We start from the raw sequence: 59,924 nt of genomic DNA, 5'->3' as shown, positions 1-59,924 counted from the left end.
CTTCATATTCTTTAAATATAAATCCTCCTATGAACATTCTTTTGTATTTATTTTTGGTATTTCTTGTATAGGATCATGTTTTTGACCATTCATTTCATTGATTTTTTTTAAAAAGAAAATATTATGTAAATGGCATTTTGTGAGATAATATGTGTTATTTATTAGAATTTTTTGTTATTTTAAATTTTTAGAAATATACACTTGTCAATTATTTCATCAACCTCAGGAATCTTAAGATTTATATATATTTTTGTTGCACTAGTTGATGACAAAGAGAATTTGCCTGCATAAATTGCGTATAACATTATTAATAGACAAAAGTGTATTGAATTGAAATTAAGAAAAAAGAAGAAGGAAGACATGATTTCATGAGAATGAGATTTTCTAGAAGTATTATCTATGTGGGGGAGGAGGAAGAGAGTTTGTAAGTGGGTAGGAGTTTTGGCTTTGATTTATACGTGGGAAGGGTTAGAGTTGGGTAATAATATGTAAGGTAATAACTGGGCTTGGGTTTTTCATAAGGTTTGGTCTATTTTAAGAGGTAGTCCATTTTGTAAAGAAAAACATTTGGTCTAATTGTCAAGAGTAGCCGCCCATATTTTATATAATATATAGTAAAAATAAGTTACTATGATCTATTAAATAACAGTAAAAAACAACTTAATAAAAGGAGGTAAAATGTCTAAATGCAAAATTAGAGCACCACATAGTAAGACCTCATGCTCTCTTACATGAGATCTCTAAATTTGAATAAAGAAATATATACATTTTGAGATATTAAAAATTAGTTTAGTAGCTTCATTGCACATTTGTAGCCTTCTCAAGATAAGTTTTGTTTTATTTTTAAATCATGAAACCAAAAATAAATGCAAAAGAGTAATAAGACCATGAAAATCAACTAATCTGTGTTGTGTTCACAGATTGCATACCATGAAATGAAAATATGTCTAACTCTCTTGCTACCTTCCACTCATCGATAGTGTAACACTAAGATATGGTGTAAGCAAGTGCATATGCATGTGTCATATAAATGATTTAAAACTACAATAAAAAAGAATTACCTCGTAGAGATTTCAACGGCTTGATGGTGGTGGAGGGCTAATATGAAAGAGGTGGTGGCCCCTCAGATTCCTCTTTCTCTCTCTTACAAATACTTTGTCAAACTCAGGTATTATATTTTCGTAATAGTGAAACAATGCGTTTCATTTAATAGTCCATAACATTTTTGTATTTTTCTATCTCTCCCTAGTGCCTTATTTGGTTAGTTATTACTATTAGTCCTTAATTATTATTATTATTATTATTATTATTATTATTATTATTATTATTATCATTATTATTTTTTTTTCTTTTGTTTTTAACATTAAAATAGTAGGTATGCTAAAAGATTTGAAGAAAAGTGAAATGTGTAGTATAAGTCAGACAATCAATAGTAGATTAATGAGATAACAGTAAAATATAAGTTAATGTAAACTATTGGGTAACAGTAAAAAATACTTAATGAAACGAGGTAAAAAAATGTTAAATGTAAAATTAAAGTGTCATATGGCAGGACATCATGCACTCCCGCATGAGGTCTCTGCTTCTATATATTTTTATATATATATATATATATATATATATTAATTTGATTATCTTCAAAATTTTTAAACGTATGAAAGGTATAAGAAAAAAATTAGTCCAAATTATGATTGTCAAAATTTGCTTCCAACCAAAAACTAGAAGATTGGAGTGACAATGCTTCAAACCCAACCCATCTATTGATTAAAATATGTAATATGTCATCAAATATCTAATATTCTTCTAACTAAAAAGTAAAAAATTAATTAGTGTTGCCATTTGCCAATTAACAATATATATATATATACACACACACACACTAACAAAACAATCGTCAACATAAATGATGGGTCAGAAAATAACGTGGAATCGTCATTCCCATTAATGACAATCAAAGCAAGCGTTACACATTTATTACATGCATTGATAGAGAAATGTAACGGATGGAGCAACGGTAACAAGTGAGCTACGCACTTTAGAGCTCCCATTGATAACGTGTTGAACATAAATGCAAGAATTCATTGTCCATTAAGGCAAAGAACAACTATAAAAGAAATAAACAACGGAATCCAAAGGTACACACAAATACTCATCCAAAAATCACTCCAAGTCAATTTCTCTCTAAGCAACCTTCTCCCTTTCTGACTTAAGCATTGGAGTGTTTTTAACAAACACCACACCAATGTGTTCCACTTGTTTCTAAAGCTTTCTTGCAGGTTTGTACTAGAGACATGACCAACCGTAGCATTGTCTATCAGCTGAGATGAGGTCCTCAACTTGGTGATTTTTTGCATCATCAGTTTGGCGTTGTCTGTGGGAAACATTGATCATTCAAGCCATCTTCCGTAAGTGACAAAAGAGAACCTCGTAGCACAAGATGGATGCCGAATAAGCCGTACAATTGATTCAAAACCTAATAGCCAGCGTGAAGGAATTGATTCGTTAGAATGAAGAACTAAGGAGAGCTACCGAATCTCAAAACAAAGAACGGCAACGAACTGTTGAGAACCAAAATGAAGACGAATGCTGGAGAATCGAAGGAAACCATGAGGAAGAATCGTCAGAAGAAAAACTTGTCCAAAATGGAGAGCGAGCTTCGTAACATGAAGAGGGAGATGGACAAGTTCAGGAATGCAGTAAAAGATAGAGCTGTAGAGAACTTAAATGGAACGATTCAAAGGACAGATTCACCATTCACTATAGAGGTGTTGAATCGTCCACTTCCACCAAAGTTTCACCTTCCCTAGCTAGAGTCCTTTGACGACCCAAGAGATCCCTTGGATCATATCGAGTCATTCAAAACTTTGATGCTTTTGCAGATAACCCCAGACGAAGTAATGTGTAAAACCTTCCTAAAAACGTTGAAGGGCACAACTAGGGTATAGTTTGGCAAGCTACCCTTAGGCACCATTGCAAACTTTGAGCAGCTCAGCAAGGCTTTTGTTCATCTTTTTATTGGAGGACAACGACACAAGAAGCCAACTGGGCACCTTCTTAACATACGCCAAGCAGAGAGAGAATCGCTGAGGCAATATGTGACATGCTTCAATAAAGAGTTGCTGTAGGTGGACGAAGCGGAAGATCAAGTCATCCTGACGACTTTCCAAGCAGGGTTGCTACCAGGAGATTTCTTTTCCTTAATCACCAAGAACCCGTCGAAAACAGTGGCAAAACTACTTCTTAAAGTCTAGAAGTACGTGAATGCAGAGTACGCAGTAACCACTAAAGGAGTGAAGACCAAAAGGAAACGAGACAAAGGAGCTAATCACAACCCTGACAAAAAGAAGGAGATACGGGGCACTGGGCTTGCTTCTAGATTGAAGGCCTAAGTTCACTAGCTTCACTCTCCTAGTGATGCTAATTGAGCAAATACTGATGGAGATAAAGGACGAACCCTCTTTACAATGGCCCAGACGAATTTATGCTCCAACTGAAGTAAAAGACAAAAGCAGGTATTGTAGATTCCACCAGGACCATGGGCATTGCACTGATGAATGCAACATCTAAAGGACCAAGTAGAAACCCTAATCCGTTAAGGGAAATTACAGAAGTTTGTACGAAAATCAGAGCCGTATAGACGACAACTAAAGGACAAGAAGAACAGGGAACCAGAGACGGGGGGCAAGAAGGCTCCCAAAAGAGAAATAAGGATGATTTTAAGAGGATTGATAGCATGAGGATCCTTTAAATAACTGAAGAAGGCGTACGCAAGGGAAGTGAGTAGCGTCCATTTACGATTCTCACCTTAAAAAATGCTAAGATGCAGCGAACCGGACATCGTCTTTTCCAAGAAGGACGCTCGTGGTGTTAAACAGCTCCATGATGATCCGCTGGTAATAATGCTCAGGATGAAAGAATTCAACATTCATCGGGTACTGGTAGAAAATGGAAGTTCAGCAGACATCATCTATCTACCAGCCTTCCAACAAATGAAGCTGAATAAAGAAAAGCTGAACAAAGAAAAGCTTTAACCATTTACTTCCTTATGGTAAGTTTCACCGGGGACAGGGTTACTCCCAAAGGCGTTGTTAAGTTAACCATAATTGTAGGCATTTATCTAGCACAAGTCTCTAAGGAGATTGATTTCCTCGTGGTAGATTGCCCATCTACATACAACATCATCCTTGGATGAACAATGCTCAACAAGTTGAAAGTGGCGGCGCCGACCTATTTTCTAAAGGTGAAGTTCCTTATAGCCCACAAGATAGGGGAAATAAGAGGAGACCAAGTCCTCGCAAGAGAATGCTATAAAGTTGTCTTAGCATCAGGTGAAAACCACACATGGATGACAGACAAACCTGAACCAATCCCCGAACCGTCAGAATTGCCACAAGAAGTTGAGGTCGTCCCTAGAGATTCATCCAAGATCTTAAAGATAGGTTTAGCACTTTTAGCATCAGAGAAGACGAAGATAACGAACTTCCTAAGGGAGAACTAGAATGTTTTCGATTGGAAACAAGAGGATGTGCCAGTCATCCAACATCGTCTCAACGTTAATCTAGATGCAAATAAGTGTAGTAGAGACGTAGAGTATTTGCACCTAATTGCAATAGGGCAGTAGCAGAAGAGGTTGAGAAACTCCTGGAAGTAGGCTTCATAAGGGAAGTGTTCTACCCTGAGTGGCTAGCCAACGTAGTGATGGTAAAGAAGAACAACGGCAAGTGGAGAATGTGTGTCGACTTCACAGACCTCAATAAGTCATGCTCGAAGGACAGCTTCCCTTTACCCAAGATCGACCAACTGATAGATTCGACTGCCGGACACAAGCTCTTAAGCTTCATGGATGCCTTCTCTGGCTACAATCAGATCATTATGGACGAAAAAGATCAAGAGAATACTACATTCATCACTAGCCAAGGGTTTTATTATTACAAGGTAATTCCTTTTGGACTAAAGAATCAAGCGCCAGGTACCAGAGGTTGGTGAATCGCATGTTCTCTCATCAAATAAGAAGAAATGTGGAAGTGTATGATATGCTGGTAAAGAGTAGTGATGAAGTGGACCACCTGGACGACCTGAGGAAGACCTTCGACACACTATGTAAGTACAAAATGAAGCTGAACCTAACGAAATGTGTTTTCGTTGTTTCGTCAAGGAAATTCTTGAGATTCATGGAATCTCAACAGGGCATAGAGGCTAATCCAGACAAGATAAAGTAAATAAAAAAGATAAAGTCCTCAAAGACAGTGAAAGAAGTACAAAGCTTAACAGGAAAAGTTGCAGCCCTAAACAGATTTGTCTCTCGAGCAACAGACAAGTGTCTGCCCTTCTTCAAAGTCTTGAAGAAGGCCTTTCAGTGGACTAATGAATGTGAAGAGGTCTTGATGAAGCTGAAAGACTACCTAACACAGCTACCATTGTTAAGCCCTTCAGTAACTAGAGAGAAGCTGCATCTCTATTTGGCAGTATCTAATACGGTGGTAAGCTCGACACTAATTAGGGAAGAGGAGGATGTGCAGAGGCTTGTGTACTATACCAGCCAAGCATTTTAGGGAGCTGAAGCAAATTACTCAAGGCTAAAGAAGATCACATTTGCTCTAGTAGTCACCTCTAGAAAACTATGCCACTACTTTCAGGCATATCCCATCGTCATCATGACGGACCAACCGATAAGAAAGACAATGAATAAGATAGATGCAGCAGGGCACCTCGTCCAATGGGCCATAGAGCTTGGCCAATTCGACATAAAATATCGACCCTAGGTTGCAATCAAGCCTAGGTTCTTATTGATTTCATTGTAGAATTCACTTACCCTCAAGAAGAAGAAAAGCCCCAGAAGAAGACATGGATGGTCCAAACAGATAGGTTTGCCACCAAGAAAGTTGGAGGAGCAGGTGTAGTCCTCATATAACCAGAAGAATAATCCTGAAGTAAGTGGTCAGATTGCAGTTCCCAGCAACCAACCATGAAGGCGAATATGAAGCACTTCTAATAAGGTTGAGTATTGCAAGAGTACTAGAAGTCAAGGCCCACATTTTCCAAGCCAACTCTCAGCTCGTAATTGGCCAGGTAAGAGGAGATTATGAGGCAAAGGAAGAAATGATGCAGAAGTACCTGAAGATTGTCCAAGAACTCTTACAGTATTTCGACAATGTCGAGTTCCAGCAAATCCTTCAAGTAAAGAATGTTGAAGCTGATTTCTTAGCATGAATAGCATCGTTAGACAAACATGGCGTATCTCCTGAATTATGCATGGAAACAAGGGGACAACATTGCACGGAAGGAGAGCAGGTAATGAAAGTACAAGAACAAGACAAATGAATGACTCCCATCATCTGTTACTTGAAAGAAGGACAACTCCTAGAAGACAAGAATGAAGCAAGAAAGGTACAGATTAGAGCTTCTCGCTTCATCATTATTGACAATGTCTTATACAGACAAGGACACTCCCTTCCCTATCTCCGATGTGCTAACAAGGAAGAGGCCAACTACGTACTTCGAGAGATACACGAAGGAATCTACGATAACCACGTAGGAGCAAGGTCTCTGGCGAGAAAAGCACTTAGAGCAAGTTATTACTGGCCAACATTATATAAGGATGCATATGACCTCATCAAAGCATGTGACTAGTGCCAATGCTTTGCGAATGTTCAAATACAACCAGGGAGCCAATGATGCCAATAACTGCGTCTTGGCCTTTCGCCTAATAGGGGATCGACACAATGGGACCACTCCCTATAGAAAGGAAGCAATACAAGTTCCTCATCATCGCAACCGATTACTTCACAATATAGGTGGAAGCTGAGCCAGCAACGACGATTATAGAAGCCAAGATCACCAACTTCGTATGGAAGAACATAATCTACAGATTCGAGATTCCTAACATAATCATATCGGATAATGGGAGGCAGTTTGACAATTCCAAGTTTCGAAAATTTTGCCAAGACTTAGGCATTAAGAACCACTACTTTTCTCCAAGACACCCTCAGGCCACTGGTCAAATCGAAGTGACGAATAGAAGCTTGCTCAAAATTATCAAAACTCGGCTTATAGGGGCAAATGGTGCATGGCCAAAAGAGCTACCTAACGTTTTATGGGCGTACAGGACAACCACAAGAGTGCCAACAGGAGAAACATCATTTAGACTGATGTTTGGAAATGAAGCCATCATACCGGTGGAAGTAGGACTGACGAATATACGGATCAAGGCATACGAAGAGTAGAAGAACCAGCAAGAACTCAAGAACAATCTAGACTTGATCGAAGAGATGAAAGATGAAGCTATGATGCGGATGGCAAAGTACAAGGGATCAATGGCCAGATACTACAACAAAAAGGTGAAGGTGAGAAGATTCAACATAGGCGACCTCGTCCTTAGAAAAGTTTTATCCGGTAGTTTGTGATTCACTATCTTTCACTATTACATGGACTTAACTATTTTTTCTATGCTAATCGTAGTCTATCACATAGAATAGTTTTGATAAAGTGTGTGTGAAATGTTGTGATACTAGAATTATTATTTGAACAATGTTAGGAAAGCTTTTGTCACAATTCACCACGTTGCAAGTTGTGAGTGGTAGAGGTATAAACCCACCATTTGACCTCCACCATTCATAGCTTGCCACGTAGCAAGTTATAGCAAAAATTATGGGATTTTTTTTTGTATCCCTTGCATTTTCCTTATTATTTAGCAAATTGCACATGTTGCACACCGGGTGTGGGATTTGTTTCATGGTTTGTGTTATTTTGAAGACCCATATTGGACCAATTTTAAGGCTTTAATTTACATTGGTGACGGGCCAATTTGAATGAGTTCTGCGTTGAAAACTTGGTCCTTTGAGAGAGAGAGAGAGAGAGAGAGAGAGAGAGAGAGAGAGAGAGAGAGAGAGAGAGAGAGAGAGAGAGAGAGAGAGAGATTTAAAATAGTGAATGTCTCCATTGGAAATATTAGGAGATGTCAATTAGTAGCTACAAAACTCTTGGTAAGCTTAGAATTTGTTAACTAGCAAAAAAGAAAATGATTATTTTTTGCTTCCCATTTTGCAAGAAAGCTACACCTCATGCTAGCTAGTCATTTTTTCCCTTTAGAATAATTGAATTTTTTGTAAGTTTTTGTTAGTTTAATTGGCAAAGTCTCTTATCGTTGAATAAGAGATCTAAAGTTTGAGCATTGCATATAACAAAAATCAATTGATGTTTTGGTTTGATAATAAAGAACAATCATCAAAAGAATAATTGAATTTTTTTAAAGGCAGTCATGTGTAATTTTTGAAACCAAAATTTAAACTCATATATAATACATTAGGACAATTTATTCCTAGTAGTTTGATCCTATCACAATTTAGTCTATAAATTTTTAATTATTATAATTTGATCCTAATAGTTTGACTTAAAATGAAAATGTTTAAGAGTCTATTCAAATGAATTTAATTTTCTTTTTGTATACAAACTTTCAATTATACAATTTATCCCATTTTGGTTTGGTTTTATCACAATTTAACCTCATTAACTTTGAATTAAAATGAAATTGCTAAGTTTATTTTTTTTGTCCAAACCTTAAGGGGTCAAAATATAACAATTTGAAGTTTGTGTATTAAATTTTCATACCCCCATTCAAAAAAAAAAAAAAAAATTGTCAAACAAAAATCAAATGAATAAATTATAAATTTACCTCATATATATATATATATATATATATATATATATATATATATATATATATAACCAAAGACTTTGAAACTCTCACAATTTTTCACGTCGGCACAATATTTAAAAAATAAAAAATAATTGATAGGACTAAAAAAAAATTATGATAAGACTAAAAAAAAAGACTCACGTAAAAAAAAAGTTAGGAGAGAGAGAGAGAGAGACTCATGTTAGGACTCTCTCTCCCCTTCTCAAAACCCTAGCAATTACCACCTTAAAACCCTAAACTTAACTTCACTTTAGGATTCAAAAAAAAGAAAAAGAAAAAAAAGAAGAGACTCACATAAAAAAAAGAAAAAAAAGTTAAGATTAAGGTTGTGTTTGTTTTGGGTGTAAATGATTTCCAAAAAATATTTTACACCCAGCAGCATGTTTGGGTGCACATGTAAAATAAAGTTTTCCGGAAAATGAATAACTTTGACCGTAAAATAATGCCTTTGACCTGGAAAATGATTTAAGTTTCTATTTTACCTTCAAATCATATTCGTATTCACAAACACCCAAAGAGAGAGAGAGAGAGAGAGAGAGAGAGAGAGAGAGAGAGAGAGAGAGAGAGAGAGAGAGAGAGAGAAAGAGTGAGAAGAGAGAGTAGAGAGAGTGAGCTAGGTTGCACCCCAACCCGCGCCGGCGAGATCGCGCCTTCAAGAAGGCGTCAGCGAGATTGCACCTTCGAGATCGCGCCTTCGAGAACGCGCCGTCAAGATTGCGCCGCCGAGATCGCGCCAAACATGAAGCCTGCAGCCGCTTGATTTTTGAACCGGGTCTGTCGTCGCCGCTGCCTTCTAGATTGCCTCGTCCTCCTTTGGGTCAGATCATCTCCTGTTGATCTTGTCGTCTGCCACTCGCCGATCTGCGTTCTCTCTTTGATCTCTGATTTTTTTTTTGTTGTGGTGGTACGGGTGGTGGTGTTTTGGTGGTTTTGTGTGGATAGTAGTGGATTTTCTGTGGGTGTTGGTGTGTTGGTGGTGGTGGATTTTCTGATATAAATTTGTTTGGAAGTTGAGAAAATGGCTGAAAAATGTGAGAGACTAGTAGAAAATTTGTATTTTCAAAATGTTACGAAACACTTGAAATTATTTTCTAATATAATTTTTAAAATACAACTAAACACTAAAAATTATTTTCCTTTCCCGAAAATATTTTGACTTGAAATTATTTTACACTCGGAAATGCTTTTACACTAAAACAAATGCAGCCTAAGAAAAAAAGAGAGAAAGACTCTTGTTATGAGTCTTTCTTCCCTGCTCAAAACCCTAGCAATTATCACCTCAAAACCCTAAACTTGACCTCACTTTAGGATTAAAAAATATATATATATATATATATATATATATATAAATTCAACTTGATCAAAAAGCACCAATACATCTGCTACCCAAACTCCAACAGAATTGTGATAGTATGAGCAAACTAGAAGCTTTCCGTCATTAATGCATTGGTCACCAAGTGTTGACCATCCCATATCAACAGCATCATGACAAATTATAGGCTCCCATGAGTAGACCTACAATTTCCAAGCATGGATGTGATGTTTAGGTACCATCTTCATACAATTTCATTAAACTACATGACAGTGACAATCCAAATCTTCAAACTTTCTTCTAGCCAGAAAATAAGGTCCATCCATCGAGATGAAAGTTGATTGCTTCTTTGATTAATGAATTTTATGTCGAATTTGTTTATATTGTTATTAATGAATTTCAATTCAACGTATGTGGATATTTGTTTATATTGTTACTAATGAATTTTATCTTTTATGTCAAATTTTTTATTTTCTTTCATATGTGCTTGAAATTTTCTTTCTATTTTATTCTTTTGTTATGTTTAGAATTGATTTTCTTTTGAGTATTTGGGTTAATCTCCATATTTATATTGACATTGTTTTTGTGGGTTTGGTTTTTGAGTTGAAATTTCTACTAATTATTTTATATTGTATATGGCAAATGAAACATCTCTATTTTTTTTGAGAGAAATCAAAACTACAACCTACGTCTTCAAGTCCAGGGAACAAATTTTTTTTATTTGGTATGTTATATATAAAATTGTTGAATTTGAAGGGTTGTATTTGGTTTTGAAGTAGAATTTGAGAATTCTATAAATTTAGAAATTTTAAGTCTTGGAACTTTTGATATTTACGTCTTAGTAGGTTAATCTTAATTTTTCATCTTAAATGCTTTTTATTTGGGTTCATGTGATTTTTTGTTTTCTTAATTAAAGCTATGATTTTTGGTTGATTGATTATTTGTTTGGATTCAACATAAAAGATAATGGAATTAGGTGTTATAATTTTATAATTGTTATTACTACGACTAAGTAGGATTGAGAAAAGCATGGAAGTTAGATATTTCTTTATTTTTTTAAAAAATACTAACTAGCAAAATGCCTATAATGTGCATATTATTAACCCAATTTTATATTTCTAAATTTCTTAGATTTTATTATAAATAATTTTTTTGTGCATAAACAACATTCTACAATTGTTACGTCAAAGTTGTGGCAAAAAAGTTGTAAAATAATATAGTCCTAAAACTACTCTTATGACTATGATGAGATCAAGAGTAGTTCTGGGTTTGGTGGAGGGGTGATAGTGGGTCCATGTGTAGACATCCTTCCACCGATCACAACTAGCCACATGTGCGAGTTATGACACCAAACTTATTCTAAGATAAATTTAATTTTTTTTACTAATTGTTGTTATTTTTTTTTCCATAATCAATAGTTTTCCTATGCATCGCATTGATTTGCGACTAGTGTATAATATTATTAAAATAAATTTTAAAAATTTGAGGGCCATGGTTCCAATCCTGCCCTTATATACTGGGAATGTGTAGCTTCCTCTTTTTATTAAATTTTATCCATTTGATTTGAGTTCCTTGTCTTGAACCAATTCCAATGGCGATGACTCCTTATCCCCACTTCACAACATTCCCATCACTCTCTTCTCCTCTACTCTTCTCCAAACCCAATCACTCTCCTTTCTCTCAACCACCATACCTCTCCACTCCTCAATTCAACCGTTACACTTTTCTGTCCGTTTCTTCCCGCCAGAACCAAAAACCTTTTGCTGTGAATTTCAACTCTCAGATTGTAAATGCTGAATCTTCTTCCACCTCTAATACCAGAGAGCCCATGCTTCCTCCTTATAACGTTCTGATCACTGGTTCCACCAAAGGTCAGCTTTTTTTGAAGCTTATGACTGTGTCTTTTTTTTTTTTTATGGCTTTTTTGGTGGTTCTGCTTTGCTAATTTGGTCCTGCTCTTTGAGTTTTGATCTGGGTTTCTTGAGTTTTTTTCTGGGTATTATTTATTTTGGTTGTTTTGTTGGTATTTTATGTGTAATTTTACCTTTTAAGTTTCTGGGGTTTGACAATTTGGTGTAAATGCTATGTCAGTTGTTGTGTGTTGTGTCAGTGCACTGATATGGGATTTATTTTGGTTGCTGAGACTGAGAGGCTGGAGGAAGAGAATCAAAAGAGACGTTTAAATTTTTACTTTTACTTGAGGGAAATTATGTAAAATCATATTCATGAAGTGGGCATAATATTTAATCATCTCCTGGAAGAAAATATATGGTATGAATAGCGTTGACAATCAATTTGCACAAGTATTATTGATGTTGAGAATAAGGACAAGATAGCAAGTTCCTTGATCGGTTGAAATTGCAAGGTGTGGAGTTAGTTATGTAACAGTTGTACCAGAGGTCATAAACTTTCAAAGGACATCAACAAAGTTGTTGAGAATATTGTTTTTTCATGATAAAATAGCTTCTATATTGCATAACGGAGGAGTACATTTTGACTTCATATTTTGTGTTTAAGGAACTGCTTAGGGAGGAGTCTATAAAATGAGGGTTACTGTAGTGTAGGTTTTGATAAAATTCCTTCAGGAAAGAGGTTCAGGTTTTGGTAGTAATTTTCCTGTTAAGCCTATTATAATTTTGTGAATTGTGGTTCACACTACAGTTGCTTTGTTTTTGGGTTTTTATCTTTTATGTGGTTTTCATTGAAGTGAATACCATTGTGTTTGTGTGTGTCTATCAAATGTTTTGTTACAAAATTAGACAACACAATAGAATGGTCATATGTTTTTTCTGAAAAACTCATGCATTTGAAGGTTAAGATTCCTGAAATTGTGTTGCTACAATAGCATATTATTATGGTAAAAGTTAATGGTGCCCTAAGAGCATTGGTTTAGGAAATATTTTTAGCAACTTTTTATGGGAAAAGAAAAAAAAAAAGATTTTTTAAAGATTTTTTTATTTTTCCCGTAAAAGTGGTATCAAAACTTTTCCAAAATGCTCCGTTAACAAATGGCGTAAGGGCACCCGTTAACCGAACCCTATTATTATGAGTAAAGGATGCAGCTTAATTAGAGCATTGTCAAATAAACTCTTTAGTTTAATAATTAATTGTAAGCATGTCATACCCATTGTAATAGGCTTTGTGTGTGTTTTACGTTTGATAAATTCCCCAGGTGTTGGTTAATTTAACCAAATGTCAAAATCTATTTCTGGATAAATTTGAAAATTAAATTCTCAATTTATGGATTCTATTATTTCCCCTTCATCCTATCAAAAAAGAAAAAAAGAAAAAAAAAAAAACCCCCTCCATATGTCATTAATTTTTAGGTTTTTAACTTGCTTTTTTAATTTTTTATTTATAAATTCAGGAATTGGGTATGCACTGGCTAAAGAGTTTCTACAAACAGGTGACAATGTCATTATTTGCTCAAGATCGGGTAAGGACTTACACTTCATGCCTATCTTAGATAGTCTTCCTGACATATAATAAGTTACCTTCATGGTCAAAATTATTTGGTCAAGTATGATGTTCTCATGCAATAATTTTTTATTTATTTTACTGTTCAATGTAGTCCTCATCTGGCAGAGATAAAAAATTTACATATAGAGTAACTTTTGGAGGAGGAGGACCACTAAATTTACTGGTCTTTGAGGGTATGAAGGCATATATGAGAGTATGAGACATGAAATGAGGCACAGAAAGCTCACTTCATATTTAATATTCAAGGACAGTTTTTGTGAATTTTTTTAAGAGACACCAAAGCAGTTTATTTCTTATGTAAATTTTGAACTTATAAGAAGCTCTTGCGTAAGAAAATTCATTTTATTTTGGATAATTTAATGAAAAATTAATCTTATATGGGGAAGGTTGACCTATGTATTGATTCATAATAATACACACGTGCAGAGAAGGTGTTATGCTACATGGATGCTAAGTTGAGAATGATTCAAAATGAATTGCTGGTAGCAATAGCAATACATGTTAAGAAATTAACAAACATGTTCATTCAATTTCATTGTGAATAACTTTGTAACTATTAGTAATTTTGGATATATTCCTATTATTTCCGAGCTTTGGGAATAATGCATTAATTATTTAATATCTTTAGATAATTTGGATTTGATTTGTAAATGTGGAAGAATCAGGTTCAATTTTGTTCAATGTGAAAATTTCCACATATATTTAAGAATTTTGGGAATTATTAATATTATTTTTTTGGATAAGTAGCGTAAGAAATTTTACTAGAAAAAAAAACCAAGTAAACTGGAAATGTACTATAGTGGTAGAAATCAAGATCCCAGATTACAATGATCAATAAGGTCGGAGAGCGAAAAATAAGATCGGAGAGCGAAAAACAAGAATAGAACGGCAAAACTAAACTCCAATCAAGGAGAGTATGGAAAAAGAAATATTTAATGTCAAGAATAGATCGTTCACAATCCTCAAATAATCTAGAATTTTGGGAATTATTCGAGAGTTTTGTTTCTGTTCTTCCAACCCTAGAACTTTATACATTTCTTGATAAACCCATTCAAATAGTGGAAACAACCTCCAGTGCATCATGAATGAGAGGGTTGTGTATTTCCAGTTGTTGAATGGGAGGAAATGTCCAGTTGTCCTATTTCATTATACAACAACAACAACAACAACAACAACAACAACAACAAAGCCTTAGTCCCAAAATTTGGGGTTGGCTATGGATCCTTGACAGATTAGATTGGGTTGGCCATATGAATTGTATCTCTCCATTCTGTCCTATCTAAAGTCATGCTTTACTCCCCTAATTGAAATTTCTTTTTTATTTTTATTTTCTTTTTATTACTTCTACTAATGTTATTTTTGACCTTTCTCTACTCTTTTTCGTTCCCTCAACTTTGATTGACTCACACTTTCTTACCATTTCATTACTTTCTCTCCTTTGAACATAACCAAATCATCTCGAGCGACTTCCCGCATCTTTTCATCAATAGGGGCTACCCCTATCTTTAAGTGGATTTCCTCATTTCGAATCCTATCTCTCTGTGTATTCTATCCCATTTCATTATACTTTCTTTAATCCTTTTTGCATTAGATCTTCATTCGAATGGCATGTTTTACTTCCCCTGGTGAATTAGGTACCATTTAATGATATCAAATGGAGAATGTTTGACTTAATATGTTATTTTGAGCTTGCAATTCAAATATTATATGAAAGGTGTCTACAGTTGCTTGACTGTTTCTTTTGACAGCTGAACGGGTTGAATCTGCTGTTAAAAGTCTGCGAGAAGAATTTGGGGAGCAGCATGTGTGGGTACCTCCTTAGTGACTTTAAAAAAAATATATTTTTTCCTGTTTCAGCTGCCTCTGTTGTTATTTTCCCTTAATGTTTTATCCCTGACTTAAATCTGTTTATGCTTTGTGTTGCTGGTTCTGATTCACTCCCTCTATTACAGGGTACTAAATGTGATGTTAGAGAAGGACAGGACGTGAAGGATTTAGTTGGATTTGCACAAAGAAATCTGAAATACATTGATATATGGGTATTAATGTTAGATCTTTTATCTTTGTTACCCTACTTGCTTAATGTAAATTCTATTTATTTCTTCTCCAAGCTGGATAAAAACATGGTTTTATTGTTCATGTTGATTGAAAATTTAAGCTTGATGTTGAAAGTTATTTTTCTGGATATCTATGGGTTCTACTAAGGAATGGATTTTAAGCTATCTTATTACTGTATAATGACTGATGCTGCTATCTGTGGGTATAAGGTTACTTTATGATTTGTTGAATGACATGGAAATAGTCAGGAGAGTATTTTCAACAGTTAGAGAAGCTTAATCTCTTGAATAATCATAAACTACAGAAAAGTGATTATTCAACAGCAATTTGTCAAGAAAATAAATCTTCAGCTTGTAGTCCACCTTATGTGCTCCATTTTTTCATGGTATGGAGTGGGATTGGCTTCTTTCCTGTAGGGGATCCCACAGTTGCATGCTTAATTAGGTCCTTTTGTCAGCGTTTCAATTTTGTTTGGGTCATTAAACTCAGTTTTTTGTTTTTTTTAAAGCTTTGGTTGGGTCTGGACATAAGAGGGGGTGCTAATTTTTATAGTTTATCCCACAGAACCTTTGATTGGGGTTGTGCTAGGATATGGGCTTATTTACTTGTTAGGTCTCTACACTTATTAGTTTAAGCTTTTTGGTTGGATTCTTTAACATTTTCAGTGTTTTCCTTTTTAAATCAATGCTAAGATTCTGAAGTTAATTAAAAAACCTTACAGCGTCAATGAGTTCAGATCAGAACTGTTCTCTGTCTCCTTGCCTTTTTGTTTTGTTTTGTTTTTTTAAATTTTAAGATTAAAGCTCTGTTATTATTGCTTTCAAATTTTTGGTGCTCTAATGAGCAGCAGATCTAGTTCTGCCATTACAATCTTACCCTATGTTGAGAATGATGCAGATTAATAATGCAGGATCAAATGCTTACAGCTATAAGCCACTGGCAGAAACTTCAGATGACGATCTTATGTGAGATTTCATACAGTTTTCTGTTCCCTCATATTTTCCATCTTCTAAGTTGTTTATCTTATGGGCTCTTTCTTGCAGTGAAGTTGTAACTACAAACACCCTTGGTTTGATGATATGTTGCCGAGAGGTAGATTTTTCTTCTTTTTCCTTTCTTAAGTGGCTTGTTTGAGGCCTAATGTCACACGTGAATGTTGAATTGTTCTTCAGGCAATAAAGATGATGTTAAACCAGCCTAGAGGGGGTCATATTTTCAACATTGATGGGGCGGGTTCAGATGGAAGACCAACCCCGAGGTACCTTATTTTAATTTACTCCAGCATTATACTCTTGAACCAGCTTAAAATTTTCGGTTCCTAGTTTCTTCATCATGCTGCTGCTTATCTTTTAGCTACTATGGGGTACTTGTGCTGGCCTGAATACAGGTATATTGGTGAAGTAATGCACATTAGAAGTTAGTTCCTACTTATATAATATGGTTCTTTTTTTGGGTGGGTGGGGACCACCGGGGGGGGGAGATCTCTCTTGATGCAATCTACTAGGAATACTGATATAAGAACAGACTGAAAAGTGTTTCCCAATGAATGTCTATTATTTATTTTCTTCCCTTGAACTGTTAGAATAGTTTACAAATTGAAAAACACAAAGCCAGAATGCAATTTACTTATCTTGTTTACTTGATATAATACACATGCCACCTCTGGCAATGGTGCCCCCCTTTCTTGCTGATGTTACTTACCACAACCACCTAAGCCACTGTAATTGCATTACTGGTGCTTTCAATTGAAATGACTCTACGTTGAATCATCGGAGCATAATATATACAATGACAGAAATGGTTCACCATTGATGTGGGTTTTGTTCTGGCTTTTATGAAGAATGCTTCAATCATATCTTGTGGGATAAAACTATATCTCTCTTCATCTTGTGAATTTTTTGTTCTTGCTATTACAGTGCTATTGCAATTGTATATCACATTTTTAACAATCAACAAGAAGCTGTTTGTGTTCCCTGATATCTTATGTAAATGCCAGTTGCATAAATAGATTCTATATTTAGTCAACTTTTTTTGTTCTAAAATTGAACAACCTGGTGATGGTTCTTTCTTTGTTTTGTTTATTTTGCATAGATTTGCTGCATATGGAGCCACAAAACGAAGTGTGGTGCATTTAACAAAATCATTGCAGGTATGTGGTCAGCTTGTTTTGCAAAGTCACAGGGAGGAGGGAGGGAGGGAGGGATATTAGGAAATTAAAATTAATTTCCTATGCTTTCTTTCAATCTCTGTTTTATAGGAGATTTCATAAATTTTTTTTTACAACTTAAATTTTATAAATTGGATGCCTCCATGTGTCTACTTCACTATATTGTCACCCAGTCATTTTCCTGGTTAGGCTCTCAATCTCAGAGACCTGGATTGAGACTTATTTGTCACCTAAACATGAGAAGGAAAGCTTGGAGCCTCTGGTTGGTCTTTGCCCCTTTAACAGCATATCTCAGAATGTTCTGATAGTCATACTAGAAACGTCTAGGCTACAAGTTACTCTTGGAAAGTGAAGACATTTGTGCTACAAATAGACAAAATGTGTATAGAAGGATAAATTTAATTTACACCTGGAGAAACACTTGGCTGGGTGGAAATGATTTTAATACTATTGCGGGAAAAAATGGAGAAATGCCTAGCTGGATGGAAACGACTCTATCTCTTTATGGCTAGTCGAATTCTGCTAATCAAGAGCACATTCACATATCAAGGAGGCATTAGTGGCATATCATTTGACTTTATCTAGGGATACCTATCATTGGGATGCCAATTTTATCGGAACAGTATAGGATTGGAGCTGGAGTCCATTGTATCATTTATGGATATAATTTATTCAAATCAGGTAAGACAGAGTGGCATGGATAAGCATTGTTAGAATCCTTCCTGAAGGAATGGTTTTGAAGTGAAATCTTATACAATTGTTACACTCTTTAGCCTGTTCTTTAAAAGTTTATGGAAGCCTAAAGTCTCAACCAAGGTGGCCTTTTTTCTTTGGACAGCAGCTTTGGGGAAATCCCAAGTGTTAATAATCTTAGGGAGTGGCAATTAGTTTTATAGACTGGTGTTGTATATGTAAGTTGGCTGGGGAACTACAGATCACGTACTTCTTCAGTGCCTGGTTGCTCTAGAGTTATGAAGTATGGTGTATACTTTGTTTGGGGTTCACTAAATTATGCCAAAGGGTGTTTTGGAGCTTTTAGCAAGTTGGCAAGGTAGGGTTAGTAGATGTGGTAACATTGTAATTCGGACTGCAATCCCTCATTATCTCATGTGGTGCAAAGTGCATTTGGTGTGAGTGGAATGCTAGAAATTTTGAAGGATGTGAAAAATCCATTCCAGACCTAAAGCATTTATTCCTCTAATCTCTATTTGAGTGGATGAATGCTTCTGTTCTGCTCTCTTTTGCCAATATGTTTGAGATGCTTGATAGCTGTACAGCCTGTACTTTTTGTTAAATATTGGTGTAACCTTTGTATACATGCTGTGTATATGGGTTACAGCCCTTTGCATATATTCAATTGAATATTGACTTGGATACCAAAAAAAGAACTTTTTTATCAAGTGTATTTATGTAAGTCTTAACTCATATTGTATTTGTACACAAAAAAGTGTTAGGAGGCAGCATAAAGTCGATTTCCAATCTCCCTCTTCTCTTTTCTTCTGTTATCTTCATTCCTATTTCTCCATCTGTTCAGAAACCTGAAGATCAATTTGAGTATATTTCTGAACACATGCACTAAATTGTATGAAAATCTAAATTGTTTTCTAATTATTTGTAGTTTGAATGTTGTTCTTTTCAGGCAGAATTGCAGATGCAAGATGTTAAAAACGTGGTAGTCCATAATTTGTCGGTATGTTATACTATGCTTATATTATAACTGATCTTTAATTTCTATATGCTGAACATGGTTAATCAAAGAATACCTGTCAGAAGTAGTTTATAATTCTGAAAGTTTAGTCTAAAGAAAGTTAACTTGCCTATTTGATTAGTTCATTTCAATTAAATTTCATGTTTGTGTGTGCCACTAGAATGCCATAGATACACATCTTATCCGATGTTACAAAATTTGGTGTTTATTATTATTTATTTTATTTTAGATAGTAACAACAACAACAAAGCCCTAGTCCCGAAACTTGGGTCAGCTATGGATCCTCGACAGATTAGATGTTATTTGAGACTTTCCATTAGTGTAATTGGTTGGAAACTATTTTTTTGGGATATCCTTCTTTTCAGGCAATCATTATAAAATAGTTTTCCACTTTTTTTTTTTTTTTGGGGAGGGGGGGGGGGCAGGGGACATTCTTCCAAAACTCATCTAAATGCTTATCAGTCATGAAATGTATTCTGGGGCGTGACAAATAGCACCAGAATTTGAGTATGATGTCAGTTAAGTACGTGTTCTCATACATCATCAAATTTACAATGAGTTTATTAATTATTCTGCATGTATGTTACACAAGTAACCATATCAAATTGCATGCAAATCACCACTGTGCAGCAAAGTTGTCTGCCTGAGATGTCATTTCACTGGGGCACTTCTGATTAGGTTTGGACTTGGAGATGCTTAGGTGATGAGTAGCATATTGATGTTATTCTTTTACAATTTTACGCCAAAATCCATGTAGCTAAATTGGCAGCTCCTGCTCCTGGTGTTTCTCATGGAGACATTCAAGGGTCAAATCTCTCATCCCTCTATTAAATGAAAAAAAAAAAAAAAGCATATTCACAGAACTTACCAAAACTGTAAGGATTAATGAATAATTTTAATAGCTTTGATTTTTTTTTTGTATCTCAAAAATATCATATGGAGAGTTTCTTTCTGATAAATGAGAAAATTGTTATTTATATATGTGTTCTAATAAGTAGTGTTTTCTGTGGTTTTCCCATGTTACAACTTCTGTATTAATTTGGTTTATTGGGAAGGAGCAGTTAACATTTCATTAGGGAGCCTGGTCTTGAGTCTTCGAAAAAAGGTTTCTCTCTGCATATGAAGAGAGAAATGCATTTAGATACATAAACGTATGGTGCAATAACATGAAATGCAAAACAGAGGAAGGATTTTGGCTATAGTTGCATGTATCAGTTACAATAGTGGCGTACTAAAACATATACAGGTTCAATTTTTATAATAATGTGTTCCAAGTTACTGGAAAGGAAGTGAAATTAGATATGATATTATCTTGACTATTCTTAATACTTGTTGATAGGATCAATAATTTATTTGTGTCATTGCCTAAGGAAGTGCTAGTCACATTTGTGTTATACCTCAAAAGGATTATCGACCAAATACATGGCCAATTTAAGACTCAACACATACTAGTAGAACACAAACTCATAAATCAAATTGCCAATCTATTTGGGATATCACAGTCTCTCATTTAAATACCTAATGTCCTTGTCAAAGCCCATATTCCATTGCAGTGCCCCTGAGTGAAATGGGCTGACTAGGTTTGCTTTGATACCATTATGGGAGTGTGGTGTTGTCCCATATCAACAGTGTCAAAAAGGTTGAGAAATTGATAACTTTTGGGCACTTCTTCCCCAATTGGGCTAGCCTTTTGGACTTGAAGGAGTCAATATTTTACAAACGGTACAAACAAGGCCTACGTGTTAGTAGGGCCCCACATGTTGTGACCCATGCGTGTGATGGCACACTTGTGCAGAGCAAGGTGGAGTTCCATATAGACTAGTGACAGAGAGGTTGAGAAGTTGATTACTATGGGCATCCCTTCCCTCCCGGGCTAGCCTTTTGGATTTGAAGGACCAGGTTGTTACATTTTGACCCATGATAATAAAATCAGGTGCAATGAATGATGCATTAATTGGTAGTTTGCTTCTCTCTGCTAGCCTTGGACTTACTGCAGCTGATAGGTGATGCCTAAAGGGATGAAGCACTGGCATTGTTGTGATACTTTTCTCATGAATGAGAGAAATATGGGAAAACACTGAAGGTTCAAAATAGAATATTAGTGTCCAAATATAATTGTTTTATTGCTATATCTTCTGGCAGGTTTGGACTGGATTGGTGGATTGAAATTTGATCTTGTTTGTTTTCGGTCTCAAAGTTGTAGGTATAACAGTAGGAATAACATGTAGTTTTTATTTTATTTTTCACATTTTTTTGTGATCTACAATTTGAAAATGGTAAGATATAAAAGTCGCATTCATTTGGGTAGAAGTTCACTCGTCCACACCCATAAACAGTTAATTCCCTCAATATTATTCTTGGCATTCATCACTAAGTCTTTTTTACATAACCTGGAGACTTTTTATTTAAGTCCTTTGCATATGCTTTGATTCATGTGTAATATTTATTATTTTACTTACCTTTTGTTCCCCATTTTACCCACCCTTAGTAAGTTAGTATCTTCATGACTTAGAGTGCAGCACTAGTAAACCTGCCAGCTTATGGCTCCAGGGTACAAAGACAATTTCATCCAATGTCCTTCGTCCAAAAACATGTCTAATTATTTTTTCTTAGTCCTTTATCTTTTCTTTGGGTGTTTTGTTTTTTGATAAGTTATTCTTTTCTTTGGGTGTACAGCCAGGAATGGTCACCACTGATCTTCTTATGTCTGGCGCCACCACAAAGCAGGTTGAATAAGTATCATATATATTCAAAAACAAAAAAAGAAAAAAGAATAAGCATCATATATCTTGTGTTTATCTCACTTCTGCATATTTTTGATCCCAAAAATGAACAATTTCCTTTATTGCAGGCCAAGTTTTTCATTAATGTTTTGGCAGAACCAGCTGAAGTGGTAAGCTTCATCTATGTACCCCTGTTATGAGAATTATAGGTTATAATATATTTTATGGTCATTAAGAATCCATTTCTTGTCAATGATTATGTTTCTGTGATTGAAAAAATATTTATTTCAATTACACGGTCAAATTAATGGTGTAGACTAGATTTCATGCAGTATTTCTTTATTCACAAGACATTAAAAGAAGAAAACATTTTACGTTAAATACCATGCAACATTCATAGAACACGTACTAGTTTATAACTACTGCATATGCATGTGTACAATTAAGAACACTTACAATTTTATATAACGTTTCAAACTAATAAATAAGAGACTGTACATATTGATACTTACTAGTATTAGATGGAAGCATAATAAATTTAAATTGAGTCTTTTTATATTTTTTTAAGTTTAGAAGCACGAATTTACATATGAATATAATTGACTCAAAATTAGAATATAATTGAAAGGGTACTTGGCATGAAATTTGAGTGCTAAATACACTTGATATCAAATTATAGAGCAATTGGAGGGGCACTAGGCATAAAATTGGGGCGCAATTAAAATGTAACTATTTGATGTCTTGCGCAGTGCGTGGCTATGTTCCTGAGAATATTTCAATAACATTCGTTTGTGAAATCTTGCTCTCTTAAAACTGTTTGTGTCATGGATAATTACTGTGTCATTAGACTTTTTATTCCTCTACTACTTGCACTGTCAAATTTCATTTAGGACTTAACCTATATAGAGCACGTCTTCTTGTATATCAGCATACATATCCTTTGGTGTGCAAGCCTTCCAGCATCCATTTTCTAATTGCTTCCCCCCCCCCCCCCTCAAATACTCTACTTTCTTTTCTAATTGTCTTGGCATTTACACAATATTTTGGGATATTTTCTTTTTTCTTCCTTTTTTTTTTTTTGGTATAAAGGATATATATATATATATATATAAAGAGAGAGAGAGAGAGAGAGAGAGAGAGTTGGGTTCCATTTATAGTTGATGTAACTTGAATCAATGTTACACCACATCATATTTTGTTATTGGAAGAGAATTTTGGCAAATCTACTATTGATTATCTTTTCATCTTATACCCTATATGCTTACAAATTCTCAAGACGATTAGAGATCAATAATTGTGTCATCTATCAAAATTTTTAATTATAGTTTTGAAATTGTAAAAGTAAACATAAAAGATGAGTTTTTAGATCATATATTAAATAGCATCTAGTTGGCTTGAAATTGAGTCTGCACCTTAATAATATAGAGAACATGAAATCCATCTATGAGATTTTCAAGTTTTAATCTCATAAAAAGTTAGTGTAAAATTGTTTAGAGTTACATCATATCATGCTAAGTGGTTTCTATTTTTTTTTTAAATTAAAATTTTATGGGAATAAAATTATTTATTTTCGAATACAAATAAATAATTAAAATTAAATGACTCATTAAAATCTTTGCATGGGTGGAAGGCTAAACTTAGGTGGAAGTTTAAATGGATACAATTATTTAAAGCTTTGCTTAGGTGGAAGGCTAAAGAATGACACAAGGTGGTAATTAGAGAAGATGATGAGATGGAAGACTAAATGAAAGAGATCTCTAAGAATGCGCCACATACTAGCAACTCGTGCTCTCACACATGAGTTTTTTTCTTTTATATATATATATATATATATATATATATATATATATATATTTGAATTCTTAACTGAGCTTCCACTGTGATATATTATATATGATAAGGAGTTGCAATACCTAATGACATGTATTCAAATGTTTGTAGATCATTTGCATGTTTGTTTCCTTGTTCTTTTTCATTTTTTTTGTTTTTGTTTTCCTTCTTTATTTTCTTAATCCTTAGATGCCATTTGGGATTTCACAGGTTGCTAAATACCTTGTTCCAAACATTAGATCAGTCCCTGCCAATGGATCAATGAAGCCCACATACATTCGTTTTCTCACTGGGATAAAAGCCTACTCACAGATATTCTCAGTTAAGAAGATTTTGTTTTTTCAAAATATTTCTTTGAATAGAGATATGAACACCAATCCCTTTTCTTTTCTTTCCTGTTTTACAATGTATTCAAAGTTGCATAATACTTGTATGAAAATTTGGTATCACTAATTGTATTCTTCTCTTTGCTTTGTTATACAGAGATTTGCTTTTGGTGCTAGAAGAAACAAATATTTGCTTGAAGATTGAAGATGTTCAAAGGTGGAATTCGATTGTTTATTCTTATGAAACCTTGAACTTTTTGTTGTTATATTTCATGATCATTTCCAATTTTGGTATTCTTCACAATCAAGCCATCAATTCAAGTAGATCATGTTTGTTTGTTAAACTCTATGGCTATTTTTTGTGGTTGGTTAGATGATCTACAATATGTTCCTATTTGAATATAAATTTTATTAAAAGCAAGGAATAGAAATTGAATGAGATCATTTTATTATTATTAATTTTGAAGTGCATTGGGTTTTCCAGAATCTTGCTCAAGACTGAGGGTTCATAAGTTTGTACTAACTAGTTGATGTCCATACAAGATTTCAAATGTTATCCAAAAATATTCTTAGATTGAAATACAAGGAATATGGATGCATTATCAACCAAATTTTCTCATGAATAAATTGGGTCAATGAAATCCCATCAACGCCAAGGAGAAAATCCAATAAACCTGAAACTCTAATAGATATGCATTCCTTATATTCTTCCTCTTCAAACTAAAAGTTCAGTATATACATTCCTTGTACTGTAGGATAAAAAGCACAAAATTATCAATATAACACAATGTTTAAACATTTGAACATAGTTGTAGATCTAGATTTGTTGGACAATGAACATGTGATTCAATGAGATAATTGGATGCCATATTTAGATATTTCTCTCCCGGAGGACAAAGATATGGTGATACACTGATATAGCAAGATAAATTATCTTGGAACTGGTTTTTTTTTTCTTTTTTTTTGTTGTCATGAAATTGAGAACTACTTTCGTGTAATCAATATTATGCTTAGATATATGAACAGTGGGTGTAAAAATATGGCCTTGGAATGTTAATATGCTCGCTAAATAAGTATTGCATCTTTGGATAAAAAAGAAAAGGTACTAGATGTTGGAATGTGTGCAACAACCATCCACATACAAATATCAAATATTTATATATAATAGTTAAAACCATAAAAGATAAAATGATAAATCCAAAGTAAAAAAAATTATGCTTTAAACAATACTAACATGCCTACTAATAAAAGCATAACAATGGTTACAATTAATCCATACCACCAATGACAACATCTACTTCTAAAGCACATGTAAGTAGCTATCAAGTAAAGCGAGGTTCTCCATATATTCAAAAAAGAAGAAGAATAAGCGTAATATATATCTTGTCTTTATCTCTCTTCTGCAGGTTTTTGGTCCCAAAAATAAACAGTTTGCTTAATTGTGGGCCTAGTTTTTCATTAATGTTTTGGCAGAACCAGCTGAAGTGGTAAGCTTCATCTATGTCCCCTGTTATGAGTATTAGATTATGATGTGTTTTATGGCCATTAACAATCCATTGCTTATCAATGGTTAAGCTTCTGTGATTGACAAAATATTTATTTCAATTACACGGACAAATTAATAATGTAGTTAGAGAATTAAAGAACTCAATCAATCCTTGTTGAGAACATGCCTTATAATTATAAGGGGTTGTAGAATAGATGTCATGCACATTTATTTATTCACAAGATATTAAAAGAAGAAAAAACTGCACTTTAAATACCATACTGCATTCACATAAACGCATATTAGTTTATAACCTATTCACATAAGCACATATTAGTTTGTAACCTTTGCATATGCATGGATGACAGAGTTAAATATGAGGGAAGACACATGCTCATGTTTTTTTTATTTTTTATTTTTTTAAAGGTGCTTGCAAGAGTTAAATATAAGGAAGGAAATCATAAAATAGCCAGGTTGTTCTGACTAGGTTTTTACTATTTTGAAATGAAAAATTGCAGGCACGGAGATGTATGACCAGTAAGAGAATCTGATTCGGATAGTTTTGGCACAAAAGTGCAATTTTAAGTCACTTGTATGTATTATTCTGTGTTTTTCTATTGATAGGTTTTCTTGTTGGGGGGCTTATTGAACCAATATTGTGTGTGTGTGTGCGTGCGCGCGCACAATTGTTAAGTCACTTTTATATGCATTACTGGGGCTGAAAAGGGCTTTGGGACTGGTATAGGGCTGCAATAACAAAGTGCATTCGGAATTATCTTGTGCAAGCTGGCTCTTTGTGGGTGGCTTCGATACACAAATACCTCTTGAATGGGAAAATTTTGTGTGATGTGAAACCCCCCAGAATTGCTCTTTGGGATGGAGAAAAATTCTGAAGCTTGGGGAATCTGTGAGAAGTTTTTTTAAATGGAAAATTGGAGATGGGAGTAGGGTTGATCTATGGCATGATAATTGGCATCCACAAGGGGTCCTTAGTCACAGATTCGATACTAGAGCAATTTTTCCTGCTGGCAGCTATCCTTTAGCTAGGGTGTCTAGTGTTATTGTTAATGGTCTTTGGCAATGGAAACTCCTCGATCTATGGATCAAAGGAATTTTCAACACAAGTCTCAGCTGGTTCCTATTTATGGAGAAGACACTTAAGTATGGACTTAACTAAAAATTGTAATGCAGCCATCATGCCAAAACATGCATTTTTTTTTGGTTGGCTATTCAATATAGGCTGCCTGCTTGTGATAGATTAGCTAAATGTGGTTGGCAAGGAAATTTGTTGTGTGGATTTTGCAGAACAAGTAGGGACCATATTTTCTTTGAATATTCCTTTTCAAGCAGGATTTTTTTTGGCAGTGAGTAGTGTGGGAGTGTTTATGGCAGCAGGTGCCTGATCACTGGTATGCAATAATTGATTGGGGAAAAATTTTCACTGGTTAAAGTATAGAATCTAGAGTGGGGAAAATGGTCATAGCAGCTGCTGTATTACATATCAGGAGGCAGAGGAACACTTGTAAATTTTCATAAATTATGTTGAGTTGTTGACTGAAGAAAAAATGGTTGAAAGAATATTGTTTGAAATAAAATGTAGAATAGGGGCCTTTGTGCCTGAAAGGATCACAACAATGGACAGTACTATATGTGGAAGATTATGTGTTATGGCTAGGGGCAGTTAGACAATATGTAGATTGGTTATGGCTGGTTTGGTGATGGTTGGGTTGGTAGGCATGTGCTAGCGGTCTAAAAAAGATTAAGATTTCGCAAATAGATGGTGCTGATGAATCACTTATCTCCTGCTTGCTGCCTTCATAGTGTTGCAGCTTCTGTTCTGGATTTGATTCCTCTAGTTGGAGTGTAGTAGGTTTGCTGGAGAGTTTGTTCCCTTTATTTTGGTGTAATTTTCTAGTTAGGAGGAGGTGGTTTTGTTTAGTTTTGACAAAAGTGGTTTGTAGTGTATGCGGCTGGTTTGGTGTTCTGGACTTCATTTTAGATCTTGCTTTTATTTTTAATAAATTCTTATTCATAAAAAAAAAATAAAAAAAACTTAGTACTAAGTTTGACTATTTAATAGTTATGCCAGCTGAGCTCTATAATATGGACTTGCTCTTTAATTACAATATGTCTGTATATTAGATGTATAATTGAATAATTGAGTTCTATCATTATTATTATTTTTCAGTTCGAGTTTGCATTGGTGGCTGAGAGCCATCTTCAAGAGATCGTTTTGATGTAATGGAAATGGAAGTGCAGTAATGGGAAAACGTATGTGTGTATATTGGGTAAATTTTGTGCACGGATATGGTTATTTATCATCGAATTATAAGAATATGTTTATAAAAAGAGAGTGTTACGTCCACAATATTTTTACAACATTTTCACAACAAATCACAGGTGATTAGTTGTTATTGGTTCAAATTTGAACCTAACATGAAAATTACTTTTTTGCCCCAACAATAACAACCAGTAACAATCTGCCACTTAGGATTTGTTGTGAAAATATTGTGGACATATCATTTCTCTTATAAAAAATTTTTGAATGCTGATTAAATTAATGCATTTGACTTCTAATAAATTCTTATGAAGAACTATTAGTAGTGACATTCTGTTTTTTTGAGTAATGCTAGAGATACAACTTTTTTTACAAAATTATTTACAAACTGCTAATATGGTAAGTGGATATTGGTAAATGAAAAAGTGATGTTAATAGTGGGCCTAGATGAAAACTAATGAAAAGTTTGTCGCATCAACAATTTATAAAAATGTTGTAAAATAGTTTGTTCTTGTAGCAATACATTTTTTTTTTTAACGAACTGACATAAAAGCATTTGATTTGCCAAACTTATAGCGTTACTTCTCACTCATTGTCAATAATAGTTATATCCAGTTTAGATAACCTTAACTACATTAGTAAAAAACCATTTCGATAATTTGTATTTAAAATATCAATTTTACATCATTGTTATCCAAAAGCTCAATTGACATAAATAACACTTCTTCATTAGTTTTTCCAAACTCTTATTTATGATTTTAAAATCCATGTTTTTAAAATGAACATTTTAAAATTGTTATCTTTATTTTTTTACTACATTAATTCTACTACGTAAGTCTTACAAATTGATAATTGATATTATGCATGTTATCAATCACGAAAGGATAATTTAGATATTTATTTTTAGTTATAAAAGAGGTATCAATTATATTCATTATTATGGTAGTTTGTAAGTTGCTTGTAGTCTTTTCCAAGTGTTTTATGAAACATCCAACCCAAAGGACAATTTGACATGTTAATTGACGACATGTAATTCCTGAATAACATTTTATATATATATATATATATATATGTGTGTGTGTGTGTGTGTATATATATATATGTGTGTGTATATATATATATATATATATTAAAGGACGCAAAAGGGATTGATATACAAAGTAACATGAAATTGCTACATTTTCCCCACCCTATCCACAGGATTACAATCCATTTGTTTTGAAGTAAAGTATTTTTCAAAAAATGTTTTTCAATTTTTGGGTGGTTGTTTGCATATAAAATGTGGTCAAATTTATAAATATTTTTCGTTGATTGCAAAATTCTTTATAGAAGTTTTAAAATGCTTTACCTTGAAAAATTTGGTAAAACATTTTACAAAAACATATAGTAGCTTCCCTTCATCCCATCCGGTGGCTAGGTCATCGGTCCAGGAGCTGGGTAGCCAGTGCTGGTTTTGACCATCGGAGCAACAATTGCTATGATAGGAGCCACTGCTCCAGCGACCTATGCCGGTGTTTCTATGTCTGAGGTTGCCACTTTGGAGGTTGGTGTTGGGGGGTTTGATCATTGGAGACATTGTCCAGTTCCAAAGGTCTAATAACCAAAACCTCCGTTCCAGCCATTAGACTAGACATAGGTGCTGGCAATCCAATCACCAAAGTCACTGCTCTACTAGCGGTCGTCGGTAGTTTGGTGGTTGGTTTTGGTGGCTTGCTTGAAACTTTTTAGTTGTCATACTAAACACATAATTTTTTTACTAAATCAATTTGATAATCCAACCTGCCATGCTCCTCTCATTTGCTTGTTTTGTTAGAAAACCTTTTTTTATATTTTAAATTTTTTGGAAAATGAGTCGTTTCCAAGATACATTTTCTTGAAAACTATTTCATATTCTTATATATGGTAGCAACGTTAAAAATGAGTTGGAAAAATGTTTTATGATATCTAGTACACGTAGAAAATTAAGAAAATTTCGTGTATAATGAGTTGGAAAATGTTTTATGATATTTGGTTTGCTTGTTTTGATAGATTTTTTTTTTTTAGAAAACTAGTCGCTAACCCGTGCAATGCACAGAAAACTAATAAAAATGAGACCCAAGAAATAGTGTTAATTTTTTTCTATTAAATATGTCCACTTTGTTCTAATGATAAAATTTTTTGAAAAAAAAAAAAAATCTTATTTTAAGCCAAAAAAAAAAAAAAAAAAAAAAATTGAACCACAAGGACATTTAGTTTGATATAATGTTCACCAAGCAAGTCTTACCATTTCCTTGTGAAAGGGTAGAATGGCGTAATAAAGTTTCTAAATATAAAAAGTAATATAATGTAAAGCATGGACCAAGTGTGAATCCTTTATCTAGATGTTCAAGAATCAAGCTAGGTAACATAACTAATATTTGATCACCTCTCTAATTTGACCCATACACAATGTAATGTATATGGGTAAAAAAAACATATCTACTTATCTACTGATCAAAAATACACGTAGCACCTATCTAAACCATGTTCAATTTAACTTTTCAGTATTTTCACTGGGTGTATTCATAAGTAAAGACTATTTTAGTTCATGCTCATATTCCTTTTGGAAGTAATAGGGATTCGATTTCAATGAGCCTGTCCAAGGGTGAATGTTAGAGTAACCCACAGAATTTTCCTTTTTCTCTTGGTTATAAGTTCAACTGTTTTTGTATAAAATTCCAGCCTGAATTTATACTATTTCTACTCCTAGAATCCCTCATAGCCTTTGTCATCAAATCAACTATTTCCTTTATGATTTATACTTTAAGGTAGTTCAAATCCCTATAGAAAATCAAATGGCATGCACAATGAGTGATGTTAAACTGCTATAACATGAACACTATTTAATAATCTTCTATCAAAACTGAATAATATCATAACTTGGAACCCAAATAGGACATAAAACATACACATACACGGAACAAAAACACACAAATTGTTTACTCATGAACCGAGATTCCAAAAGCTCAAACAAATGCATAAAATCATGTGTACATAACTTTTGGATCATCCAAATGCAGTACTTAACAACCATTGCTTTGTTTAGTTCTTGATAGATCATGAAAGCAAAAAATCTGAACTCTTATGAGTCTGACCTAAAAGGTAGCCAAAATACCACAAAGAGCAATGAGTCTCGTCACATTTTACAATCAAAATCTATTGCAAGTTGGACTACAAATTTGGGTATATAAAGCAAAGTAAGTTTTCTTATACATTCACAAACTCATATGCTTCTAATTCAAGGAAAAATTTCAAGTAATTAAAACATAATTAAAAAATATAACAATAAAGAATTGTTAGATCCAGATGGAAGTTTCCATACCAAAAAAAAAAAAAAAAAAAAAAAAAAAACTTTAAGCAATACATGAATATTAACAAAAGTTCAAAGCCCAATAAAAGTTCAAATCTCTTAAAATAATACACCAATATAAGAAATTTGAGTAGTTTATTCTATCTAGGAACAAAGTTAAAAGTAACCTCCAACTTTTTATAGCTTATCCCTACCTTCAAATGCTTTAATATTTCTATAAGCCTCTCATCAAGCTCTCTGATCCGTTCAACCACACCCTTTGATATTTCAAAATTGATATATGCCTATCATTAAACAAATAACAGTATTACTACTACCAGTTTTCTCAAAAGCAACATACTCAACATGCTTTAAAAAAATATGCCAAAGCTTTATTACAAATCTAGTCAAATTGTAATATTAGTAACCAAAAAAATGGTCGTTGCATCTACAAAATTTTGATATATCAAGTGAAAAAATAAATCAAACAATAAGACATCCCCTATATAGGGCACATAAATAAATGAAAGAAGGAATATATCCTATTCATTTTGGGTACTTTTATATATAGAGTGAAATTTGTAGGAGAGATGAGAGTAAGATAAAAGAATATGTGTTGATGAGAAAAAAAATAATTGGAGTATAAAATCTAATATTATTAGAAGATAAGTTTAATTCACTTATGCAAACCTATATGCAAAAACCAAGTCCATGTTCAATACCACTGCCACCACCAAATCAGTAAAAATCTCTAATGTAAGATCACATTCACTGACCCACAATTTTTTTTACAAATATACTTTCAAAAACACCGAGCCACCTCTAAATCAAACCCAAATTCACTGAACTAACAATTCATTCTCAATGACAAATTAAAAAATTTGTAGAGAAAATCCAAACTCTAATCTCAATGCACAAAGCCACCAAGAAATAAATCATAAACAAGCCAAACCTACTTATCAGTTTCCCCTAACTTCCAAATACATATTCTTAAAGGCCATTGTAATTCAATTTTATAGAGAAAAATATAGAAGGGTTCCAACTTGGGAGCCCTATAAGAATTAGAGTCTAAAACTTCATTTTAAGATTTAGTTTCATATTCTTCCAAAAAGAGAGAAAAAGAAAAATAATTACGAGGAGATAGAAATAGGGATTTACTGCCAAACTTTCTATGGATTACACAGCCAAACAGTCATGGATTTCAATAATAAATTTTTCTATTTTATCTACAAAGCAACTATATTGGAATTTCTGGAATTCTCATTTAACTTCATCCAGAGGAGATGCCATGGTTGAAAAATATATACAAACACAGATATTAACCCAACACACACTCAATGTTGCAACTCTGTCACCCAAAACAAATCAAGAATTGAAGTGAAATGAACCAAAATACTCATCTTATCTTCTTCATCACCAGGGTAATATAACCTTGGATTGTACAACAACTTTTTTTATTCAATTTCAATTTCAAGGAGATGGAGAGTCATCGTTGCATCAACAAAAACCTAAAGAAACAAATTTTTAGAATTAAGATATAGAAGAAAACAAATAGGGTAGAGATAGAAAGCATGATATCATTACCTAAAGATTACTTCCAGACAGTTCTATTACCATAGTGAAGTCAGCAACAGAAAGCATAGAGATGTGAAGGTTTATTGGCATTTTAAAGACTTTCAGTAGCCTTTTTCTTTATGCCTAACAATATGAAGAGAAAAACATGACTTAATATAAAAAAGAAAACACAAAGAAACTATGTTTGCAAATTTTGGAGGTTATAAATTAGTTTAAAACTTAAAAGTGCAATTTGAACGTAGAGAAGAAACATTTAAGGATTGCTAATACAATTTGAGTGCTAAAGCTTGAGAGTTCAATGCAAAACATAGAAGAGAGTCCTAATAGTTCACTGATTCTGAATATGAAGGAAAAATGTCAAAGAAATTTAAATGAACATCTTCCAAGACTATTTGAAGTTTTCCCACACATTTATATATTCAGTATGTTCAATGTATTCACTAAGAAATTTAAATACACACAAGTAATAGGCACCGTTCAAGTCACTGCTAGAAGCATGGTGTAATTTGGAAATTGTCTAAATTAAAACATGCAATGGTAAAACAATATAATAAAAACATGGCAGAAGTTGCAATATTGATTTTTTTTTTAACAATGCAATACAGCAAGGGTACTGCATGGACATCGAAGGGGTAGAAGAATGAAATTTAGCCACCAAAATCACGCAGACAAAGAGGATTAAAAAAGAAAATCCCAAGCACTACAACTGAAAGGGGAAAACGAAAGAAGTGCAGTTTCACTGGTTGGTGGTGGGAATAGGCTGGTGAAGACAGTCCTTTGTTCTATTTCTTCAAACTTCACTATGTCTATTCTTGCAAAGGGGAAAAAGGAGAGCACAACAGTAAAGAAAATAATTGAAGAGATGTTGACAATAAATAAAGAGGCAAATCCATTGAAATAGAGATTGACGGGGAGTAGGGACTCCAAAATTTCATCATCTAAGATGGAAGTGAAGAGGCTGCGTTAGGGTTTGGATAAAGAGTAACAAAATAAAGCCAGGAAATAAGCGTTTTTTGTATGGTAAAACATGAGGAAGATGTTTGGCGAAATTGTTTCAGAGTTGTTGACAGGAAATAAACTTTCAGAGAGAGAGAGAGAGAAGGAGCGAAGAGTATAGAAGTGATGAGAAAGAAGTTTTTCTAATCTTTTGTAACTGCCTAGTGCCTACTTAAGACAAAAAAGCATGTCTCTAATTTATATAGGCAATTGAACACAAATGCAGTAAAAATTTCACTAAAACGATTTGTTTAATCATTTTTTTTTTTTGAGAAAGAGTTTGTTTAATTAGTTAATCGAATAGATACAATTTTTGGTATTTTTAAAGGTAATTGTGTAATTAAATTATAAAATCACGTGGCGCAATAAAGAGCAGTCAACAAAAAGTTAAATGTTTCGACTATTAGTTATTACGACTATTATTTATTATATAGATGTGTCGTTTTCCAAAATAAATTTTCTTGAAAAATTTCTCATTTTCTAGTATTTGGTAGCCAACTTGAAAATAAGTTGGATTTTTTTTTTTTGGTATCTGGTACACAGAAAATTAAGAACATTAACTTTATAATTCAAAACATGAAAGGGAAACTATGAGAGTGAAAATGTTTTTCATAAAATAAACACAGAAAACAACCTCTTAAGAATAAGCCAAATTTTTGTTAAGGATTTTTGTTTACCAAATTTTAGTTTTCCTTTAACCTACATTGAAAAATTTGGAAATTTGGAAAACTATCTATGAAAAAGTATAACAGTCAAAACAAACAAATATACTCTACCAAACATAAGAAGCGATCAGCTGGGATATAGCATTCAAAAAAGATACATTTGCAAAGTATTTAATTAGACTTATACATCCAAGAGAGCATACCAATGAATTAATGTTGAGCAAAATCTACAATATTATATTATGCCTATTTTGATAAACTTATTGACCCCTCATCAATTATCGATGTGAATTCCAAAATTATTCCAAAAGTAGTGTTGCTCACTCTCTCTCTCTTTAGCGTCCCCTCTCTTCTGGTGGAAAATATCCCAAATGAAAGAAGCACGACCACAACCACCGATCCTCCGACAGAAGAAGAACCATCTCCCAGATGACATCGTGTTGGACATCCTAGCAAGGCTACCCGTGAAATCACTCCTAAGATTCAGGTGTGTTCGCAAATCCTGGTACTCTCGCATTACCAACCCCAATTTCATTTCCACCCACCTTGATATGTTTTTGTGCCACAATCAAGGTTATGTCATACGCGTGCCAACAATTAATCTTGACAATCAAGACTTGAAGGTCGCTTGTGACCGCACGTTTGATGGTATATCTGAGTTTAAAATTCCCTTTAGTTTTCAATCTGGGCTTGCCTTTTTAGTTGGTTCATGCAATGGACTATTGTGTTTCGGTGATTTTAGGCTGCAAGACTCCCTAATTAATAATGTATTCTTTGGGTTTAATGATGTATACTTGTGGAACCCCAGCATTAGAAAATTTAAGAAGCTGCCTGATACTTGCTTAAGCCAATTACATCTTGCTAAACTTGGATTTGCTCACCATTCTCAAAAAAATGATTACAAGGTTGTGAGGATCTCAAGGCCTTTTACCCAACCTATGCCTCCCCCTGAGGCTGAGGTGTATACATTAAGTTCGGATTCATGGAAAAGAGTTGGAATCTCATGGAGACCCAATGTTGTTTTCTACAAATTTAGTTGTGTTAAGCCATTCCCATTTGTTAGTGGACATTTGCATTGGATGTTAGATATGATAGAAGAGGGAGGAGGACAAGAGAAGCGCTATATTGAAATGATATTGTCATTTGATGTCAATAGTGAGAAATTCAAAGAGTTACCTCTGCCTGATGATCACTCTTTCAAAGATGGGAAATGTCTTACATCAGTCAAGGAAAAACTAGCTTTAGCAAAATTTGAACAACAACCACATGGCATGCTGTGTTGCGTATGGGTGATGAGGGAGTACGGTGTGTGTGAATCATGGAATAAACTTTGTGTTGTACCAGTTCAAACTCATACTTGTTTCATTGGTTTCACCAAGTATGGATCACTTCTAATCCAAAAGAAGTCCCAAGCAATATGCAGCTTGGAAGATAAGTATGTTTTAATAGACCCTAAAACTCTATATGAGAAGGAGACTAGTATTCAAGCTATACATCCTTTAGTTATAGCTACTTACATGGAGAACCTTGCTTTACTAGATGGTGCAAATGTGATATCTTACTGAGAAGTCATATGAATGAATTGAAACCCTTGTTATGCTTTTAATTGTAGTAGGCATGTTAGTATTGTTAAAAACATAATTTTTGTTCCAAATTTATATTATCCTTTTATGGCATTTGATATTTCCATTTGACATGTATATTATCATTTTTCTGCTAAAATATAAACAACAGATTGAGGAAATGGCAGAAGAGATTGAAAGATAATAGTTCATCAAAAAAGATTGAAAGATAATAAAAAGAAGCTCTAAAACTGTGGAGGTTGAAAAAGGAGTAGCCAATTACTTATTTAGAGCGTGTATTAAAATTTTAGGGTCATCTTCTTAATTCCTCGGTTCAAGCTATATGGTCTTTATTGGCTTCTGCAGTACATCTAATTATAATGTTAATTACAAGAAGCTTATTTTTATGATAGATAAATTGTTTGAATATATTTGATCTTGCGATACCCCCCTATGTTTGTCTTCTGCGAGGCATATTTAAATATGTAATGCTATTATGACTCAAATCACGTGTATTGTCAGTTTATGTGAATCAACAACTACGTTCAGCTGCTTAAAATTATGTTTCTATTTATACTTTCTGCTTTTTTTATCTTGGAGAAACACGCTATAGTTTATAGTACTATGGAATGTGTATATAGAACCTTTTGAGTGGTTGAAAAGGAAGAATTTAAGACATATATTTGTTAGGCTTTCAGGTTCATTGGATTTTCTCTTGGGCATATGATATTATTCACCCAATTTCTTCATGAGCATATTTGGTTGCTGATGCCTTTATTTACCATTTTAATTGCATGTTGATCTAAGAATAATTTTGTACCATATTTGACTTCTTGTATGGACATGAAATATTTGCTACTAATTTACAAATAGCAATCTTGGCTAGAAAACCAACTACAATTAAAATTCAATCAGAAAAAAATGATCTCATTCAACTTTTCTCCCCCAATTTTTGATAACAGCTTTATTTAGATTGGAACATACTGTACATCATCTAACAAACTTCATAAATTTGAAGTTTAGCAAACAAATATGATCCATAATTTGCTTGATTGTGAATAATATGATCCAGAAATAGTATTGCAACAAAAAAGTTTATCCAGTTTAGATAAGAATAAACTCTTGATTTCCACCTCTGAACATCTTCACTTCAAGCACCTATCTATTTCTTCTGGCACTAAAAGCAGGTGGTCTCTATGTAGTAAAGCAACGAGAAGAAAAAAGATTGGTGATGCTAATTTTTTGTATAAAAATTATAGAAAGGAGTATATTGGAAAACAAGAAAGAAAAAAAAAAAAAAAGAATCGGGCATATATGTCTCTGTCAAGAAAAGTTACAAGGTACAACTTCTTCATTTCGTGTAAATGAGAAATATCATTGAGTAGGTATTGCTATTCCTACTTGTATATGTTTAGGTGAACATAGTCTGGCATTTAAAGTAGTATAGTGTTTTCTTCTTTTTATGTAAGCATCCTTTATTTTAACAAATAATTGTGCCTGGCCTCTAGTCTACAACCTCGTTCAAAGCATGTAATCAAGCAGGCTTTGATTGAATCTTTAGTTCTTTATCCATGCCATTAATTTGACTACGTAATTGAAATGTATATTTTTCCAATATCACAGAAACTAAATCATTGATAATAAGAGGAATAGGAAAGAAGATAGTAGAAGAAAAGAGCAAAGGGAGAATGGAAATTGACTTTATACTGTGTCCTAACACTTGTTTCATGTGTGTATAATACAATACGAGTTAACAGACTATACAGTTTCTGACATTTTTGAGCACATGTCTTATCTGATGGCAATCAAGAATAACTGAACTATTTCTAAACAGAACACTCTGAAATATTTTGTTATAGGGGAGATGACAAACGAGATGGTTCTAAGTTTTCCTATTCATGTTTAGGTGTAAAAGAAGCTATCTCAATGTAGGCTTTTGACTTTTCAAAAGGAAATTATAAAGTATTTGCACATTGCTGACGACATCGTTTAGTAGTACTCAATGATACAAGTAAACTTAGTCAATTGATCAAGCATTGAGTAAAACAACATCACAGCATTTTTCTGCCAAATAGCATAATTTTAGGAAAAATTTAGGAGAAACATATTTGGCCAAACTTATTTAGTTATGTAGTATAATGTTGGCATACTTCTCACTTCTTGTCAATAATTTATTGATTCTAAAAAATAAAAAGTATATTTATTATTTCTAATTTAGAATATTTTTAATATATTGGTTACGATATTTTCGTGTAATGTATTGGTTAGTATGGAGATTGTGAATTGTGACATTCTATTTTTGGTTAGCAAATATATCCTCATATCTTTCTAGCATCTCCATCTTTGTTTTCTCCTTAAGACACTTGGCACCTAAGCTCTAATGTTGTTGGAAGCATTATAAAACGCTTTTAGCCATATTTAGTGTATAAAACACCATCTAGGTTCCACCAATCTAACCCATAAACAGATGCTGCATCCATCCCCAATTTCAATCTAACCCATAAACCTGAGAACTTCTTCCTTTCAACAAAATCACTTTTAATCCATCCACTGATATGGAACTGGCTTGGATAAATAGGTTCCAAATATGTTTCTTAATGGCCGCCTTGTTCAAATCCTATACTCTTTTTATATTTAACTCTCCTTCACATTTACGAACATAGATTCGAAGATATTTTAGCTCCAACAATTATCACTTGCACTTCATAAGAAGCTATTAGAATTTTGTTCCATCATATTGATTACCTTCTTTGGAAGAATCAAAATGCTTGTTTAGTAAACTTAAATATGGTCCATAACTAGAGAAAATACACCCTGTTACGGATGTATGTTTATCTCCTCTCACAGTTGGTGGGCCCCACCAACTGTGGGTCCCACCAGCTTGTGAGAGGGAGGAAGCATACACCCGTTGACTGAGGGAGTAGCTGCAATCTATCCGCAAATGATTGATGTGTTGAAATCTGTCCAATAGAGGCTTGCAATACCGGACATTTAATTTCTCTTAGATTAAAGGAACGCCTGAGTACCTTACTGCTAGGATCAAGTCTTTGACTCCTTGAGGAACCCCTGCATAGAAAATCTCACTCTTTTCCTGGCTTAACAGCAAGACCTGAAAGGGAGTTTTACTTTATTAACACATTTGTGAACATTTGAATAGAATTAACATTAAAGGTCTCCTCCAAAACAAAGATGAGTAAATTGTAACTCAGCGCATTCTTGGTCTCCTTGACAGCAAAGAGTATCAATCTGGAGAAGACCTCCATGGCCAACACAAAAGTTGGGGGACCACAATTTAACTCCCTATAACCACTCTAAAAATAGGCTCGTGTGACATGATGTTGAATGCCATAAAAGATTTGTGTGTATCTTCCATATCACCAATTGATTTTGAGGTGGAATGACAAAGTTCACGGTCCAACAAATGATATTAGAGTTAAGTTCATGAGTTCGAGTCATGGGAGTAAAAATGGCAAAACGGGTTAGAATTTTTTGACCCGAACTGAACCTGATTTTTTGACTCGAAGCAAAAACGAGTTGACCCGTGACCCGACTCAAACTCGAACCATTTAAAAAAAAAAATTTTTGGTAAAAAAAATAGTAAAATTAAGACAATATTGATTTAATTGTTTATTGTGAGCTTTAAGGAAACAATTGATACATTTACATAATTACATGCAAATTAATTGAAAGATAAATGGTTGAGCATTGTGTAATGAGTAAAAATTTTTAGATATCAAATAGTAAAGTACATGCTAAGATAATCTGGTTACAGTAGAGTTAAAAACATAGATTTAAAATTGTAGAGATAAAATAGTGAAGCCAAAGTATCAAATTAGCATAAGTTATGAATACTTAGACCTATTTTTTAACAATTTATGTCCAAAATAAACGGCTTTTCAAAATAAAGTATGATATTTTCTAGAGTGTGTGTTGCTTAACAATGATATGATATTCATAAAAGAGACCATGTATAAATAAGTAAGCAATCAAACTTTAATGTATATTTCAAATTGAAATAGAGTGCCAACCACAATTGATATTAGATTATAAAATTAATTTTCAAGATTGTAAATTACTTATATGTTTTTATTCTTTATCAAATGAGTTATCCAATAAGTCATTTGTAATTTTGTTTTATATTTTGGAATGTTGATATTTTGTAGAAATAAAACTTGTGTATTTGTTTTACTTATCTTTGTGTTATTTTGTTTTAGTTAGCAATGTTAGGATTTGTATAGTTTTCAAATTATTGAATAAGTATTAATAAGTTTAACTGAGTTTATTCTTGATATAAGTGGTGAATTAAAAAATAATGCATTTTACATTAAGTAATTTGTTGCATAACTTTCCAAATGGCAAATACATGTTGTTTTCTTTATAAAAAAAAAAAAAATCGTGTGAAAATACGGGTTAACCCGACCCGACCTACAACCCGATTGACCCACCCCGACCTGACCCGCCCTGCCTGTTTTGCCATGTCTACACGGGAGTGTCATTGTGAGGGAGGGATTGTCGGGAGATTACAATTTAACTCTCTACAACCACTCATAAAATGGGCCTATGTAGATTCGACAACAAATATGTAAGAGGACAATGGATCCCCTTGCCTAAGGCCCTTCTTCCCTTCAAAATATCCAGCTAAGCTTCCATTAATAGCTACTAAAAACTTAGGAGTTATTAAGCATAACTTGAAGCATTGTACAAACCTTTGAGGAACTCTGACTGCTTTCAAGCATTGAAGAATGAGTTCCTGTCAAACCCAGTCATACTTGTTAGGAATATTAAATAAAGTAATAATGGAAGAACAAGTTTAACACGAAAGATGAATAGAAAATAGATAACATGGAGTCACAAAATTGTTTCCTTAGACAATATTTGTCCCCACACTATTGTTGCTAGAGGGTTCTCACAAACTTGTCCTCAGGATACAACCAAGTTATTGAGTTCTACAGATAGCAATTCTAGATAATACCCACAGGATTTCTTATGTTTCTTAGAAACTAACTTTTTTGGGAGAGAAATAAGTAGTTATCAAGTGATCATAAACCATTATTTATACCCATAGGGTTATATTTCATTAAAAGGCACGTATGGAGAGTTGAAACCTTTTATAAAACCGTTCACAAGGCTTGAAACCTTTTCAAATATTCAAAAGGTTACTAGAAAATTCTACAAAAAATTTAGTTTTACAAGTCTCGATTGATCGAGAGGAATCGAGAATCGATTAAAAGCTCTTTTCGATCAATTGAGTCATCCAAAAGCTTCAAATCAAATTTCTTGATCACTTCGATCGATCAAGAAAAAGTTTCGACTGATCGAACATAATGAATTTCAAATTTTCACTTAGAAAATATCAGAACTTAAAATTTTAATCTATCAACTTTATAAAACAATATTCTCGAAACTCAAACATCATTATTACAACCTATATATATATATACAGCAATCCCCCACTAGGTTGTAATAATATATGTCTCACTTGATTGACATTCTATAGTTCATGAAAGGTGTCTTTCATCTTAAACCTTCCTTTAGTGTAATTGCTTCAAGATTTCAACAAAGTTACCACTTGGTACTTAAACTAAAACTCTTAAATGAGAAGACTGCACTAATCCATCCTAAATGAGACACAAATTTAGTGCTTTTACTAACCATGTATCAATAGCTTGTTGTTATCCTTTAAACCTCTTAGATTAAATCAATTCGAGATTGGGTTCCCACTATTGGTGATTCTCTTAAAAGAAGGATTTTAGTCCCATTCCAATGGATATTACTCTAACCAAATCTCGAGACACAACTTTGGTTAAAGGGTTTGCTAAATTATTATTTGACCTTACATTGACAATTGAAATGGTGCTAGCTTTAATTAATCGTCTTATGTAATCATGTCTTAGACCTATATGTCTAGACTTTCCATGGTGGAGTGAGAAATACACGTTTGTTTCTTTTGATGCTCAAGAGATAGCACCCCCACCAAGAGTGCATATCTTGGACTTATTATCACTCACACTAGTATGAATATCCTTCCATTATAGCTCAAAATTTGTAATAAAAGAGTCCCATACTTTTGGTTTTCTTCAAATAACCAAGTACTCTATCAATTTCTTTCCAATGGTCCACACTTGAATTACTTGTAAATATAGAAAGTTTGCCCACTGCAAAGATATGTCTAGTCTTGTACAATGCATAGCATACATTATGCTACTTATAGCACTTGCATACTCGAGCTGTGCTATTCATCTTCAAGTGTTTTCACCTAATTTTATGCTCTGATCAAAAGGTGTATTCTTTTCCTTTATATTAAGATGTTCAAATCTTTGAATCACTTTCTCAACATAATGAGATTGACATAGTGCAAAACCCCCCACTATGTCTTTTAATTTTGATTCCCAAAATAGTATCCACTTCATTTAAATCTATCATTTTAAACATAGAAGACAGATACATTTTGGTTTCACATACACCTTTCATATTTGTACCAAATATGAGCATATCATCCACATAAAGGCATACAATAACTCTATATACCTTTGTAAATTTGGAATACATACATTTGTTGGCACTATTGTGCACAAAGCCATTTGACAAAATTAGGGAGTCAAACTTCTCGTGCCATTGTTTTGGAGCTTTTTCAAGCCATACAAGGACTTAACTAATTTGCAAACTTTTTTCTCATTTCTAGGAAGTACAAAACCCTCAGGTTGTTCCATGTAAACTTCCTCATCAAGATCACCATTTAAAAAAGCTGTCTTCACATCCATTTGATGTAATATCAATTTGTAAATGGATGCAAGTGCTAACAACACTTGAATAGATGTAATCCTAGCCATTGGTGCATTTGTGTCAAAGTACTCTATTCCTTCCCTTTGTTTAAAGCTTTTTGCCACCAACCTTGATTTAAAGGTTTGAATTGACCCATTAGTATTATATTTTCTCCTAAATACCCATTTACAACCAATTGGTTTTGAACTAGTAGGTAGGTCCACTAGGACCTAAGTATTATTGGATAATATTGAGTCCATCTCATTATTCACAGCTTTTTTCCGAAAGTTGAATCTCTAAAAGTCAGTTTCCTCAAATGTTTTAAGATTGTTGGATATTTTTATAAAAATATCATATATATATATATATATATATATATATATATATATATATATTCTAATACTCATTTATGTGAATTGAGGAAATCAATTATCCCTTAATGTCGGATATGTTGATTGCTAAATTTTGAAATTCAAATATAATCCAAAATTTGAATAGCTATTGTCAATGGTTTTAATTAGGAAATTTCTGAACATTAATGTGATATTAATACCATAATTGCCACCATATTTGGTTTTATTACAAATATATACTTTCCATTCTAAACGTGTTGTATTCAAACGTTCTTATTTGAATATGATATAATAACGTCATATATGGATGATTTTTCAGCACTTAAATGTACAACTATTGCTGAATTATTTTATGTTATAATAAGTTACCATATGTACACAAGTATTTACTATTTGGTTTAATGAAAAGTGCTCAAAATAGCTAACAATTTTTTGTAATATATATTCAGAAACTTTCAAAAAGATATTGTAATAATGTTCAACAACTTTATCTATGGGGCATTAATTTTATAGCATCATGACACCCTTTTTTTTTATTCCCAACGTATAGAATTGGCTAAGGCAATTTTGATGTCCTGCTTTTATATATATATATATATATATATATAGAAAGCTTTTGATTATATATTAATTTCAATAACTCTATGACCTTTTAATTGATATTAAACCTTTTTGATTCTTTGGCTAAGGACAAGTTACATGTCCGGCTCTATATCTTTATATATATATATATATATATATATATGGAAAGAAATAAAAGTTTTAATATCACATTATTTATGAATTACAAAGCTACAGACTTTCAAGAACAATTTTTATTATTGTCCTAAACACTTACCATCTATTGCTTCTTACTATTCACAAAAATATTTTATCTTTTACTAAATTTTCTGGGAAAAGAAGGTACTATAGAGAGCTTATATCTTACAAGCAGTGTAGGCTCGCAAGGATAATCAGTAAAGGTGACTGGGCTGTTGTATCTTGGGGACAACGTGCAGAAACTATATGTCTAACTACATCGGATATACAATAGACGATACGATTTGTCTCAAGACAGTGACTTGGTCCACGCCTCATCTCTGCCACATCTTTTTGGTAAAATCATATTATGTAATATCTAAGGAAAATTCCGGTAATATCTCTCCTTTATTTCCAACAATTTGAGACAAATCGATATGGAGAACACAAAATCATTCTTGGAAAATGGCAATGTTATGTCTAATTCCTCTGGAGCGGGTGATCTTAATAAGCCATTCCACTTCCGTGGTGTTAACTTTAAGAGGTGGAGACAAAATACTTTATTTTATCTTACTCTTTTGAATGTGGCTTATGTGTTAACTGAGAAAAAACCAAAGAAAAAGAAATCAAAAAAATTGATTGAAGAAGAGCTTTCTCAACATGAAAATGATATTAAGAAATGAGAGAAGGATCATCTTTACTGTAGAAATTATTTACTTAATTGTGTTTCTGATGATTTGTATGATTATTATGATCAACCCTACAAATCAACCAAAAAGATATGGAAGGCATTGAATAAAAAATATGATAAAGAGGAAGCTGGATCCAAGAAATATGCATGTAGTCGATTTTTCAGGTTTCAGATGTTTGAAGGCAAGTTCGGGGTGGAACAATCCTATGAACTCCAAATGATTTCACAAGATGTTCGATCTAAAGGCATTCGAGTAGATGAAAAAATTCAAGTTTCAGCCATCATTGACAAGCTGCCTGATTCTTGGAAGGAGTTTGCCAAAGTCCTGAGACACAGCCAAAAGGAACTCTCCATTGAATCCCTTATCACCTGTTTGGGAGTGGAGGAAGAGGCAAGGAACCAAGACAAAGCTGTGGAACTCCATGGAGCAAATGGTCGTAAGGTAAATTTTATCTCTTCAAATGAAAACATGCCAAAAGCCAATGCAAAAAATAATGACTATGTAAGGCCTAAGAAAAGGAACTTCAAATGTAGGTCAAATGGAAATCAGCCTCAACATAAGACTGATCCGCTCTAATCAAAGAAAGAACCAAGCTCACCATCCTAAGCATGCTCCAAATAATGGCAGCCACACTAACAATAGCAATTTTACATGATTTGTATGTGGAAAGCCTGAACATTTGACTAGAAATTGCCGTTTTCGAAAACATGGGCCTATGGTTCAAGCCAATGTCATTGAAGAGCCTCTAGTGGCTATGATTACCGACATTAATATCCTCGAAGGCTTAGGAGGGTGGTGAATTGATTATGGGGCAACCATGCATGTTTACTATGATAAAACTTGGTTCAAGACCTACACCATCTTGGATGAGAAAAAGAAAATTATGGGGTAAAGGCTTCTACATGTGTATTTTTGGGTTATTCTTTATATAGCACAACTTATAGATTTTTTGATATTGATAATAATACAATAATTGAATCTAGAGATGCAATTTTTCATGAAAATAAATTTCCATTTAAATATAAAAATAGTGGGGGGTTTTGAACAACAAGAGAAATTTGAATGTTCAACATCTAAGTCAAAAGATGTTAATGAATATGAGATTGAACCTAGGAGGAGTAAAAGACCTAGAATTGAAAAGGTTTTTGGTCCTGAATATTATGTGTATAATTTACAAGGTGACCCTACTTCTTTAGAAGAAGCTTTGTCTTCTCCTGATTCAGGTTTTTGGAAAGAAGCCATCAATGATGAGATGGATTCTATTATCTCTAATAATACTAGGAAATTTGTAAATTCACCTCCAAGTTGTAAAACAATTGGATGTAAATGGGTACTTAGAAGAAAATTAAAACCCGATGGATCTATTGAAAAATTCAAAGCAAGGCTTGTAGCTAAAGGTTTTAAACAAAAAGAAGATATTGATTTTTTTGATACTTTTTCTCTTGCTACTAAAGTTACATCTATTATATTATTGATTGCTATAGCAGCTATTCATAATTTGATGATACATCAAATGGATGTAAAGACGGCATTTCTAAATGGAGATTTAGAAGAAGAAATCTACATGGACCAACAAGAAAGTTTTACAATGCCAGGTAATGAGCACAAGGTATGTAAATTATTAAAAAATTTATATGGTTTAAAACAAACACCTAGACAGTGGCATGAGACATTTGATCAATGTTTGCTTTCTAATGGTTTTAAAACAAATGAAAGTGACAAATGTATATATTATAAAATCTTTGATGATGTTTATGTTATAATTTGTTTATATGTTGATGATCTTCTAATTTTTGGTCCTAATATGGATATTGATGGGGGATAAACTCCAATTATCATCCATGGAGGTCGTCCAAGGCAAGACCAAACAATTGAAGGCTGTAAAAACCTCGTCCATGAAGCTCGTCTATGCAGGAAGATGTTTGGATGAGGTTTTGCATGGTCAAGTTTCACAAGAACCCGGCCATGTCGTCCAAGGTCATCATGAACCTCGTCCATGGAAAGGGTCGTCCATAAAGGAAGGACCTCCCTTAGATGCGAGGTACGCTCGGCTGGAAGTCCTTAGGACGAGGACCCCTGGACGAGCCCTAGACACTTAGAAAAACTCCTGAGCGTGTAGTACAACTCCTTATTACACGCATAACTTCCAATAACAGTTAGATGAGAAATATGTAACTCCCAAGCAGTTGTGGAAGTTATCTCTGAACCCACACAACTCCTCAAATCCAGGGGAGGTTACAAGTTTGATAACTGTTCTTAGGACACTATATAAAGATTCATTCAGACAAAAAAAATGTACGTTTTACATTTCCCAAAAAGTTGGAACTCCGAAAATATAGAGAGAAAACTAACTTTGCCATCGGAGGGTTCTTGGCCGGCGACCCCGGTCACCTTTGATCGCTTTTCTTTCTTTTTTAGGCCATCGAGAGAGCAAGTAGTCCTTTCAAGTCCGAAGCATTCAGCCTATTGATTTTCTTCGCATCATCAAATATTATAAATGTTTCCAAAATGCTTCTTAAAAATAACTTTGATATGAAAGATTTAGGAGAAACTAACATGATTCTTGGCACGAAATGTTCTAGAACTTCAAATGGCATATTTGTAGATCAATCTCATTATATAGAAAAGTTTTTTGAAAAAATATAAAATTTTTGATTGCAAACCTGAAAGTATTCCGCTTGATTCTAATGTGCACCTATTTCCTACTAAAGATGAAAATGATATTTACAATCAAATGGAATATGCTAGTATTATTGGTAGTCTTAGATATGCCAGTGATTGTACTAGACCTGATATTGCTTATGCCGTAGGAGTTCTAGCAAGATTTACTAGCAAACCTAATTTTGAGCATTGGAATGCCATGACTTAATTAACTAGATATTTAAAAAGAACTGTGCACTATGGTTTGCTATATCAAAGATATTCTGCTGTTCTTGAAGGATATAGTGATGCTAGTTGGAACCAGGGAAGACAATCTCGTATCGTACTGGTCGGTACGGCAGGTATTTACCGTGCCGGAACCTTCGCTGGTACAAAAACACTAGCATTTTGTACTGATTTAAATACCGGATGTACTGGAGCTGTTTCAGCCATACCGCGATATATACTGGATTCCAGTCAATTAATGGATATCGGATTGGTACAAAATTACACACAAAATGCTTCTTTCCCTCCCCTCACGCCAGTCATACTTTCTACCTCCCTTCATTTCTAACTCTCTTTACACTAACAATGAAGTCATGCCATTTGGTGGAGAGCGGTGGCACCGGTAAATATCCAGCAAGCTTTGAGTCCTTGAGAAGGGGCTGAAGGTCTGAAGCTTTAAGAGAAAGAGAGAGTCTAAGGTGAAAGATAGAGAGAGCTGTGATGGAGGTGAAAGAGTGTTAGGAAATAAAGAAATGTTTGATAGTGAAGTGATAAGTTTAATCGTGTGAAGATGAGGGCTTATTGGAAATTGTAATGACATGTAGGTTGTACTTGTAGGTCTTAGGCGTGAGATGTGGATCTGAAAAAGAAATAGAAATTAATAGAGGTGGGAGGCAACTGACAAGAGGCATCAGGCATGTGTTTGGTTTTATCACCCACCATTTTAATTTTTCTAATTATTTAATCTTTTTCTACCAAACTCCTCTCACGTAATATCTCATTTCTCCCCTACTATCCCTTCTTTTTTATTATCTTTTTTTGGTCTTCTACTTTTATCTTTGTTCAATTTTTTTTTATAATAAACTTATAAGCTTAACAAGTTTAATTCCTTAACAAATTAACTTTTACCAAATAATTAAAGTTATAAATATGCAAATAATATTTATTTATTTTTTAAATATATACAAATAATATATATATATATATTTTAAATAGCGGTAAACACGAAATGGTACACCGGTATTGACTGATACCGAAATATATCGTTCCACTGGCCAAACCGGTACAGCCTCCGGTATGAGATTGATTCCCTTGGTTGGAACACCTTATTAGGTGATTCTTTGTCTACCATTGGCTATGTATTTATATTAGGTGGTGGAGCAATATGTTGGAAATCTAAAAAACAATAGATTATTGCTAAATTCACCATGGAGGCAGAATTAATTGCCTTATTTTCAGCTAGTGAAGAAGCAGGTTGGTTACATGATTTATTATCTGAAATTTCCATGTGGAAGAAACCTATTCCACCCGTCTTAATTCATTGTGATAATATTGCCATTATTGGTAGAGTATGCAATAAATACTATAATGGTAAATCCAAATCTATTAGAAGAAAACACAGTATTGTGAGATCATACATAAACAATGGTACCATAATTGTTGATTATATTAGTACAAATGATAATATTGTGGAACCATTAAGTTAAGTTCTAGCTAGAGAAAAGATCTGGATAACATTGAGGGGGATGGGACTTAAGCCCAAAGAAAAATAAACTACCTATGATGATACCCTACCTAAGGACTGGAGATCCCAAGAACTAGGTTCAAAGGGAAAAACTAATCATACAACAGTTTGATTAACATGCATTGAATATATATATATATATATATATATATATATATATATATATATATATATATATATATATGAGTACTAATACTCATTTCCCTTCCTATGGTGTGCGTGCATGTATCTTGTAACGTTATATAGGATGAGTTTTTATTTGTTAAAAAACTTTTAATGTGGACTATAGCTCTTATGAGTGGGATGTTAAAGTTACAAGAACATCCTTGATAGCCACACCTAAGTGAGCATGGAAGTGAGGCCGCTTCCTTTGAGAATGGGACTAGTTCTCTAAATAGCTCATGGACGTTGGGATAAAGCACAAGGCCGTAATGTGCTGACTTAGAAGCTCGTAGTCGAGTACTGGAATATTATGTGTGTGATGTAATGTTTTGTTTCCATACAAAAAGTTATAGTTCAAGACTTAGCTCACCATGGAACAATGTTGCTGAAACACTAAATGAGAGTTCAAGTCATTGGCACTCCTATTATGCATAATGTTCTACTTAACCTAGAAATTTTTTTCTTATATATATATATATTTACCTATTTATTTTTTATAAAAATAAGTGGGGGATTGTTGGATATTTTTATAAAAGCTATCATATTTATTTTAATACTCATTTATGTGAATTGAGGAAATCAATTATCCCTTAATGTCAGATATGTTGATTGCTAAATTTTGAAATCCAAATATAATTCAAAATTTGAATAGCTATTATCAATTATTTTAATTAGGAATTTTCTAAACATTAATGTGATATTAATACCATAATTGCCACCATATTTGGTTTTATTACAAATATATACTTTCCATTTTAATTGGTTTGTATTCAAACGTTCTTATTTGAATATGACATAATAATGTCATACATGGAAGATTTTTCAGCACTCAAATGTACAACTATTGCTGAATTATTTTATGTTATAATAAGTTACCATATATACACTAGTATTTACTATTTGGTTTAATGGAAAGTGGTCAAAACAGCTAGCAATTTTTTGTAATATATATTCAGAAACTTTCAAAAAGATATTGTAGTAATGTTCAGCAACGTTATCTATGGGGCATTAATTTCATAGCATTATGACACCTTTTTTATTTATTCCCAACGTATAGAATTGGCAAATGCGATTTTGATGTCCTACTCATATATATATATAGAAAGAAAGAAAGAAAGAAAGCTATTGATTATATATTAATTTCAATAATTTTATGACCTTTTAATTGATATCAAACCTTTTTGATTCTTTGGCTATGGACAAGTTACATGTCCGGCTCTATCTATCTATATATATATATATATATATATATATATATATATATATGGAAAGAAATAAAAGTTTTAGTATCACATTATTTTTGAATTACATAGCTACAGACTTTCAAAAACAATTTTTATTATTGTTCCAAACACTTACCATCTATTGCTTCTTACTATTCACAAAAATATTTTATCTTTTACTAAATTTTCTGAGAAAAGAAAGTATTATAGAGAGCTTATATCATATGAGCAGTGTAGGCTCGCAAGGATAATCAGCAAAGGTGGCTGGCCTGTTGTATTTTGGGGACAACGCGCAAAAACTATTTGTCTAACTACATTGGATATACTGTAGACGACACGATTTGTCTCAAGACAGTGATTTGGTCCACACCTCATCTTCACCACCTCTTTTTGGTAAAATCATATTGTGTAATATCCAAGGAAAAGTTAGGTAATATCTCTCCTTTATTTCCAACAAGGATCAGCCTCTGAATTAAACACTATGGGTATTTTATTTAGAACCATTTGTCTATTCCCTTCAACAAGGTACAATTGAGCTTGATAAGAAATGAAATTTGGACCAAACTTCTTTTCTTTTCTTATTATTTGACTCTTTTTTTGTTCACTTGGTGAACCACTTTCAATCCTTTTAGTACTACCCAAGGTAGTATTAGGATTAGAGTCATCTCCTTACTGAATTTATCCCCAATAAATTCAACATCTCTTGGTTCTATCATCGCATTAGAGCTTAAGTCTAATAATCTATGTGCCTTTGAATTTTTAGCATAACCCATAAACACACTTTTCATAGCTCTTGGTCCTAAATTTGTTTGTTTGTTTTTTTTTTTGGGTAAACAACTCTATAAAAGGCTAAACACTCCCACACTTTGATATAATCAAGGTTTGGTTTCCTTCCATTCCATAACTCATATGAAGATACTTTAATCTTCTTGGAAGGTACTCTATTGTGCACATGACATTTACCATGTCTAGAAGAGTCTTATTTTTCCTTTCAGCCAAACCATTTTGTTGGGATGTGTAATGGGCTAAACTTTGGTGTATTATGCCATGTTCCTCACAAAACGCCAAAAAAAAAAAAAAAAAAAAATCATTAGGAAAATATTCACCACCTCTATCACTATGTAGTATCTTTATTTTCCAATCCTTTTGATTTTCTACTTTAGTTTTATATCATTTGAACATGTCAAAAGCTTCATCTTTATTTCTTATTAAATACACATATGTAAATCTAGAGATCTCATCAATGAACATAATGAAGTATCTTTTACCTCTAGTCAATACACCATTCAATTCACATGCATCTAAATGTACAAGTTCAAGCATATTAGAATTTCTATTTGACTTAGAAAATGGTTTCTTTGTCATCTTTGCTTGAATACAAATTTCACATTTCTTTTCATCATCATGCTTATATAAAATTGCACCATGCTTTGACATAAACTTCAAGTATTTGAAATTTAAATATCCTAGTCTAGCATGTCACAAATAAAATGAGTTAACAATATAAGCACAACCAGAAACCTTTTTATTAATAATGCTTAGTTTGTACATGCCATCAGTAGTATAACCCTTGCCTACAAATATCTCATTCTTGGACAAGATTAACTTGTCTAATTCAAGTACAGCCTTTACACAACCCTTACATAATAATTGGTAGATACAAGATTTTTCTTAATATCGGGTACATGAAAAACATTGGTCAAGATCAGCATCTTACAAGAACTCATTTTGACTTCAACAATGCCCATTCCATGAACCTTTACTTTATCGTGGTTGCCCATCAGCACTTCTTGTTCTACGGAACACTCTTCATAAGTCTTGAATAGTTCCTTGGCACACATGCACCGTTGCACCCAAAATGAAACAATAATTGAAAGGATTTGCAATTATAGCCATATGAACTTTAGTGATCATATCAATATGTATATCACTTAATATAGCAATAATGTCCTCAATGAAATTTGTTTCATTGACATTGCCTTCTTCATCATTTTTCTTGTTCTTTAAGAGTTTACATTCGCAAATGTAATGGCCTTTCTTTCCACAATGGAAACAAGTCTGGTTCTTCTTGTCTTTATTGGGATTCTTGGAGTTGTTCTTCTTGAAACCACTCCTACTTTTTGTTCACTTTTAAGTGCTTAATGGTCTTGCTTGAACTCCCACTCTGAACATTTTTCACATTCACTTTAAAGTTAGTGTTAGTCCCATCTCTAACCCAACTTTCATTTTCAATTCGAAGATGTTGTCCGAATTGTTCTAAAGTGAGATCTTCTGACATATGTAGAAGCTTCTTCCTAAAATTATTCCAACTTGGTAGGAGTTTTGCAAATAATTGCACCCACTTGGAATGATTCAGGAATATTGATTGACAACTCATGGAGTTTATTAACCAAAATCTGTAAGTCTGAGATATTATCAAGTATTTTATAATAATACACTTATTTGTACCTATCTTCTCAATTTTGTGCTTTGCCTCCAAAGCATTCCAAATCTCTTTCGGTGACTTCATTGAAGTGTAGAGATCATAGAGACGACCGGAAAGAGTATTGAGAATGTGTCCTCTGTAAATCAGTTTGTCTTCCTCCCGTTTCTTTTTTTTTTTGTGCATTTATCTCATCAGTGTCTTCATCACTTGCAGTAGGAAAAAAAACATCAAATTCGGGTCTAAGACATAGAGGAGTCTTAGTGTAGTGATTAGGAATTACATCTTGTCTTTCCACCAAGAGAAATTGGTTCCAATTTACATCAAAGCATTTTATAATCAAAGCACTTTTGAATAATAAACTTATTCACCAACTCATGATGCAACATCTTCAATGTTGAAACATCACTTGCTCCATTCATTGTACAAATATTGTCTAAGATTGTTGGGAATATTACACAAAGTAGTAATAGAAGAACAAATTTAGCACAAAAGACGAATAGAAAATAGATAACTCGGAGGTACAAAATTGTTATTCTTAGACAATATTTACCCCCACACTATTGTTGCTAAAGGGTTATTACAAACTTGTTCTCAGGATACAACTAAGTTGTTGGGTTATACAGATAGCAATTTTGTAAAAATACCCACGAGATTTCTTATATTTCTTAAAAACTAACTTTTTTGGGAGAGAAAGAAGTATTTATGAAGTGAATATAAGCCATTGTTTATACCCATATGGTTATATTTCATCAAAAGGTACGTATGGAGAGTTAAAATATTTCATAAAACCATTCACAAGGCTAGAAACTTTTTCAAACATTCAAAAAAGTTACCAGAAAATTTAGTTTTACGAGTTTCGACCAATTGAGAATCGATCGAAGGCTCTTTTCAATCAATTGAACAGGAATCAAACAGCGATTGAATCATCCAGAAGCTTCAGATCAAATTTCTTAATCACTTCGATTGGTTGAAGCTTTAGCTTCGACCCATCAAACATACTGAATTTCAAAGTTATATATTAGAAACAAGGTTAAATAAAATGTTAAAAAAAGGATTTTAAATTTTCTGACTTTATTTCATATGAAATTTCTATTATTACCAGAGAACATCTCTTTTTTTAAGGAAAAAAGTTTCCATGGTTAGAATTTGATTAGTTTTGAAAATGATTTCCATGGTTAGACCCTCAATTCTTAATTACGGCTTGATGCATTTTATACTTAATATGCTTAATACGAAATACACGTGATTAGCAAATTAATCAATCGAAGCATTCAACAATTGCATGGATGAAAAATAAGTGCAATACTAAAATGGAAAGGGCAGTGGGTAAAAGAATAGCAAACTCAAGATAATACGTCGATGTGTTACTAAGGAGGAAACCAAAGAACTCGGCGAAAAACCTATTGGCAACCCTTCAAGCCAAAATGATCTATTTGTGAATACAAGGATACCAAAAAGACCCTCCAAGCCTAATCTACCCAAAGCACTTGAGCTCTTCAAGTTCCAGTTACCAGCGGTCTTCTCAAAGACTTGTCTTCACTAGTTTCGTAGATCCCGCAATACCACTTGATTGCACTGCCAAGCCTCATCGACTTATTTTGGCAAATACCCAATGCTTCCCAAGCTCCAAAATACTCTCTACACTCTGAATAGGTTTGGGTTGTATTTGGATACAAATCTCATCTCAAGGTATAAGAATGGGAGAGGGGAGGAGAAAAGACTATGAGGATTTCTCTCTTAAGGATGAGTAGCTCTTTCTGACGAGGTGGATGTTGTAGAAACCTTTCTAAGGTTTTATTCTGAATAGTCTCTTTACAATTTTGTAGGTAATGATGGTATATATAGTATAGGTGAAGGGTATAAGAGTCACACTTAAAATCATCTAAGTAGAGAGTTTCACGGGTCACTCGCGATTTGGCCAAGTCGTGAAATGACTTGCGAAATACAACCTAGCAAAAAATTGTTTAACTTCCAACATGTGTTTCTCACGTGACTTTTCACGGGTTGTCCACTTGCGAGTCAGTCACCAGCAAGTTGCAAGATCAATTGTCTTGAGCAATCTTCACCAACTTTATACTAAACCCATTACAAATAAATCCCACAAAACACAAGGAAATAAATTAATGAAATTACAACACCTTTTATCATGGAATAAAGCCAACATAAATGTTATGTGAACAACTATAACTTAACAAGTTTTAACTTTAAATTTAGTACTGTGATTGTATTTAATTGTACATTATTGATTTAATTTTTTAAGTGAATGTAACGGTTTATTTTATAGCACTGTAAAGTTTTTAATATTTTCTGTATGGTTATCTCTATTTTATTTTTTAGTTCTCCTTATAGTCTCTTTGTTTTCCAATTAACGGTTACTAATTGATGTCGGATTTTTTTTCTTTATCTACTCTTTATTACTTTGTAATGTTTTTTTTTCTTTACCATCTCTCTCTCTCTCCATTGGCAACTTATCGTTTTCCAAAATTTGATGATGATTCTATATCATTCTAAATATGCATTGTTTTTAAAATTTGGTTTGATATCCTAATTAATTTGACGATGATTCTATATCAAAATTTGGTTTGATATCCTCATTAATTTTTTTTTCCTTAATTTAGTGTTTCTAAATTGGCATTGTTTTGTATTCCATTTTTCCTGTGATGCATTGGGTGTGAGAATGAGTGTATCCCCTAGCATTACTCCACTTTATGAGAACAATTTTATTTATTGAATTTAAGTAAAGTATTATGTGTTTAATTTTTTAAAATAAAAAAGGAGAGGAAATATAAACAATTTAATGATATGGAGGATGTGGCTAAATTTAAATGTTGAATAAAATAATATGAGAAGAAAAGAAGTAAAAATAAAAGATATAACAATAAACACCGAATTATCCACATCATGCTATGTAATATAATAATATTATATTTTTATATACTATTATTAATTCTCTATAATGCAATAGGAAAGCATTTAACAATCAAAGTAAAAAAAAAAAAAAAAAACCTTAAAACACAAAACTCAATTGCATCAACATAAAATAGAGTTCCAAAGTGCACAAAAACTTATCAACCTAAAGCAAAGATGCAAGATTTTTTTTATTTTAAATCCACTAAAAAATTGAGAGAGAAATAACATTCTTTGTGAGGGAAAATTATACATAGAATGGAAGAGTAAATGATAAATTTATACTAACAGAATGATAATAAGAAGAAACAAAATAAAAGAAGATAAAGGGAAAGAAGAAGAGTGATATTAAGGTAAAGGATTTAGGGAAAACAAAATGTATAGGGAATAAAAAAGGTTGGAGAAAGTGTAAATGTTAAAATAAATAGTACAAATTTATGATGACAATTTTATTTATTTGAATTTAAGTAAAATATTATATTTTTAAAATAAAAAAGGTGAGAAAATATAATTAATTTAATGATAAGGAGGATGTGGCTGAATTTCAATGTTGAATAAATTTAGATTAGAAGGAAAAAAAGTAGAAAAAAAAAGATATAATCATAAACGCTAAATTATCCAAATTATGTTATATAATAGAACAATATTATATTCTTATCTACTATCTTTAATTCTTTATAATGCAATAGGATAATATTTAACAATTAAAGATAACAAAATAATAATAATAATAATAATAATAATAATAATAATAATAATAATAATAATAATAATAATAATAATAATAATAGAGATAATTACAGTAAACCCACCTGTGGTTAAATCCGTTTTCATTTTGCCTACCCGTGGTTCAATCATTTACACTTTGCCCACTTGAGGTGCCTTCCGTTAGGGATCTATTACCCACCTCTCTCTTTGCTATTAGAAAAACACATTTTTAGGGAAAAACAAACATAACAAAGATAAAAAAGTTAGAGTTTTTTATTGCTTAAGAACTTCTTTGAGAACAAAACACAAATTAACAGTATTGCTATTCTCTTGTCCAAAGGGTTATTCAAACATGTATTGGTTTGAATATGTACTCTGAGCTGTTTCTTTCCTTAAAAAGCAATCTCCTTTTTATCAAAGGCTGCCAAACATTTCACTAAGCTACCAAACAAAACTTAACTCTCTCTCTCTCTCTCTAAGCTTCGGCGGCGCAGCCATGGCTTCTCTCTCAGAAGTGATCTCACACTCTTCTTCGCACGTCGCATTGGCTCAAAACACGAAGCCGAAGAAGATCCACCAATCGCAATGCCGCACTCTTCCTCTTCCTCACTGGTCACCTATTTGCCGGTAGACTTCACTTTTCCTTCATTATTTTTTTTCCGTTAGTTTCTCGAGAAAGTTGAAGGAATCAATATATAAATCTATCTTTGTTTTTTCTCACTTCTTTGTTTCTTTTGGCTTGAATTTCTGGCTTTCTTAGTGTTGATCACGATCATGATCTGGGTTGAGGAGCTGCAAGGAGAGCCGTTGGATTCGCCAAGTTGTGGGGTCGTCGGATTCGGTTTCTTCAGGTTGCTTATTCAGGTGTTTTGCTACTGTGGCTGGGATTTAGAGTGGGTTTGAAGTTGGATTTGGGGGTGGGTTTGCTACTGTGGTTGGGATTCGGAGTGGGCTTGAAGTTGGAATTGGGGGTGGGTTTGAAGTTGGAAGGTTTCTTTCCTTTCCTTAATTGGTGGTGTTTGGTTGTGCAGAAAAGGACTGAGAATTAGGAGAAGCACAAGTAGCACCTAGGTTTGCCACCATGCCACCAAACCCATGGCTGATCCACCACAATCCAAACCCACAGCTGGATTTCTCATTACCTCATTCTTTGGTTGTTGATTGCTTATCTCTATCTCACTCTCTTTTGTTAATAAAGTTGCTGGTTGTTTTGAGATTGTTGCTCTTCTTGTAAAAGTTGGTTCACAATTTTGAGTTGTTATGAGATTGTTGATATTGATATAGATTAAAAGTGATTTCATTGAGCCTTTGATCTGTGTGCTATTCCTGTGTTTTGTTCTCAAAGAAGTTTTTAAGCAATAAAAAACCCTAACTTTTTGATCTTTGTTATGTTTGTTTTTCCTTGAAAATGTGTTTTTCTAACGGCAAAGGGAGAGGTGGGTAATAGATCCCTAACGGAAGGCACTTTAGGTGGGCAAATTGTAAATGATTAAATCACGGGTGGATAAAGTGTAAATGATTGAATCACGGGTAGGCAAAGTGAAAACGGGCCTAACCACAAGTGGTTTACTGTAATTATCCCATAATAATAACTTAGTTGCTCGGATAAGACCTTTGTCCCTTTTCGGTTTATGATGTCGTACATTAATCATAGTGGCTAGGTTATAGAGTATTGTCCTAATGGAAGGTGGTAGCATAACTTTGGTGACATTTGTTACAACTTAATTTACAAATTAAGCCAAAATCAATTGGAAACTTATCAACAACAAAAAAAATTAAAAAAGAAGAAACAAAATGACAAATAAAATTAAATAAAATTGTGATTATATTCAAATTCATAGCCAATTCAAGGAATTTAGTGTGAGTTTGGATCTTCTGAGTACTCATTGCTTTTTTTTTTCTTCTATTTGCAGGTTTCACATAAGTTTCTTACTTATTTTATTTAGTTCTTATATTTTATTTACTGTACTTTCAGTAAAAAGTTAGATAAGTTGTTCCCAAACGGACACGAATCAATACAAATAGTTAAAAAAAAAAACTGAATTTACTTTCAAGAGTTGTTATCTAGAGCTTCTCCAGACTTGTTACAAAACACCATATAACTCATAATAAATGAAATGATCACTACTATGTGCTAAAATAATTTTTTCCATATAAGTAAATTTGGATTAAAATGAAATATGGCGTCCAAAATACTCCAAACAGCAAAACCCAATATTTGAAATAAAATACAGTAAGAAAACTATTGAAACCCCATATGTTAGATTCCTACCCTAGTACTGCTAGCTAACAAATAGCAAGTTTGAATTTGTTTTCTATATTGGATTTGAGACTTTAAAGGTACTTACTTGTGGGACAGTTATGCTAAACAGGGAAGCACCGGTGGTTTGGGGTTGAGGCCGATCTGTTTCGGATACCGAAGGCAAAGAAGAGAGGATGGATGATAAGTTAAGAGAGAGAGAGAAAGACAATAATTTTGTCGCCATACATACAATACATTACCTATGGTGACGAAAACATATTTCCTCGCCGAAGGTACTTAGTCAGTGGCAGAGCCATGTTGGGATTGGGGGCCATGGCTCTCCAAATTTTTTCAAAATTTCCAGATATATATACTAGTTATCCAAAAAATTATTATTTTTAAAGTTTACTACCCCCTCCCCCATTTGATTAAAATTTTGATTTATATTTATATAAATAGGATTTTAGTTTTTTTTTCTCTCTGTACCATGTTAGTGAAAAAAAAAAGAAACTCTCTTGCTTACTAGAGGTTGCCATGGGCGGAGGAGTAAGGCAAGCAGTGGAGGTAGCAAAGTGAACTCCTCTTCTTTAAAAAAAAAAAAAAAAATTACACAACTCAGCTAGTTGAGAAGAGTAGCCTCAGCCTAGTGATGAACCCGACACTGAAAATGACTTCGGCACTTAAAGCTAAAGCATATTAGCGGCCTTGTTCAAAGTTGCACACACATTTTGCACTTATACATTTGACTGTGTTCAAAGTGGTAAGCCATGAATTTGGAGCCACGTATTAATTTGTAGTGGAAAAATCCAGTCCTTGGACACGTGAATTTTGGGTTCAAGTGACATCCCCAAATAGTCCATGGCCTATGCTCATATATTATCATCTTGTTTATCTCATGTTTGAAACTAACGACCGTATCGATTAACCTGATTTACCTTGATGCCAAGCTACAGATTACAAGCCTTCAGCAATATTTGCTTCATCAGGTTTCTACTATAGCTTTTGCCTCACAGAATCTTCCTTGTCAAGCATAAAACTTCGACTTGCCTTTACCACTACTATCAGTTTCTAGCTCCAAATATTAATCTACGCGTGATTTACTATAAAGATCATGCAATAGAAATGCTAGATCTTCTTCGCCTTTACCCTGATAT

The 59,924-nt window shown here is 33.2% G+C and overlaps 2 protein-coding genes across 5 annotated transcripts; both read left to right on the top strand.

Annotated features, from left to right (window-relative positions):
- The first annotated feature begins 11,405 nt into the window (after positions 1-11,405).
- Positions 11,406-28,134, top strand: LOC142615866 (chlorophyll(ide) b reductase NOL, chloroplastic). 4 transcript variants are annotated; one of them, XR_012840870.1, is made up of 16 exons: positions 11,570-11,878; positions 13,375-13,443; positions 15,236-15,297; positions 15,440-15,526; positions 16,443-16,510; positions 16,589-16,637; positions 16,718-16,803; positions 17,637-17,694; positions 19,352-19,402; positions 22,097-22,147; positions 22,272-22,313; positions 24,184-24,294; positions 24,457-24,516; positions 25,706-25,786; positions 26,304-26,377; positions 27,974-28,134. XR_012840870.1 is itself a non-coding variant. In XM_075788779.1 (14 exons), exons 1-13 carry the CDS (start codon positions 11,599-11,601, stop codon positions 24,502-24,504), a joined length of 1,062 nt encoding a protein of 353 aa, XP_075644894.1. In that variant the 5' UTR covers positions 11,570-11,598; the 3' UTR covers positions 24,505-24,516; positions 27,974-28,134. The 4 variants fall into 4 exon arrangements, 2 of the variants coding, with proteins under 2 accessions (XP_075644893.1, XP_075644894.1); XR_012840869.1 differs by lacking the exon at positions 26,304-26,377; XM_075788779.1 differs by lacking the exons at positions 25,706-25,786; positions 26,304-26,377.
- Positions 28,135-29,540: 1,406 nt separating this feature from the next.
- LOC142616422 (F-box protein At3g07870-like) lies at positions 29,541-36,171 on the top strand. Its single transcript, XM_075789281.1, has 2 exons — positions 29,541-29,654; positions 34,921-36,171. Exons 1-2 carry the CDS (start codon positions 29,541-29,543, stop codon positions 36,169-36,171), a joined length of 1,365 nt encoding a protein of 454 aa, XP_075645396.1.
- Positions 36,172-59,924: the final 23,753 nt, after the last annotated feature.

The sequence above is a fragment of the Castanea sativa genome, chromosome 11, assembly GCF_040712315.1.
Source record: "Castanea sativa cultivar Marrone di Chiusa Pesio chromosome 11, ASM4071231v1".
NCBI classification, from domain to species: Eukaryota; Viridiplantae; Streptophyta; class Magnoliopsida; order Fagales; family Fagaceae; genus Castanea; species Castanea sativa.
Note: the sequence above shows the minus strand (reverse complement) of the source record. Positions and strands in the feature narration are given on the sequence as shown.

What these genes read in the sequence shown, in the direction of transcription:
- LOC142616422 (XM_075789281.1), top strand. Translation starts at nt 29,541, where the DNA reads ATGATAGGAGCCACTGCTCCAGCGACCTATGCCGGTGTTTCTATGTCT. An exon ending in GACATTGTCCAGTTCCAAAG is followed by an intron (nt 29,655 to 34,920) that starts GTCTAATAACCA and finishes TTCCAAAAGTAG; the next exon opens with TGTTGCTCACTCTCTCTCTC.
- LOC142615866 (XM_075788779.1), top strand. Translation starts at nt 11,599, where the DNA reads ATGGCGATGACTCCTTATCCCCACTTCACAACATTCCCATCACTCTCT. An exon ending in TTGGGGAGCAGCATGTGTGG is followed by an intron (nt 15,298 to 15,439) that starts GTACCTCCTTAG and finishes CCTCTATTACAG; the next exon opens with GGTACTAAATGTGATGTTAG. An exon ending in TGGTAGTCCATAATTTGTCG is followed by an intron (nt 19,403 to 22,096) that starts GTATGTTATACT and finishes TTGGGTGTACAG; the next exon opens with CCAGGAATGGTCACCACTGA.